The following is a 60,948-nucleotide window of genomic DNA, read 5'->3' as shown; positions in this document are numbered from 1 at the left end:
AGAGAAACACTGCAGCGGCCGTTCTGCCCCCGCCCCGCCAAGGCACAGAGCGGGGATGGCAGCAGACATGGCCAATGCACCGTGGAGCAGACGGTCCTGAGGGGAACAGCTGCCCAGCATGTGCGGGTCGCGGCACTGCCTGAGCAGTCGTGGCAGGTGTACTACGGCCCCGGGGTGGGGTGGGGGGCTTGCTGACACGCCATGGCAAGGGCTTGGCCAGGTAGCTGGCATTTGTCTGAGGCAGGAGGGGCTCACTCACTGGCATGGTGACCAGGTGGCTGGAGCACTCATGGCCATTTAAACTACCCTGCGCTGCAGCGGGGCCCTGCCAGGGAAGAGCAACATGCGGCATTCCATGCCAGCGAGTGGCAGCGCTGTTTCGCCCAGCTCTGTCACCATGACAGCAGCGCGGCGTGGCTGCTGGGCGCATTGTTCCTGCCGTTGGCCCCACGGAGACTGGCAGCTGTCAGTCTGGGATGTGGGAGGGGGAGGGCCAGCAGGAGGCTTTGTCCTAGGTCCCCAGCCAGCCTTGCCCAGGTAGCAAGGCAGCTGCTGAGAGGACTCGACACAGCGGCCAGCTCGCAAGCACCTAACCTGGGGCCTTGCACAAGCTGGCATGGCCTCACCCCTGCAGAGGCAGTGCCCCCCCCGGGCCGAATGCCCTGCCCAGCCCCTCCTCCCAGCGCCTCTTTGGGGGCCAGGGCTTGGCATGAGCCAGTCTCCCCATTACCACTGTCAGGGCCACTATGCCCCCGAGAGCTGTACGTGAGGGCTCATTGGACACAGCAGAGAATAGAAAGGGACGGGACAGGCTGGGAGGCAGGACGCCTGGGTCCTACCCCTGCCCCGGGGGGGGGGGCTGTGACTGCCATGGGGGGGTCAGGCAGGACACCTGGGTCCTATACCTGCCCCGGGGGGGGGGCTGTGACTGCCGGAGGGGGGGTCAGGCAGGACGCCTGGGTCCTATACCTGCCCCGGGGGGGGGCTGTGACTGCCGGGAGGGGTCAGGCAGGACGCCTGGGTCCTATACCTGCCCCGGGGGGGGCTGTGACTGCCGGGGGGGGGGGTCAGGCAGGACGCCTGGGTCCTATACCTGCCCCGGGGGGGGGCTGTGACTGCCGGGGGGGGTCAGGCAGGACGCCTGGGTCCTATACCTGCCCCGGGGGGGGGGCTGTGACTGCCGGGAGGGGTCAGGCAGGACGCCTGGGTCCTATACCTGCCCCGGAGGGGGGGGGCTGTGACTGCCGGGGGGGGGGTCAGGCAGGACGCCTGGGTCCTATACCTGCCCCGGAGGGGGGGGGCTGTGACTGCCGGGGGGGGTCAGGCAGGACGCCTGGGTCCTATACCTGCCCCGGGGGGGCTGTGACTGCCGGGGGGGGGTCAGGCAGGACGCCTGGGTCCTATACCTGCCCCGGGGGGGCTGTGACTGCCGGGGGGGTCAGGCAGGACGCCTGGGTCCTATACCTGCCCCGGGGGGGGGGCTGTGACTGCCGGGGGGGGTCAGGCAGGACGCCTGGGTCCTATACCTGCCCCGGGGGGGGGCTGTGACTGCCGGGGGGGGTCAGGCAGGACGCCTGGGTCCTATACCTGCCCCGGGGGGGCTGTGACTGCCGGGGGGGGTCAGGCAGGACGCCTGGGTCCTATACCTGCCCCGGGGGGGCTGTGACTGCCGGGGGGGGGGGGGGGTCAGGCAGGACGCCTGGGTCCTATACCTGCCCCGGGGGGGCTGTGACTGCCGGGGGGGGTCAGGCAGGGCACCCGGGTTCTGGGGGGGTTCTAACGGGGTTCTAAGTCCGGCCCCCATAAACGCCGGGCCGGAGACTCGGGCCCGTCCCCGGGGGCGCAGCCCCAGCCGGTTCCACCCCCAGCAGCGGGGGGGGGCCGGCGGGGAGGCCGGGGGAGGGGCCGGCGGCGGGGCGGGAGCCAGGCGGGGCCGGGCGAGCTCGCGAGCTGAGAGCCGGGCAGAGCCGGGGAGCGCTCGGCAGACAAAGGGACGGGAGCCGGGCCGGGGCCGCCTGGGCCTGGCTCGCCGCATGGCGGGGCGCGAGGGAGCGGCTGTCCGGCGGGGCCGGGCCTGACCTCGGGGCCGGGCCCGGCGTGTCCCGGCGCTCCACGTGCGCGGCCGCCGGCGCAGGATCGGGGCCGCTGGACGCCGCGGACCGGGCGGCGCAGCTGGTAAGTGGCGGGGTCCGCGCGCGCCCGGCTGCCGAGGCGAGGGGGGCCCCGCGCGCCCGGCCGGGGGCGAGCAGGGCTGGACGCAGCCCCCCCCCCCCGCACCCCACCCGGGGCGGAGCCAGCCCGGTCCGGCCCAGCCACGTGCTCCGCTCTCGGCTCCGCGGGGCCTCGGGCAGCCGCCGGCTGGGGGCGGGGGCGGGCGCGGGGGGGGCTGGCTGCGCCCTCCAGCTCCCTGGCGCGCAGGCGGCCCACGCGTGGTCTGCACGGGCGGCGCGACCCCCAGCTCCGGGGCGCCCGCCTCGCCTCCCCCCCTCCCCCGCCCGGCGCTCCCGGGGCAGGAGCCCGCCGGGGATGAGGGTTGGGCCGTGACTGGGCTCCGGGCCGGGGGCCCCGCCTTGCGATGGCTGTAGGTGCGAGGAACACCCTCCGGTGGCTCTTGGCCCTGGAGGATGAGCGCTGCTCTGGGCAGTGCCTGGCCCTGTTCTCCGGCCACCCCTGAGCACGGGGCCGAGGGAAGAGCCCCGCACAGGGGATCCCCGGGGCTCGCTCCCCTGCAGCAAGTTTCTCCCGCCCTCACAGCAGTGTCTCGCTCTGGGGAGCGGAGGTGCCCCCCGCCCCGCCCCGCCCCGCCCCGCCGCTTAGGGCAGGTTTCATGGCTCTTGTCCTCCGCTGCGGGCCGGAGGGGCTGCCAGAGCTTTGCATGTGCCGGGGCCTGCAGCCAGGGATCTTGCACGGGGGAGGCTCCTTGCTCCACGGCGGGCAGCTGCTGTGCTCGACGCCCGGGACTGGGTCACTCCAGTCAGGGTGCGGGTGCCAGAGTGGACACTTGGAACTGGCAGCACTGAGCTCTGGTGGCATCCAGAGCAGAGGACTTCACCAGCCGCACTCCCAGCCCGCAGCAAAACCCAGGCCAGTCACGGTGCGAAGCCCCAGGGCCCCTGCCTGCCTGCAGCGCTACAGCGACTAGCGACTGGCTGTACTCGGCCGCAGACGCCCTCAGGTCTAGTCTGATTTTGACACCAGCTCTTGTCCTGCCTTTGCCAAGTCTCCACCGTGGGGGCTCAGCACCTGCCGTCCCTTCACCTCTTACCGCTCTCTGGCAAACTCTCCAGTCCAGCCCCAGTGAGGCTCTGGGGCAGGGGGCCGGACTTGGAATCCTGCCCCTCCCTTTCCAGCGTTCCCAAGGGCTTCAGCCAGGACCTGGATACAGCACCCAGGCGCACCCTCACTCGGGCGTGGCCCACCGCGACTCCACCTCCCTGTCCTGCTTTCGCAGGTTACAGACTAGTGAGCAATTCAGGGCAGCAGAGCCTAAGGAGGTTCCTCTTGGGTACTCAGGGGCAAGCTGACGCCATCTCCGAGCCCTCAGCAGTCAGGTGGGAGAGGTCCCAGAGCACTGGGAACGGCTAAATGTAAAGCTGCCTTTGAAAAGGGGAACACAGAGGAGCAGGGAATTGTAGACCCGTTGGTGCGGGGTGAGGGCCTGGGCCGCTGCTGCACTCACTGATGGCAGCTGCAGCTGGCGAGCACCAAGAGGGAAACAGGCTATAAAGGAACAACCTGGACCAGTCCAGTCTGTTTCTTTGACAAGGTCCATGGCCTAACGGATGGGGGAGCAGGAGAGGGGCGGGATCTTGATTTCAGTAAGGCTCGTGACCCATCCCCCATGACTTTCTCTTACGCAAGCCAGGGCCATGCAGGTGAGATGGGATTACTGTAAGGTGTGCGCCAACTGGATGAAAAGTGGCACCCAGGGAGGAGTTAGTGGTGCTTTGCTGAAGCTGGGAGGGCAGAGCTCGAGCATCCCTGACTTGGACGGTGGAGTCCAGAGGATGCTTACGAAATGCAGAGGACACCAAGCTAAGAAGGGTGCACACGCTGGCCAGGATTAGCATTCAAAACAACTCACAAATTAAAGAATTGTTCCAAGATCAACAATAAAATGAAGTGCAGAGAGCTTCACGTAGGAAGGAAGAAAACATCTGCTAGAAAACCAGGACTCACTGGCCAGGTGATAGTTCTGCTGAAAAGGATCTGGGGATACAACAGATCACAAATCAAAGGTGAGGGAATAATGGGAGACAGTTGCCAAAAACAAAAGGCCAACATGGCCATGGGGAGGGGACCTGGAAACAGGAGCATCGCATGTTAGCTGTGGCAGGAACTGTGCAGGGGGCTCTGCGCTGCTGAGGGCCCAGCTGGAGTTCCAGCACCATGCGTCAGACACAGGTGGCTCAAAGTCCAGAAGAGAGCAACAAGAATGCACACTTGGGAGCCCTGGCCTGAGAGAGAAGGTTAAAAGACTGGGTGTCCCCAGGCCTGACAGAAGCTGCCAGAGGGGTGGGGACCCGCTACCTGTCCAGAGATGCGGCAGGCGGTTCTAAAAGGCCTGTATTCAATTCTTCTCCACGTCAGCTGAAGGCAGGGTGAGAAGTAAGGGGCTTTACATGCAGCAAGGGCGCAGTTTGGGGCTCGGAAACTCTCTGAACTCTGAGTGGTACCTGTGCCTCTGGACTCCTGCCACTGGGTTTTTAAGACCAGTCTGGACAAACACCTGGCAGGGAGGGCGTCCAAATTTTCTTGGTCCTGCCTTGGTGCCGGGGAGCTGGTCTGGCTGCCACGTTGAGGGGCCTCCTGCCCTGCGCATCTGTCACTTGGTGAGTCCTTGCTCACAGCAAAGGATCACGTTTGCCCTTCCAGCTGCAGCATCGCACAAGGCGCAGCTGTGTCATGAGCCCAACGCTGGATCTGCGTTGCTGCTTTTCCGGGTTATCCCGAGCCCAGGCCACACTCCCAGGCCGAGGGACAACAGGTGTGTTACTGAGGGCATCCAGCTTACCTGGGGTCCAGCTCATGCTGCAGAATTGACCTGTCAACAGCTACTCTGCCAAGAGCATTTGTCCTCTGTTACTGAGCAACTGCTTTACCGTCAGCCAGCTCACAGAGGGCGATACCGAGCAGCTGTTGGCCAAACCCACACGCCTGCAGGACACCGCCAGAAACTTGTGACAGTGCCGGTCAGCTCCAAGTGGCTCCTCTGGGGCCAGGGTGGCTCTGGAGCACCCAGCCGCAGGGTCCCAGGAATGCTCCGCGGGGCTGGTTTGCTAACAAAGCAAACCCAAGGTAGAGTCTCTTCTCCAATGTCCCACTGGGCGCAGCACCTCCTTCCTACACACCAGCTGGCTCTCAGCTGCTCTGCTTGGCTCAGGTTGGAGCCCCTCCCAGGCTCTGCTCAAACTCTCCCCGCCTGAGGTTGGAGATTGTGAGGCCTGTGATCCTGGGCTCTTGAGCAACCGCTTCCTTAGCTGCATCCTTGTGGAGCTTTTCCAGCAGCGCGCTGTCACTCTCCCCTCCCTCCCTGGGTTCAGAAGACCCAGGGGCTTCCCATAAATCCAGCTGGGGAGCAAGGTATCAGGCATGGGTGCACCAGCCCACTCCCTCTTACAGGGGCATCACCCTGTGGCAGCCCTTGGGGATGAAAGTACCCCAGCAATAATCAGCCAGCCAGGTGCCCGTCCATTTGACTTGTGCTTCTTTACTAAACTAGCAGCACAGAAATCCAATCTGCCTAACTGTAGTGTAACCTAGGCCTGCAGGGCTGCAGCTAAACACCTTAGCTTTGTTTGTAACCTCAAAACAATGACAAATTTGTCTGACAAAACCAGTTTTCTGTGACGGGCTGGGCTATCCGCCTAATTATGCTGCTATCCTGTAGCAGCTTTTCTGACTGCGTGTGTAATCCTTGTCAGGCTAACTGGCCTGAAGCATCCCACTTGGGGTTGTAAAATATTGACACATTAGCTTTTTTTCCAAGTCTCTGAGACTTAAGCTGGTGTCTCAGAATTGTGAGATATTACTGATTACTGCGCCCCTCCCCCCCCCCCAGCCAATTCTCTTACAACTCTTGGGTTGAAATGATCCATTCTTGTCCCTTTAGAAGTGATTCACATCAGCGATAACTGTTGCTTGCTGGGCTGGTCAGGACCAGGCTGACAGGTCCTATGTCATTATGGTGGATCGTGGGGGCCCCAGGAAGCTGTTAAGCCAACTCCTTCCAGTCCCCTTGCCCCACTTTGGCCCCTTAAGTGACCCTTGGGGAGCAGAATGGGGACCTCGTCCCCAAGCAGACATGGTCCAGAACTGCCAGCCACAAGGAGTGCCCCACCAGGCTACAATCTTTCTGCCTGTTGTCCTGTCAACCCCGGCCCTTCCCAGGAGGCTGGCAAGCCTGGTGCCCCCTTCCCTTCACAAGCTCCAGGGCTGGCTGGTTCCTGCAGCTGGCTGTATAGCCCGGGCTGAGCTGGGCCTGGTGCCTCAGCCATCCTAGAGCGCCAGCCTTGGTGTCTGGGGTCGGGGCTGTGGCTGAGGGCAGGCCTGGGCCTGAGCAGGCGGGGGGCTGGCATGGGACCCTGTCTGCAGTGGGGAGGGGGCACAGGCACATGCAGCTTCAGGCCTTAGCGGAGTGGCCACTGGTGGGCCTGGGGACAACAGGGCAGAGGGCGGGCACACCACGGGAGCCAGCCCAGCTGCCCTCAGCTGGGATCACTTCCCTGTGGGCGTCCGCACGGCGCGCGAGCTGCTTCGGGAGCAGCGGCCGCGTGCTCAGGCCTGTCCGTCTGTCCGCAGGCTGCAGCTGGGCCCCGCCACACGACACCGCCATGGGAAGGAGCTGGGCTGGTTTCTTCTGGCTCAGACGAGGCGACCAAGCCTGGCCTGCGGCTGCGCCTCTCCCCGTGGTGGATGAGTCCCTCCGGAGCGCCTGCCCCCCCCGGACAAGGGCGAGCCCTGACCCTCGGCCCTGAAGGCCCCCGCCAATGGACCTCCCTCCCGCCCGGCTCTGGGCGCCATGGCGACGACTGCGGGTTGTGCGTGAGTGACGCCGGCGCGGGCACCTGGGCACAGGCGATGGGCAGCGGGCGTGCTGTGCTCTGGGCCCTGCCTGCCTGCAGCTGAGGGGAGCTCCCAGCCCAGCCACCATGGTGATGTCCCAGGGCACCTATACCTTCCTCACCTGCTTCGCCGGCTTCTGGCTCATCTGGGGCCTCGTCGTGCTGCTCTGCTGCTTCTGCAGCTACCTGCGCCGGCGCCTCAAGAGCCAGCAGGAGCAGCGGCTGCGGGAGCAGAACCTGCGCACGCTGGAGCTGGAGCCGCTGCACGACGAGGGCTACTCGGGCAGCCCGCCCGGCATGGCCATGGCTGTGCCCCCCCGCCTGCGCATGGAGCCGCGCCACCCCCCCGGCCCGCCCCCCCGGCCCTGGAGCTACCAGCATGGTGAGGGCAGCCAGGGCTTCAGGCTGCATGTGCGCCCCAGGGGCGTCCCGAGAGAGGTAGGGGGCCCGGCTCACGCAGGCCCAGCCTCTCACCACCTCTGGCTGCAGCAACCCAGTGCTGTCCCCGTGGCCGCTCTGCCAGAGCCCCACTGCCCCCTCACGGCTGCTGGCTCAGCAGGAGACCACAGGGCACAGCCGCCCTCGGTCCCGGAGCAGGACAGGGAGCCCGACGCCTTCCCGGCCCATGTCCGTGCGGCCGCCTGCAGCCTTCCCCAGCATGGGGCTCAAAGGGGACCTAACCAAGAGCCTGTTCCCTGCATTGGCACCTGGAAGACAGGGCGCCTGGGGCCCAGGGCTGGGGCAGCCGCCACACCAGCCCTGCACTCAGTGCGTGTCTGTGCTGCTTCCCTTGCAGAGTCAGACCTGTCCAAGCCGCCGTGCTATGAGGAGGCCCTACTCATGGCCGAGCCGCCGCCCCCCTACAGCGAGGTGCTCATGGACACGCGGGGGTTGTACCGCAAGATCACAGCCCCTTTCCTGAGCCACGGGCACCCTGAGAAGCAGGAGCAGCCCCCCAGCTACAAGCCCCTCTTCCTGGAGCCAGGGTACAGCTCAGCCCTGCACCTGCCCCACAGTGCCAGCCAGGGTCCCGCCTGCCCGGCCCTCTACCTGGAGGCCGAGCACTCCCAGCACGTGTTCCACAGCTGGCTGGACGAGGAGCTCAGTGGCAGGGACACGTATGAACCTGGCGCCTGGCACCTCCCTGTCTCCATGCCCTTGTTCGGCAGGACTACGGCGGTGTAGGGCACTGGCGGGCAGAGCGCCGCAGTGGATGCTGGACAGACTGGGGCTGCAGCAGGGCGCACGCTGCTCCTTCTCCCGGGGAGCCCTGCCTGGACAATGGGATGTGCTTGCTGCCTGCTGCGGCGTGCGAGGGGCTGGTCCCCATCAGCCCTGCCAGACGCGGTGCTGACGGGCCCTGAGCAGGCCCCGCCCTCTGCTCTTTCCTAGTCTGTTTGTTACGGTTTGAGAATAAAGTTTGTGGCACCAGATTCAGTCCAAGCAGGGCCAGCAGGGGAAGCGCACGGCAGGTTCCCCGCCCGCCTGCAACAAGGGGCCTGGAGTGTCCCACGCGGCCGGTGAGCCCAGCCCAGGCCCAGAGCCCCAGTGAGCCTATGGCCAAGGTTAGAGCATGGCCTCCCAGCTGCCCCCCTCCCCAGAAAGCAGCCGGCTCAGCCCGGGCTGGGGGAAGGCAGTTTCTTTATTAACATACATTAGCACGTTGCCAATACACAGTTGTGCTTTCAAAAAACCCAAAAAACCGATTACTAGAAAGGGACCAAGCGAAGGGGGAGGGGCAAAGCAGAGGGCATGGGGGGGGCTCCGTCTGGGGGGTTCCCACATGGCCGGGGTCTGGGTTTAGGGGGGGTCCTTGCAGCTGAGACAGCCTCCAGCAGGGAGGGCGAGGGACCAGCTCTCTCCCAGCCCTCCCCAGTGGGCCCCTAACCTGTGGGAGGACGCGTCCCCCTTGGGGGCGGCTGAAGTGACAGGGCTGTAAGCCAGCCAGAGCCGCACCCACACGGGCGCTTTATTGCCAGGTTTCATTTTAATTCGTGCAAAGTTTGTGGGGCTCTGGGCAGAGCCGGGGGGGGCAGAGGGGCCCCAGCCCCATGCCCAGAGACCCAGCTGCCCAGCCTGCCAGGGCACGGGTACGGGCACAGCAGGAGCCGAGGGGCACGGAGAAATATACACGCTCAACCCAAGGAAGAAGGAGTAGGGGCAGGGGCGCTACCAGGGAGGGGTCCACAGGGCTCCTAGAGAGAGTACGTTAGAAAAGGGTGGGCGGGAGTGTAAAAGTGGCCCTGGTGGGCAGGGTGCCGCAGGCCTGGCCCATCCAGCCTAGCCCAGGGGCCCCTGCTGATGGAGAGATGGGGGCCAGGCCCCTCACTGCGGGCGTCTCACGCTGCTGGTCCCGGGAGTCTGACGCTCACAGGGCCCAGCCTTAGCCGCTGCCCCCGAAGCTCTCCTCGTCCTCAGGCACGGGGTCAGCATCCCAGCAGGTGATGTCGATCTCTGTGGGAGAGACGGCTGTTAGCACTGGGCAGCCCAGCTCCCGAGGGGGCTAGGCCAGGCCCCAGGGGCACGAGGCTGCGGGACTCACCAGGTGGCTTGGTGTAGAACACTGCGGGAGGGGTCTTGGCGGCCGGCTCCACCTGGCTCAACTCCTCCTCCTGTGACTGGCTGAAGTAACCTTCGCTGGCCTGGAAGAGACGGGCACCGCCATCAGCCCCCGAGCCCAGCGGTTCCAGCCAGGGCTTGCAAGCCCTGGGAGCTGAGCAGTGCCCTATATGCAGCTGGGTGGACTCTGGCTCCAGCACACTGGGCCCCGTGGGGTCTGTGCCCGGCAATGGCAGAGCTAGGGCTGCGCCAGCTGTGGGGCAGGCGCCCCAGGGGGCTGGGCTCAGGGTGCAGCAGGAAAAGGCATTCCTGCAAACTGCGGCTGCGCTCACCTGCATCCCTTCCTTCTGGGCCATCTCCCCGTTGGCCAGCAGCTGGGGCTCGGCTGGCTGGCTGCTGGTAGCCTCCTGCAGGGCCTGCTGGTAGCTGAGCGTTAGCGGGTGTGGCCCCTCCAGGCTGGCCAACTCGGTGTCACAGAAGGTGGCTGGCGGCTCAGGCAGCTCATCGAAGTTCAGCAGGTTGTCGTCAGGCAGGGCAGGGCCCCTGGGGGTAGCTGGGGGCTCTTCGACCTCCAGCAGGAGGGGAGCAGGAGGCGCAGGCTCCCAGGCACCCGGCAGGGTGGGGGCGGCGCTGTCGTTCTGCCACAGGTCAAGCAGGGTTTCTGGGCTGGGGCCAGGGGGCTGCGTGGGGCCTGGGGACTCGCCCTCCGTGGGCTGCGCAGGGACAGGGAACAGCAGCGGCTCTTGGGGTTCCAGGAAGACCAGGTCCTGGGTAGGGCCCAGCTCACCCCCCTGCACCACTGTCCACTCGGGGGCCCCGGGAGGCTCATCAAAGACCCAGTCCTTATCTGCTGCCGCCGGCGCCTCGCGGCCCGGCCCTGGCGAGTCTGCAGAGGGGAGAGAGCGCGTCAGAGTCCCACCCTGGTCCCGCCTGCCCCCAGGGAGGGGCACCCCCTGTGCCCACCTGTCTGGGGGGCCTGCAGCGTCACTTGGTCCTCTGCCCTCTCCGGCTGCTCCCTGGCGGGCGTGGAGGCCGGGCTGGACTCACCCGGGCTGCAGCCCACGGCAGAGGCCTTTCTGTGAGGGTCCGACTGGCTGCCTGCAAACAGACAGTGAGATGGAGCGGAGGGGGCCCCAGCCAGCACGTGGGCAGGCCCCTCACTTACAAATTAACATGCATCCTCATTTGCATACATAGCCCCGCCCCTGCATTCCCTTCCCCCACCAAGAGTCCCGCTGCCCATTGGGTGCCTCCTCCCATAGCTGGAGGGCACCACTGGGTGGCTCCTCTCCCTCACTGGGAGCCTTGCCAGCGGACAGGCCCCTGGGCCCCAGGCCAGCCACCGCCCAGACAGCAGGATGCTTTGGCCAGGCAGTGGGAGCCCTGGAGGGAGCTCAGAGGGGCCTGTGCCCCAAGGTCCCCCTTAGCCACCTGCCCCAGACCATGCCACACCCCAGCCGAAAATGCCGTGGGAACGGCCCAGCACCTGGCTTGCGGCAGGGTCTGGCCGTGGAGCTGCCTCCCCTGGAGGGTTGGAGCCATCCTCTGCCCACGGGGCCCAATCGCCCATTCGCTGCTTTAGGGAGACACTTCAAATGTTTATTCTACCGAAACCAGCCCCCAATCCCGGCTCCGGCCCCAGCACGCCCGTGATCCCAGCCCCAGCCTTGGCACGCCCCACCCCCATCCCGTCTCCGGTACGCCCCTGCTCCAGCACACCCCCAATCCCGGCTCCGGCCCCAGCATGCCCGTGATCCCAGCCCCAGCCTTGGCACGCCCCCCCCCCCCCATCCCGTCTCCGGTACGCCCCTGCTCCAGCACACCCCCAATCCTGGCTCCGGCCCCAGCACGCCCGTGATCCCAGCCCCGCATGCCCCCGATCCCGGCTCCGGCCCCGGCACGCCCCGGCTCCAGGACACCCCCAATTGTGGCTCCGGCCCTGGCACGCCCCAGCTCCAGTACACCCCCAATCCAGGCTCTGGCTCTGGCAAGCCCGTGATCCCAGCCCCGCACGCCCCCAATCCTGGCTCCAGCCTTGGCACGCCCCCAATCCCAGCTCCGGCCCTGGCACGCCCCAGGTCCAGCACACCCCTGATCCCGTCTCCAGCCCTGGCATGCCCCTGATCCTGCCCCCCGTGAGCCCGGCTCCGCACACCCCCGATCCCAGCTCCAGCCTTGGCACGCCCCCAATCCCGGCCCTGGCCCTGCACACCCCCAATCCCAGCTCCAGCATGCCCTCCAGCACGCCCCCAGCCCCGGCTCCGGCACGCCCCCAATCCCAGCCCCAGCCCCCGCATGTCCCCGATCCCGGCCCCACACATCCACAATTCTGGCCCTGGCACGCCCCCGATCCAGTCTCTGGCCCCGCACGCCCCCGATCCTGGCCCTGGCTCCAGCACGCCCCCGATCCGGGTCCCGGCCCCAGCACGCCCCTGATCCTGGCCCTGGCCCCAGCCCCCAGCTCACAATCCCAGCTCCGGTTCCTGATCCTGGCCCTGCATGCCCCCGACCCCAGCTCCAGCATGCCCCAATCTCAGCTCCAGCCCCGGCACACCCCTGATCCTGGCTCCATCTCCAGCACGTTCCTGATCCCAGCTCCGGCCCTGGCATGGCCCTGATCCCAGCCCCAGAATGCCCAAGTCCCAGCCCCCGGCACACTCCACCCTGGCATTCCCCAGCCATGCCATGCCCCATTCCCAGGCACCCTGCAGTGCACACGACCCCGACTCCAGCCCCAGCCCATGTCTACGAAAGGCGGTTCCTGGCTCCCCACTGGGTCCTCACAGCTGCTTCCTCCTGGGCCAAACCACTAGTGACCTGCAGCTGCCACCGCCCCACTGCACAGTGAGCAGCACCGGCGCTGGGTGGGGCGTCGGGGCTGCTACCTACATGGGAAGGAGAGGTTTGGAGTGCGGTGGCAGGTGACATAGGGGAAGGGGGTCCGTGGGGGGGAGGAGGAGGAGGAAGAGGAAGAGGAGGAGGAAGGTGGCCCACTGTCAGGTGCCCTTATGAAAGGACAGTGCAGACGACCTGCTGGGAGAAAGAGACAGACGGACGGACGGACGGAGACAGAGAAAGCAGAGAGAACAGTCAGTTCCCAGCGCCCACGGGGACAGGTGCTGCGGGGTGCGGGAGGGGTCCTGCCCTGGCTGGAGCCTGGCAGCCCTGCCACCCCTCGGCCAGCCCAGACCGCGCCTGTCGCACCCCCTCACCAGGCCAGGCCGGGCCGGGCAGCTACCAGCCCAGGGCTGCACGCAGACGCCCCCTCAGTCTGCCCGCAGGGACTCCAACCCGGAACCCATCGGCCGCTCCTCCGGCAAACCAGGCCGAGCTCCTCACACCCTCCTGGACCTGCCCCAGTCCCCTTCCCCGCGGGGGGCCGCCCTGCAGCCAGCCCAGCCCCGCCCCGCCCCGCCCCGCCTCTTTCTGCAGCTCCTACAGCCGGGCAACAACCCCGCCCGTGCACCTGCCCCCCAGCCCCACAGCAGGGCAGCACCCCTCAATATGCACCTTTGCCCCTCCCTAGCCCCAGAACCAGCCCCCCCCAATGCACACCCATCTCCTGGTCCACCTCTGGAGCCAGGCCCCTGTACTTCAGCCAACTCTCAGAGTCCGGCCCTGTCCCCCAATGCACAGCCCTGCTCCCCACCAGCCCCCAGAGTCAGCCCCCACCACCCCAATGCACGGCCCTGCCCCCCGCCAGCCCCCAGAGTCAGGCCCCACCACCCCAATGCACGGCCCTGCCCCCCGCCAGGCCCCACCACCAGCCAGCCCCCACCACCCCAATGCACGGCCCTGCCCCCCGCCAGCCCCCAGAGTCAGCCCCCACCACCCCAATGCACGGCCCTGCCCCCCGCCAGCCCCCAGAGTCAGCCCCCACCACCCCAATGCACGGCCCTGCTCCCCGCCAGCCCCCAGAGTCAGGCCCCACCACCCCAATGCACGGCCCTGCCCCCCGCCAGGCCCCAGAGTCAGCCCCCACCACCCCAATGCACGGCCCTGCCCCCCGCCAGCCCCCAGAGTCAGCCCCCACCACCCCAATGCACGGCCCTGCCCCCCGCCAGCCCCCAGAGTCAGCCCCCACCACCCCAATGCACGGCCCTGCTCCCCGCCAGCCCCCAGAGTCAGGCCCCACCACCCCAATGCACGGCCCTGCCCCCCGCCAGGCCCCAGAGTCAGCCCCCACCACCCCAATGCACGGCCCTGCCCCCCGCCAGCCCCCAGAGTCAGCCCCCACCACCCCAATGCACGGCCCTGCCCCCCGCCAGCCCCCAGAGTCAGCCCCCACCACCCCAATGCACGGCCCTGCCCCCCGCCAGCCCCCAGAGTCAGGCCCCACCACCCCAATGCACGGCCCTGCCCCCCGCCAGGCCCCACCACCAGCCAGCACCCAGAGTCAGCCCCCACCACCCCAATGCACGGCCCTGCCCCCCGCCAGCCCCCAGAGTCAGGCCCCACCACCCCAATGCACGGCCCTGCCCCCCGCCAGCCCCCAGAGTCAGGCCCCACCACCCCAATGCACGGCCCTGCCCCCCGCCAGGCCCCACCACCAGCCAGCACCCAGAGTCAGCCCCCACCACCCCAATGCACGGCCCTGCCCCCCGCCAGCCCCCAGAGTCAGCCCCCACCACCCCAATGCACGGCCCTGCTCCCCGCCAGGCCCCAGAGTCAGCCCCCACCACCCCAATGCACGGCCCTGCCCCCCGCCAGCCCCCAGAGTCAGCCCCCACCACCCGAATGCACGGCCCTGCCCCCCGCCAGCCCCCAGAGTCAGGCCCCACCACCCCAATGCACGGCCCTGCCCCCCGCCAGCCCCCAGAGTCAGGCCCCACCACCCCCCAGAGTCAGGCCCCACCACCCCAATGCACGGCCCTGCCCCCCGCCAGGCCCCACCACCAGCCAGCACCCAGAGTCAGCCCCCACCACCCCAATGCACGGCCCTGCCCCCCGCCAGCCCCCAGAGTCAGCCCCCACCACCCCAATGCACGGCCCTGCCCCCCGCCAGCCCCCAGAGTCAGCCCCCACCACCCCAGTGCACGGCCCTGCCCCCCGCCAGGCCCCAGAGTCAGCCGCCACCACCCCAATGCACGGCCCTGCCCCCCGCCAGGCCCCAGAGTCAGCCCCCACCACCCCAATGCACGGCCCTGCCCCCCGCCAGCCCCCAGAGTCAGCCCCCACCACCCCAATGCATGGCCCTGCCCTCCGCCAGGCCCCAGAGCCAGCCGCCACCACCCCAATGCATGGCCCTGCCCCCCGCCAGGCCCCACCACCCCAATGCACGGCCCTGCTCCCCGCCAGCCCCCAGAGTCAGCCCCCACCACCCCAATGCACGGCCCTGCTCCCCGCCAGCCCCCAGAGTCAGCCCCCACCACCCCAATGCACGGCCCTGCTCCCCGCCAGCCCCCAGAGTCAGCCCCCACCACCCCAATGCACGGCCCTGCCCCCCAGCCAGCCCCCAGAGTCAGCCCCACCACCCCAGTGCACGGCCCTGCTCCCCGCCAGCCCCCAGAGTCAGCCCCCACCACCCTAATGCACGGCCCTGCCCCCCAGCCAGCCCCCAGAGTCAGCCCCACCACCCCAGTGCACGGCCCTGCTCCCCGCCAGCCCCCAGAGTCAGCCCCCACCACCCTAATGCACGGCCCTGCCCCCCAGCCAGCCCCCAGAGTCAGCCCCCACCACCCCAGTGCACGGCCCTGCCCCCAGCCAGCCCCCACCACCCCAGTGCACGGCCCTGCTCCCCGCCAGCCCCCAGAGTCAGCCCCCACCACCCCAGTGCACGGCCCTGCCCCCAGCCAGCCCCCAGAGTCAGCCCCCACCACCCCAGTGCACGGCCCTGCCCCCCGCCAGGCCCCAGAGTCAGCCCCCACCACCCCAGTGCACGGCCCTGCCCCCCGCCAGCCCCGAGTGTCAGCCCCCACCACCCCAGTGCACGGCCCTGCCCCCCGCCAGCCCCCAGAGTCAGCCCCCACCACCCCAGTGCACGGCCCTGCTCCCCGCCAGCCCCCCGAGTCAGCCCCCACCACCCCAGTGCACGGCCCTGCTCCCCGCCAGCCCCCAGAGTCAGCCGCCACCACCCCAATGCACGGCCCTGCCCCCCGCCAGGCCCCACCACCCCAATGCACGGCCCTGCCCCCAGCCAGCCCCCACCACCCCAATGCACGGCCCTGCTCCCCGCCAGCCCCCAGAGTCAGCCCCCACCACCCCAATGCACGGCCCTGCTCCCCGCCAGCCCCCAGAGTCAGCCCCCACCACCCTAATGCATGGCCCTGCCCCCCAGCCAGCCCCCAGAGTCAGCCCCACCACCCCAGTGCACGGCCCTGCCCCCAGCCAGCCCCCAGAGTCAGCCCCCACCACCCCAGTGCACGGCCCTGCTCCCCGCCAGCCCCCCGAGTCAGCCCCCACCACCCCAGTGCACGGCCCTGCCCCCAGCCAGCCCCCAGAGTCAGCCCCCACCACCCCAATGCACGGCCCTGTCCCCCGCCAACTGCTGGAGACAGCCCGTCCCTCAAAACTCCAGAGTCAGCCCCCACCCCACAACACAGCCTTACAGTTGATGAAAGGCTGGATATGAGTAAACAGTGGCCCCTTGTAGCCAAGAAGGCTAACGGCACACTGGGGTGCATTAGGAGGAGCATTGCGAGCAGATCTAGAGAAGTGGTTATTCCTCTTTATTCAGCACTGGTGAGGCCACATCTGGAATATTGTGTCCAGTTTTGGGCCCCCCAGTATAAAAAGGAAGTGGATTTGCTGGAGCAGGTTCAGGGGAGGGCAATGAAAATGATGAAGGGGCTGGAGCACAAGACCTGTGAGGAGAGGCTGAGGGATTTGGGCTTGTTTAGTTTACAGAAGAGAAGACTGAGGGGTGATTTAATAGCAGCCTTCAACTTCCTGAAGGGGAGCTGTAAAGAGGATGGAGAGAAACTGTTCTTGGTGTCAGACGGCAGAACAAGGAGCGATGGTCTGAAGTTACAGAGGGGAAGGTGTAGGTTGGATATTAGGAAAAACTCTTTCTCCGGGCGGGTGGTGAAGCACTGGAATGTGTTGCCTGGAGAGGTGGTGGATTCTCCATCCCTAGAGGTTTTTAAGTCCCGGCAGGACAAGGTCCTGGCTGGGATCACCTAGTGGGGCTGATCCTGCTTTGGATGCTGAGGTCCCTTCCAGCCCTGGGACTCTATGGCCCCCACCACTCCTGCCAAACCCCAAAGCCAGTCCCCACCCCCAGGCACAGCCACAGCACCAGGCCTGGCCCCTGCAGCCCCTCACCTGTCCTGTGGCTGAAGGGGGACGTAGCATCGGAGCTGCTTGAGGCCACTCGCTCCTGCTGCTTGAAGAACTCGCGGGGGTTGTCGGGGCGCTGGGCTATGATGGCGGCAGCCTCCTGCCACGGCAGAGCCAGAGCTGTGAGCTTCCTGGAGCAGTGCCCCCAAGCTGGGCGTGCCCCCGCCCCATCTGCCCCCCGCCTGCCCCACCCACCCACCCCCTGACCTGCCACCCACCCCTACCCCCACCCAAGTGTCCCCACTCCCGCCTGCCCCTGCCCCCAGACCTGCTGCCCGCCCCGCCCCCCATCTGTGCACCCCCGCCCAAGTTCCCCCCCCACCCCCAGACCTGCCGCCTGCCCCGACTCCCACCACGGCGCACCCACCTGGGCCCACTACCCACACCCAGCCCCCCCACAGCTCACTGCATTGCGCCCAGCCAGGCTAGCCCGAGGCCAACGCTGTCCAGGCCCAGTCACGGCTGTCTGCAGCCTGAGTGCCAGCCCAGCCCCTCTGCCCCCGCTCTCACCTCCACCTCTGACTCCGACTTCTTCAGCTGTCGGCTGTCCTCCTCCTCCTGCTGCTGCTGGTCGCCCTGCCGGGAACCTCTGCATCAGCCCCAGCGCTGGGCAGAGAACCCTGAGACCCTCCCCGCACACCACCGGGCCCAACACCCCAGCCCCTGGCTGCACAGGCAGGACCTGCCAGGGCTTCATCTGTGGTGGGAGGGGCAGGGCACCCCTCGCCAGGACCGGGGGGGGGAGGGGCAGGGCACCCCTCGTCAGGCCTGGGAAGGGGGGGAGGGGCCAGGGCGCCCCCTCACCAGGCCCAGGGAGGGGGGAAGGGCCAGGGCGCCCCCTCACCAGGCCCAGGGAGGGGTAGAGGCAGGGCGCCCCCTCACCTGGGAAGGGGGGGGCAGGGGCCAGGGCACCCCCTCGCCGGGCCCAGGAAGTGGGGGAGGGGCAGGGCGTCCCCTCGCCGGGCCCGGGAGAGGGGGAGGGGCAGGGTGTCCCCTCGCCGGGCCCGGGAGAGGGGGAGGGGCAGGGCGTCCCCTCGCCAGGCCCGGGAGAGGGGGAGGGGCAGGGCGTCCCCTCGCCAGGCCCGGGAGAGGGGGAGGGGCAGGGCGCCCCCTCGCCAGGCCCGGCACCCATGCAGTGGGGACTCCTGTGTGGGCCAGAGCTGGGGGTGCCTGGGGGCTCTGCGCTGCGCCCGGGCGCACCACTCACGAAGATGGACTGCTGCTGCAGACGTCGCCTCGCCTCCTCCGCCTCCAGGCTCAGCTGCTTCCTCCTACCCCAACAGCCAGCAAGGGGCCTGAGCCACGCGGCCTGCGGCCTTCCAGCCCCGCCCCCCGCCCCACCCCGCCCCCCGCAGCTCAGTGTGCGGCTGAGCGCAGGACTCGGCAGCCCCCACCCGCGCCAGGTCCCCGCATCCTGGACCACGAGCAGCAGCCCCGGTTCACAATGCACCAGCCCCGTCGCCCTCCGGCAGCGGAGACAGACGAAGGGCTCGGCCCCCCTGCGGGCAGCCCTGACGCGCTCCCGGCCCGAAGTCCAGCCGAGCCTGCCCAGAGGCTCCCGCAGGCGTACGGCACCCGCGAAGCTGCACAAAAGCAGAGGGGACCCACCGGCCACCTGCAGCCCGCGGCCGCGGCCTTGCCTGTGCTCCTCGATCTGCTCCTCCCGCTCCCGGTAGCGCCTCTCCCGCTCCTCCTGCTCCAGGCGCTCCTGCTCCATGCGCTCCTGCTCGAACCGCAGCCGCTGCTCCAGCACCTTCTGCCGCTCCTCCTCCTTCCGCAGCTCCTCCTCCTTCTGCGGGGGAGCCCCAGCACCGGGCAGTGGTCCCACCTGCCCCGCCCGGGCTCCATCCCGTCCCATCTCCGCTCCTGCGTCCCCAGGCCAGACCCAGCACCCTGCTCTGGGCCCCGGGACCCCAGGCTAGACCCAGCCTCCCCAGGGCCCCACTCTGGGCTCAGCAACTCTGTTCCTCCGGCACCTTGCTCTAGGCCCGCGCCCTGCTGCGTGGGGCCATTGCGCTGACAAGGCTGGGTTGGGGGCTCCCTCAAGTGGGGGGCAGGGGAGTGCCCCATCCCACTCCCAGGGAGCCTTGGGCACATGCCACCCGCGAGCACAGCAGACGACGTCTGGCTGAGAGCAGCCCGTGCTGCGCAGAGCCCTGCCGGCTGGTCCAGGCCTGGGCACGTGGCTGGGGTCTCCCCACGAGGAACGCCTGCCCCCCACGGCCCTACCTTGGCCTGCTCCCAGAACTGCTCCCGGTTCAGCCGCTTCATCTCCACAGCTGCATCCGTCTTCTGGTACGTTGTGCCCTGGAACAGAGGGGTCGGGGTGAGAGGGGTCCTGGGCACTGGGGGGAGGGGGCGGTGTCTTGGGATCTGTCGGGCCAGTGTTCACTGTAAGCTGAGTGCTTGGGCAGCTGCCCGGTGGAGCAGCCACAGCCAGCAGCGTGCGATTCACCTGGCGGGGCGTGTGCACCTCGGCGCAGAGCGCTTATTCCCACGTGGATGGGAAACATTAGAACAAACATTGGTGGGGCGGGGGCAGTGTCCTGGGGACCAGTGGGGGGAGGGGAACCAGAGCCCCAGGGATCCAGGGGGGGGCGGGAGGGGAACCAGCGCCCCAGGGATCGGGGTGGGGGAGGGGAACCAGCGCCCCAGGACCAGCATCTGCAGCCAGTGGGATTCTCCCACGGTCGCTGCCCCCAGGCAGGCCCTGCCCTGGTGCCCGTTGGGGACCAGAGGGCTCCTTGGCAACTCCCAAAAGATGTCTGGTGCTGGCAATGGACAGCGTGGGCCTGCAGGCGCCACACAGGGACCCTTTCTCCCCGTCTCCCGAGAGCCCAGACCCTGAGCGGTGGCTCGGGCAGGCGACTGGCAAGGCAAGTCCTGCAGCCTGCGGGGGAAGGCGGCACGGCCCAGCCGCAGCCTTACCACAGGCTCAGCGTTCTCGCCCTCTCGCGGCCGCAGGCGGTGCAGCACGGGGCTGGAGATGCGAGCCAGGCCGTTGGACAGGCGCTGCCCAATGGCCCCTGGGTCCACGTCCTCCACGCTGCTGGCGTTAACGATCACATCCACGCCCTGCACCGGGGAGACCAGCATGAGAGACCCGGGCCCGGGCCATCTGGCATGCAGCCCACAGCTGCCTGACCCACCCCAGTGCAGAGCCAACCCCTTCCAGTTCCCAGCACCGCCCCTGGGCTGGGCTGCACCCACCTGCCCCTGGCAGGCCTCCGAGAGAGCTGTGAGCTGGCCCGTCCCAGCGCCGCAGTAGGGAGGGTCGGGGGGAGTCAGTGTGAGCCCCAAAGACCTCCTGCCTCAGGCTCCTGCCGGTACTCAGAGCTCCCCAGCCGGCAGGGGACAGAGGGGGCTGCAGACACAGGCCTCAGGCCAACGGTCCCCTCCGGCTGGGGTCTGCCTCACCCCCCGAGAGTGGGACCCGCACCCAGAAGGCATTGCCACTGACTCCAGCCGCCGCCCTGTGTTCCCTCTGCCCAGCTCTGCTCTGCCTTGCCTCTGCCCCCGCATCCAGCAGGCAGGTAAGGGCTGCTCCGGGCTGGCTGCAGCCAGCGGGGGGAGGACTGCAGAGCCATTTCAAAGGCTCAGACTTCTCTTCTCCTCTGGGTGGCAGGTGAGCCAGGGCTCAGCAGTGCTGGCTTGGCCCTCGGCAGCCCAGATATCAACCTGGCAATAGCGGATACCCTTGGGAACGCTGGCAGGGCCACGCTAGCCCCTCAGCCTGCCTGGAGCAGCCCTTGCACCCCAGTTCATTGCCCTCCACTACTGACCTGGAAGAACTCGGCGATCTTGGCCACGTGGCTGGCACAGGTACACTTGCGGGCATCGGCCACGTCCTCCCCAACCTGCCACGGCATGGAGAGCAGAGTGAGGGCTCCAGTACTGCAGGGCAGAGCCTGGCCAGGGTGCTGCCAGCTGGCCCCGACTTCCAGTCGAACAGGGGCTGACAGCTTCTCCCCCGCTTTGCACATGCTGTCCCTACCCTCGTGCCCCAGGCACAGGCCTCCACCTGCCATGCTGGGCTCATGCCTAGGAGCACAGCTTCCTGCCGGGCAGGAACACAGCTCTGGGCCAGATTCCTGGTGCCGGCTGATGCTCCAGGCCGTGTGGTAGCTGACAGCTACATAAGAACATAACAATGGCCATACTGGGTCAGACCAAAGTTCCATCGAGCCCAGCATCCCATCTGCCGACGGTGGCCAATGCCAGGTGCCCCAGAGAAGGAGAACAGAAGACAATGATCAAGTGATTTATCTCCTGCCATCCATCTCCTGCCCTTGTTCTGAAGGCTAGGGCACCCTACTTTACCCCTGGCTAATAGCCATTTATGGACCTAACCTGCAAAAATTTATCAAGCTCTTTTTTAAACCCTAATAGAGTCCTGGCCTTCACAGCCTCCTCGGGCAAGGAGTTCCACAGGTTGACTGTGCGCTGTGTGAAGAAAAATTTCGTTTTATTAGTTTTGAACCTACTACCCATCAATTTCATTTGGTGTCCCCTAGTTCTTGTATTATGGGAAAAGGTAAATAATTTTTCTATATTCACTTTCTCCACACCATTCATGATTTTATATACCTCTATCATATCGCCCCTCAATCGCCTCTTTTCCAGACTGAAAAGTCCCAGTCTCTCTAGCCTCTCCCCATATGGGACCCTTTCCAAGCCCCTAATCATCTTAGTCGCCCTTTTCTGAACCTTTTCTAATGCCAATATATCTTTTTTGAGGTGAGGAGACCACATCTGCATGCAGTACTCGAGATGTGGGCGTACCATAGTTTTATATAGGGGAAGTATGATATCTTTTGAATTATTATCGATCCCTTTTTTAATAATTCCTAACATCCTATTTGCCTTACTAACTGCCGCTGCACACTGCGTGGATGTCTTCAGAGAACTATCCACTATAACTCCAAGATCCCTTTCCTGATCTGTCGTAGCTAAATTTGACCCCATCATGTAGTACGTGTAATTTGGGTTATTTTTTCCAACATGCATTACCTTACACTTACCCACATTAAATTTCATTTGCCATTTTGCTGCCCAATCACTCAGTTTGCTGAGATCTTTTTGTAGTTCTTCACAATCCCTTTTGCTTTTGACTGTCCTGAACAACTTGGTGTCATCTGCAAACTTTGCCACCTCACTGCTTACCTCATTTTCTAGATCATTGATGAACAAGTTGAACAGGATCGGTCCCAGGACTGACCCCTGGGGAACACCACTAGTTACCCTCCTCCATTGTGAAAATTTACCATTTATTCCCACCCTTTGTTTTCTGTCTTTTAACCAATTCCCGATCCATGAAAGGACCTTTCCTCCTATCCCATGACCACCTAATTTACATAAAAGCCTTTGGTGTGGGACCGTGTCAAAGGCTTTCTGGAAATCTAGGTATATTATGTCCACTGGGTGCCCCTTGTCCGCATGTTTATTAACCCCTTCAAAGAATTCTAATAGATTAGTTAGACACGACTTCCCTCTGCAGAAACCATGCTGACTTTTGCCCAACAATTCGTGCTCTTCTATGTGCCTTGCAATTTTACTCTTTACTAGTGTTTCTACTAATTTGCCTGGTACTGATGTTAAACTTATCGGTCTATAATTGCCAGGATCTCCTCTAGAGCCTTTTTTAAATATTGGTGATATATTGGCCGTCTTCCAGTCATTTGGTACCAAAGTGGATTTAAAGGATAGGTTACAAACCACTGTTAATAACTCCGCAATTTCACATTTGAGTTCTTTCAGAACCCTTGGGTGAATGCCGTCTGGTCCTGGAGACTTGTTACTATTCAGCTTATCAATTAATTCCAAAACCTCCTATAATGTCACTTCAATCTGAGTGAGTTCCTCAGATTTGTCACCTAAAAAGGCTGGCTCAGATTTAGGAACCTCTGTAACATCCTCAGCCGTGAAGACTGAAGCAAAGAAATCATTTAATCGCTCCGCAATGGCACTGTCTTCCTTGATCGCTCCTTTTATATCTTTATCATCCAAGGGCCCCACTGCTTTTTTAGCGGGCTTCCTGCTTCTAATGTATTTAAAAAACATTTTACTATCGTTTTTTGAATTTTTGGCTAGCTGTTCCTCAAAATCTTTTTTGGCTTTTCTTACTACATTATGACACTTAATTTGGGAGTGTTTATGTTCCTTTCTATTTTCCTCACTAGGATTTGACTTCCACTTTTTAAAAGCTGCCCTTTTCTCTCTCACTGCCTTTTTAACATGGCTGTTTAGCCATGGTGGTTCTTTGTTAGGTCTCTTACTGTGTTTTTTTATTTGGGGTATACATTTAAGTTGGGCCTCTAGTATGGTGTCTTTAAACAGTTTCCATGCAGCTTCCAGGGATTTTAGTTTAATTACTCTACCTTTTAGTTTCTGTTTAACTAGCTTCCTCATTTTAGTGTAATTCCCCTTTTTGAGCTCCGCTCAGACTTCGTTGGGTGGGGTGCCCCATGCCTACACCCCGGAAATCTGGAGACCGGAGCCCAGCCCAGCCCAGCCGGCCCCAGTGCAGAGACACAGCGCTCCACCAGGCGGCAGAGCAAGAGCACCATGGGTGCTGAGACCAGAAGGGAGCTCCACAAAAGCTATGGGGCAGGTACACATGGGGCCGCCACAAGGCCCCATCCATCCTCCAGCCAGGTGCCCGGGAGATGGGTGGATGGACTCCTGCATGTTCAGGCAGAATCACAGAACCCTAGGGCTGGAAGGGATCTCAGGAGGTCATGGAGTCCAGCCCCCTGCCCAAAGCAGCATCAACCCCCACTAAGTCATCCCAGCCAGGACCTTGTCCAGCTGGGACTTAAAAACCTCTCGGGATGGAGAATCCACCACCTCTCTAGGCAACACATTCCAGTGCCTCACCAACCGCCTGGTGAAGTAGTTTTTCCTAATATCTAACCTCCACCTCCCCCTCTGCAACTTCAGACCATTGCTCCTTGTTCTGCCATCTGGCACCACTGAGAACAGTTTCTCACCATCCTCTTTAGGGATCCCCTTCAGGAAGTTGAAGGCTGCTATTAAATCACCCCTCAGTCTTCTCTTCTGTAAACTAAACAAGCCCAAATCCCTCAGTCTCTCCTCATAGGTCTTGTGCTCCAGCCCCTTAATCATTTTTGTTGCCCTCCCCTGAACCTGCTCCAGCAAATCCACATCCTTTTTATACTGGGGGACCCAAAACTGGACACAATATTCCAGATGTTCCCACCTATTCAGCACCGATGAGGCCACAACCACTTCTCTAGATCTGCTCGCACTGCTCCTCCTAATGCACCCCAGTGTGCCGTTAGCCTTCTTGGCTACAAGGACACAGTGTTTACTCATATCCAGCCTTTCATCCACCATAACCCCTAGGTCCCTTTCCGTTGTACTGCTGCTGAGCCAGTCGGTCCCCAGCCTGTAACAATGTTTGGGATTCTTCCGCCCCAGGTGCAGGACTCTGCACTTCTCCTTGTTGAACCGCATCAGATTTCTTTTGGCCCAGTCCTCCAATTTATCCAGGTCACTCTGGATTCTCTCTCTACCCTCCAACGTATCTACCTCTCCCCCTAGCTTTGTGTCATCCGCAAACTTGCTGAGGGTGCAACCCAGTCCCTCATCCAGGTCATTAATAAAGATGTTGAATAACACTGGCCCCAGAACCAAACTTTGTGGCACTCTGCTTGAAACCAACTGCCATCCAGACATAGAGCCACTGACCGCTACCTGTTGGGCCCAATCATCAAGCCAGCTTTCTATCCATCTTATAGTCCAAGGGTCCAATTCATACTTCCTTAACTTGTGGACAAGAATGTTGTGCAAGACCATATCAAAATCCTTGCTGAAGTCAAGGTATATCACATCCACTGACCTCCCCATGTCCACAGAGCCTGTTACCTTGTCATAGAAGCTGATCAGATTGGTCAGGCAGGACTTGCCCCTGGTGAATCCATGTTGGCTACTTTTGATCACTTTCCCCTCTTCCAAGTGCTCCAAAATGGATTCCTTGAGGATCCCCTCCATTATTTTCCCAGGGATTGAGGTAAGGCTGGCCAGTCTATAGTTCCCTGGATTGTCCTCCTTTCCTTTTTTAACAATGGGCACTACGTTTGCCTTTTCCAGTCACCTGGGATCTCCCCTGATCTCCAAGAGTCTTCAAAGATAATGGCCAAAGGCTCAACAATAACATCTGCCAATTCCCTCAGTACCCTTGGGTGCATTAAATCCAGACCCATGGACTTGTGAACATCTAGTTTTTCTAGGTAGCTCTTAATTTGTTCCTTCCCCACCGATGGCTGCCCTCCACCTTCCCATACTGCATTGTCTCGCACCGCAGTGTGGGAGCTGTCCTTGTCCGTGAAGACTGAGGCAAAACAAGCATTGAGCACTTCAGCTTTTCCTACATCATCCGTCACTAGGTTACCTCCCTCACCAAGGAATGGCCCCTGACTATGGCCCTGAGCTCTGGCCACAAGCCAGTGGGGCCCAGTCTACATTCCCAACTCCAGGAGAGGTACAACCACTCCCAGCCTGCACCAAGGAGCTTCCCAGTTCATGCCACTGCCGGTTCCCCACCAGCCTCTGCAGCTCCTCTGCTAGCGTGCTGTCCCATTTCCAGCCACCACCCCCGCCCGCAGCCTGCTGCACTGTGGGCCCTCCGCTCCCGAGAATCTCCTCCCATGTCTGCGCCCAGAGAGCAGCGGCAGGAGAGCCGCAGCCTTTTCTGCATTCAGCTAATGGAGCCCATGCCCCCAGGCTGGCCCAGGCCCTGGGTCCCTGAACCTTCTGCACATGGCCAGCCCTGGCTCAGCAGGTTCCCATCCCAGCCTGTTCCGAGTCTCTGCTGTCCAAGCTGCTGGCCTCATCCAGCCACACACCCCAGCTCCCCAGGGGCCAGGTACAGATCTGTGCCAGCCACAGGTGCCAGACGGCCCTAGGCCTGACCTGCCCCACCCAGACATTGCCAGTCATCTGCAAACGTCACGAGCAGCGAGTTGGTATTTCGTCCCACTCCCACTGAGCAGCATTAGGTCAGGAACGCCCCCGACCCCCTGTGCACAGACCCCCCACTGCCTACAGAGCTGTTAGCCTATGGGGCAAGCACCCCACCGCTGCACAACAGCAAGACCCGCTCCCCCCTCCACGAATCAGGTGAGGGACGACCCGCCAGACCGAGCCCCAGCCCCAGCATCACCCCGAATCTGCAAAGGGGCTGAGAGAGTCGCTCCCGCCCCCAGCCCTGCGCCGGCCTCACTCACCCAGTTGACCAGGACGTATTTGGGCAGGGCTGCCTGGGGCTCCTTGACACTGCAGAAGCCGTACATCACCTTCTGGTTCTCGAAGTGGGCAGACAGCTCCTGCAAGCCCCCACCTGGCAGGGCAGAGAGGAAGCAGCCAGGCCAAGGTCAGTCTGTCCCTCTGCTGGGCTGGAGCAGGGAGGAGCCACCTCCCAGTCTGGGGTCTGTCTGTCTGTCTGTCTACCCACCCCGTGCCCCAGGAGAGATGCTCCTTGAGGGAGGGGTGTTCACGTTCCCAGCCCCCCAGCTGCCAGGAGGGAGGGAACCCCGGGGACCGTTGGCAAAGGCGGTGGCGGGCAAGGGCCCCTTACCTCCCGACGCAGCCAGCTTCAGGTCGTCAGAGTCATCCTCGTACGTGTACAGGGCCCTGGGGGAGGAGAGCACATGAGGGGCGGGGGGGCTTCCCCCCAGCAGGGCACCTTCGCCCCACGCACGGTACACCTGCCAGGCCACCCCCACCCCAGCCAGGGGCCAGAAGCCAGCACGTCCTGGCCCCAGCAGCTGGGGAGATCCCCAAAGGGAAGCCGGGGTTGGGGGGCTGTGTCCCGTCCCCCCCTCCCCCCACATGGCCCAACGCCCACCCTGCTGGCCCCCATGGGGGGATTGCAGGGCCCCCCAGTAAGGCTCTGCCACTAGCACTTCCACCTCCTGCTGAGCAGACGCCCTCAGCAGTGGGGTGCAGCCTGCCCAGCTGCCAAGGCCCCAGGCCAAATGCCAGCAGGGGAGAGCAGCCCCCGCCCAGGCGCTCCCAGCTGGGGCAGGATCCAAGCACCAACCACAGGGGGCCTGAGGACACTGTCCCCGTCACTCGGGGGCCCTGGCGGAGCAGCAGAACTGCAGGGTTGGGTCAGGGACTGGTGGTGGGGGATCCCAGCCCCAGGCAGCGCGGTGGCAGGTCCCTAGGAGCGGCCAGGCGCACCTCTTCATGAGCAGGGACTGGGGCAACGCATACCCTGGCGCTGCCGGCGCGTGAGCAGCGGGGATTAAAGCAACAGCAACTCAGTGGTGGGGCCTCCGTGGAGACGGCTCCTTGGATACCAGCCCCTCTCCCAGCTGTGCTGGGAGGACCCTGCCCAGCTCCACAAAGCCATGCTGCCTTTGCCCCCTGCATCACTTGCGCCCCACAGGCGGGGGTGGGCAGCCAGCAGAGCTGGTCCAGCGCTGGTGGGCGAAGACAGGGAAATTTCAGCTTATCTAGGCAACCAGCATCCCCTGTCTCCATGGCAACCACACAGCTCTCCAGCTGGGATGTCGCTCACAAGATGAGGAGGTGATTAGTGGGGGACGCAGAGGAGGTGGGGGATGAGCTGGTGTCTGGCAGGCGTCCTGGGGGGGCTCGAGCTGATGAGCCCTGCTCCCATGGACCACCTCTCACATGTATCTGCCCGATGCACTGCCCCTCCCCGCCGGCCCTGTCTCCCCAAGCTCCGAGCGCACCCCCAGCCCAGGCAGGCGCCCCGGCTCCCCGAATGTGCCCCCCAGTTTGCCCACTCCACTCCCTCTGGCCCCCATAGCCCAGGACCAAAGCAGCCCACCTCCATCTTCCCTGGCTCAGACCCCACCCCCGCAAGCTGGGGGCCGCCCTGTGAAGCTGGGGCATTTGCTGAGTCACATCTCCATCTCCTGAGCTGGGAGCCCCTCCCTCAGCACCTCCCACACCTGGCTCAGCTTCACCCCCAGCCAGTCAAGGTCCTCGGCCACTTGGGCCCAGAGCAGGACAGGGGAACTGGGCCTGGCCTTGGCCCCAGGCTGCCAGCACAAGTTTGCCACTCCTGCCTGGGGGAGGTGCCCTGAAGGCTGCAGGGACATCAGCACTGGGCGCCCAGCCTGTCCCAGGGAGGCCATAGGCCCAGCGGTACTCAGTCCCTCCAAGCCAGACGCTGCCCCCAGGTCCAGCACCCACCGAGTCTGGAGCCCAGAGTCAGCATGAGCTCCTCCCAGCCTGGCCCTGGTGCTACCCCAGGCCCCTGTGGGTGTCCCCAGCCCCCTCCCAGCCTGCAGAGCCCAAACCCAGCCACGTTGCTTCTGTGCCAAGCAGCAGGGGAGACGAACAAGGCCCCCCAGTCCCTGTGCCAGGCAGAGCTGGCGACGCCCCCGCCCCCAGCCCTGAGACACAGATAATGACATGAGGGAGATCACCATTAATCCCAAATCCCTGGAGCTGGAGCTGGAGCTGGAGCTGAGGACACCAGCCCTCCCCCACCAGAGCAAGACGCCCGGGGCTCTGGTGCAAGGCTCTGCCCTGCAGTACTGGAGCTGGAGTGGCGCAGCCAGCGGGGCAGGGATGGGGGCTGCATTCTGAGAGGGGAGCGGGTGTTACTGGGAGAACATGGGCCCCCCACAAGCCTGGGGTCACCGTGGGGCTGAGGGATACTGGGTTATTGCCCCCACACCCATGGCCAGGGCGTGCGGCTGTCTGAACCCCACTGCCCAGCCCGGGAGGAGGGGATGCCCAGGAGCCAAGCCTGGTGCATTCAGGAACCAGCCTGACCTCCCCTGAGTCACACACTGGGCAGCTAATTTTAGCAGCTTCGGTTTCGCTGTGTGCCTGGCCCCGGGCCAGCAGTGCAGCGCTGGTGTCAGCGACCGCCACAGCCACCTCTGCAGCCAGCACTGCTCAGGTGGGGATCTGTCGCACAGCAGCAACGTTAGACGTGGGCCTAGAATGCATCTCCCCTCAGGGGGACCTGCCCTGTGACCCTCCCAGGCCGTGGCACAGCGCACGAGCCACTGTGCATCCCAACTCCTGCAGCAGAGAGTTCCACAGGCCATCGTTACTGCCAGCACCCACAGGGGCCCCAGGACTCCCTCCAGTTGCCCCACTGGGTCCATTTTCCAAGGCAGCGAGACCCCCAGCTGCCCAGAGCGCTGGGGCACCCAAGGACAAGCTGGCCAGTCACTGCACAGCCAGGCCCAGGGGATGCTCAGGGTACGGGACCCCTGCAGGGAGGCAGCAGAGACAGAACCCCTCCGCTGGAGCTGGGGTCCCGGGGGGGAACTGACCTCCTGAGACCCTCCCACAGAGCGTCCCGTTGTCTGACCCTTGCACCCCAGCAGCTACGCCAGCCATTGCCCCACGCCCTGAGAGCAGTCCCACCGGCCCGCACGCCTGGGCCCAGGCAGCCTGCCGCAGGGCCTAGCTGCCAGCGAGCGGCGACCACAGGCCCCGGATGTGCTTCAGCCACACCTGCCAGCAAGCGACTGGAGCACGGGGCAGCCCTAGGCCCGTCCCAGCCCCGTGCGCCACAGCAGGGGGAGAGAAGCCCCAGCCCAGCCGGCCCAGGCAGCCCCAGCCTGCCACATGTGTTTCCAATGCAGCCCCAGCCCCAGGGAGTCCCGGCATGGAAAAAGCCAAATTCCTTTCCGATGGAGTCATGGGCCCAGCGCTTCCAGCAGGCGGGAGGGGGAGGGGCCACTCTGACCCCAGACCCTCCGGGAGACCTGGGGAGGGGAAGGCCCAGACTAAACACCCCTTGGCTGTCTGGGCAGCCAGGCCGGCCAGCCGCCCTCCCTCGGTGGCCTGGCTCCAGTGGCCGCCCTGCCCAGGCAAGGCCTGCCCTGAGATGCCCATGCCCCACGGATGACCTCGGCACAGCCTCTCTCCCCAGGACTGGGGAGCAGCAGGGAGCCGCCCCCCCCCCCGAGGTTTGCACAGGAACCATTCAGGCCCGGTGCTGGGGCTGCTGCAGCTCCCTAGACACGGCCATGGCCGCTAACCCAGCCCCAGCAGCGACCAGGCAGGAGCAGACAGCGCAAGGAGGGAGCCAGGCCTAAGGACCACCCAGCGTCGCTTCTTCCACGGCTCTCTCCTCGCCGGGGGCGTTTCTATTGCTCCCAGCAGCTCTGGCTGAAGCCACCCTCCCCTCCCGGCAAGCACCCCTGCCCCGCCAGGGCCGGACGGCTGCGGGGCACGGCTCTGGCCGGAGCTGCCCAGGAGGCCAGACCCTGGAGACTGGAAGCCTGGGGCTGGGCCGGGCTGCGGAGAGGAGGTGACCAGAAGGCACTGCCCTTGGGGCTGTAGTTGTGCAGCACACAGCCCGCGCCCCAGCCTCTGCAGGAGCCCATTGTTCAGCCCCTGGCCGGCCCGTGCTGCGTCTCCCAGGGACTGCCGCGCGTGAGCAGACTTGGCCCCAGCTCTGGCCCCATGGGGATGCCTCCATAGCCAAATGGGCCCACGTGGGAGCCACGGGGGAGGGGGCCCAGCTAGAGAGCTCTGCAGGAGTGTCAGAAGCCAACCCAAGACTGACCAGGTCTCCTGGCCAGCGACGTGCTGCCCCCCGCCAGCGGGGCCAGCCCCTTAGGAGAGCTACCACTCAGCATGGCACTGCCCCACAAGGACTGCGCCAGGCCCAGCACATGCCCCCTCCGGCCTCACCCAGCCCAGCTATGGCAGGACGTCCCCTGGCCAGGGTGCCCAGTGCAGCTCTGCTACCCCGCCCGCCCCAGCTCCAGTCTGGATGCAGCCACTGAACCCTGGCCCCCTCCAGGGATTCCCTCTCGGGCAGCTGCTCAGCCCCATGTGACATCAGTGGGCCAATCAAATGCCACTGGAGCAATTTGCATGTGTGCTGACTGACAGCAAGCTGGGCCCCGCCCCTCAGCGCACACGGTTGGTGCACATTGGGCAGCCAGGCAGCGCCAGCCCCTCCCCGCTCAGTGCCCTGGGCTCCAGGAGCCCAGCGAGCGCCTTCCCTGGGCCAGGCTCTCTGCCCTTCCCGGTACTCGCAGACCCCCAGAGCCAGGGCTCTGCTCCCCCAGCCGCCAAACCCGGCACCTTGGCCTAGCCACCTTCCATGCAGCAGCCAGGTGCCCTCAGCCCACCCCAGAACAACACCTTCCTTCCCACCTCCCAGCAGCCGTGCCTTGGCCTCCATCCTGAGCACTCTGAGCCGACTCTGGCCCCGGCCCCACCCCTGGCCCTGGCCCACCCGAGTGCTGAGACCTCCCCCTGCAGGGACTCAGCTCTGCCTTTTGCCCTGCCGCCCCTCCCTCCCGCCCACCCCGGCAGCTTCCCCTGCTCGGGCTCCTTCACCCCACAGGTCAGAACTGCCCAGGAGCCTGGGGCCACGCTGGCCTTGGCCTCCACCCCCCTCGCTGCACCACCTGTTCCCTGGCCGTCTCCCCACAAGCCTCTGCAGCTGCTCCCTGGCCCTGGCCCCAGCCCCTGTTCCTGTTCCTCTGCAACACTGACGGGGAGGGGGCAGCTGCTGCCCCTCCAAGCCCCTGGCTCCTGTGTAGGAGCAGAGCAGCTCCTGTGCTGTAGCCCTTTCCTGGGGCAGGTCGAGGCAGGGCAGCACCACCAAGCACGGGGAGCAGTGCAGGCTCGCTGGGAAGGCCTGGTGGGGAGCAGGCTGTACCAATGGCACAGCCAGGCGAAGGGGGTACAGGGGCTGAAAATCCTGCACCACGCTCAGCCAGCCAGGATGGGAGGGGCAGAGCCTCACGCATGGGAACAAAGGGGGACAGACTCCAGGTGACCGCCTGGGGCCAGCATGTGGGTCAGAGGAAAGCTCCCAGCCCAACTGTGCAGGGAGCAGCCATTAGCTCCCCCCATGCCCTGGACAAAGCAGTGGCCAGAAGTGTCCGGCAAGGGGCTCTCTCACCCCATCAGGGCAGTGGCAAAACTAAGAGAGACCTGAGCCCTACCTCCCCCACGGGCCTCATGAGGGGCGGGAGGCCTGGGCTGAGGAGACACTGCCTAGTGCCTCAGAGCTGGGCAGGGGGACCCACAGGCTGGCACAAAAGGCTGGCCGGCACCCATGCCACGCCAGGGGCTGGAGCAAAGGAGAGCCTGGCAGAGGACAGGGCCATGGGGCTCTCTTGCTCCACGCCAGAGCCGCTGCTGCCCTTTTCCAGCCAGGGCCGCCTGGGAGCTCTGAGCCACAGCGAACGGCACCAGGAGCCGAGAAGATGCCAAGCTGGTGCCCAGGCCCACAAGGTCCTTCCCCGGGGCCCAGAGCCGCGTTCTCCCCTCTGCCCTGCACCGCTGACCTGGCTCTCCGCCTGCAGCCAGAGGCACCAGCGCTCCCAGCTCCCCGCCTCGGGGCTGCAGGTGACTGTGGGCCTCCCTCCGCAGCGCCCCAACCGCACAGGCCAGCGGCAAGCAACGGGGGCACCGCCGGGGCGCTGCCCGGGAGACATGGCAAGAGATGGGCCCCAGCCCGCGCTGAGAGGTGCCGGGGTCCCGCCGGAGCCGGCCCGCGGGGGGTGGGCACGGCTGGCAGCGGCCCCGCGAGCCCCTCCCCCAGCCCCCCAGCGCCTCCCCCTCCCCCAGCCCCACCCTCCTTTGTGCAGCTCCTCGCTAGACACTTGCGCCCCGAGGGCCCGGCAGCCCGACACCCGGGCCGGGGAAGGAGGCCGGGCTGGGCTGGGCCGGGCCGGGCCGGGCCGGGCCGAACCGAACCGAACCGAACGCGGCGCCGGGAAGCCGGAGTTCCGAGGGCTGCAGCAGCCCGGGCCGGGTCCCCACGCCGCCTCCTCGCGCCCCGGGGCGCGGCGGCTCCGGGGGTCTGGCGCCCAGCGTGGCCCCTCGTGGGCGGCCGCGGGCCCGGCCGGGGCTCCCCACGCGCGGGCCCGCACAAAGGCGCTCGCTCGCTCACCAGTCCGTGGGGCTGCCCTCGCCGATCACCTCCTGGTAGGCGGCCAGCAGCGCCAGCCGGTGCGCCCCGAAGCTCACGCCAGCCATGCCGGGCCGCGCTCCGGGACCGACCCACCGACCGGCCGCCTGCCCGCCTCGCAGACACTGCAGCCGCAGCAGCCGGGCGGGCGGGGCGGGCGGGCCAGGGGCGGGCCGGCTCCGCCCGGCCTGAGCGCCGCGTCCCGGCCCCTGCCTGCGCCGCCCCCGCCCACCTCCGCCGATGCCCGGGCGGACCCCGTCCCTGCCCGCCCCCTTTTCCTCCCACCGGTCCGGCGCAGCTCTGGCCCCCCGGGGCGTTTCCCCGTGCCCGCCTTCCCCGATTCGCCCAGGGACCCCGCACTGCCCGGGCCCCCGCGCCGCCTGGCCCAAGAGCCAGCGAGGCCCTGACTGTCCTGCGGGTGTTTGCGTCCAGCCCGGGGCGCTGAGTCAACCCAAGTCCGGGGGGACCGGCCAGTGCCCGGCGAGGTGCCGGCGGCGCAGGGGTGCAGCTCCAGACATCGAGGCTGGAGGCCCTGCCCGGGTCAGACGTGAGGCTCCCCCCGCCTGGCCCAGCGCCAGCCCTGCGCACCCCAGCAGGCTGAGCCAGGCCAGGCCAGGCCGGTAGGCCTGTGCTCTGAGCAGCCAGGGTGTCGCTCCAGCTTCCTCTGAGCACCCACAACGCCCACTGGCCCCACAGCCCTGCCCTGCCCCAGGGCCGCCCCCCTGCACCCACCTTCCTGTTGTGTGGCACAACCCCTCTGGCAGCACAATGCCCTGGGCCCAGCCTGCTCCCTGGCCCCTCTCTCGCCCCTGTGCTGCTCAACCTGGCACCCTGGGCCCGAGGCAGAGCGCAGCGCCGTGGCTGCTGCTCCAAGCCTCCCCAGGGTGGGCAGGGCTGCCGTGGCCCCTTGCGTGGTAGGTGCCAGCACACCACTCCTGTCTCACTTCCCTTGTTAGTGCGGCCTGGCTGTCCACGGCAGCGATGTGCCACCTGGCTCTCCCACCCATGCGCTGGCATGCAGCCGCCCTGCGGAGCTCCCTGGCTGGCCCCAGTCAAGTGCCACCCTGCCTGGGAAGCACCTGGGCCAGGCCTCTTCCACTGTACAGCTGGTATCATAGCCCCAGGCTGGACCTCACCCCTAACCCCAGCGGCCAGAGTTCAAGCTGCTTTTTAAAGACTTCAGCAAGCACTGAGGTGCTGCCCCCCTGAGCTGCCAGGCCCCAGCACGCGCTGAGGGCTGCCCCAGCTCCACAGGCTCCTCTCCAGCAGTCGCAAAGCAAAGGCCAGCCGTGTCAGGGAAGAAGCAGCATCCCACCAGGCAGCCATGGGCAGTGCCCCACCCAGAAAGCAGCAGCCACGCTGGACCCTGCCCTTGAGCACATGGGCAGCCGCCAGCAGGGGCCAGCTGCTGGCTGCAGCTTGGGGCCTCCTCCCTAGCGTTAGCCTTTCTCAGCCCTGCCCCTAGGACATTCCGCTGCCTGGGGCCTCCCCCAGGACCTGGCCTAGCCCCTGGCTGCATGAGCCAGGGACCGGCCCAAGCATCTTCCCTGGCAAGGCAGCTGCTCTTGTGCTTTGGCCGTGTGCCCTCCTTTGCCACACACGTTCCCCTCGGGCCCAGCCCCAAGCTCACCCAGGAGCAGGAGCGGCTGGCACCAGCTGCGCCCCAGGCAGGCTCCCAGCCATGCTGCAGGAGCGGGCGTGGACTCAGGAGGGAAGGCTGCAGCCAGCACACCTTTCGCTGCCCCGTGGCAGCACAGGGTGGCAGGACGTGGGGGCTCTGTCCCTGGATGCCGTGCTGCTGATCCCGCTGTCCCAGCCCCATGCAGTCAGATCCCATACAACAGCGAGGGCTTAGCCCCCTGCACAAGTGGGGTGGCTCCTGCCTGGCACTCTGGGGTCCTGCCTGGATGCAGATCCATCACTGCAAGACCCACAGGCTCCTGCCGCTGCTGCGAGGTGGAGTCTGGGCAGCTGCTGCCATGCCCAGCAGCTCTGCAGGCTGCTCTGGGCCCCCTGCACCAAGATTTGCACAGTCCAGCATCTGGGGCTTTGTTCTTGCCAGGCAGCAGGACGGGGCAGAGGCCCAGCCCCAGCTCTGCCCATGGCCCAAGCTCCCCCCACTCCTGGCACAGTGCTGGAGGGGCCTGGCCTGGCCTGGCCTGGCCGCAGAGCTCAGCCCCCTGCACTGCTCGCAGCTCAGACCCAGCCGCAAAGGCCGACACTGCAGGCCAGCAGGCCTGTGCTTGCGGGGCTGCCTTCCCCCCGCTGGGCAGTGCTCCAGCTGGAGAGCACACGAGTGAGTGCCTCTGCCCAGGGCACATGAAGGGTTAGGCCTGGCGTGCCCCTGATTGTCCTGTTCAGTCCCCCCGAGCACCTGGCAGTGGGTGTGGCTGGCAGCCAGGCTCCCAGCCTGGAGGAGCTGACCCAGCAGGGCTGGTTGCTGCAGGAGTGGGTGAGATGGGGCAATGGTGTAGCTTTATGGCACCCCCAGCATCACAGCATCCCGGCTGCCTCAGGTGCGCAGAGCCAGCAAATAGGCTCAGCCCAGAGGCTGGTCCAGTCCCGTTCCCTGCCCCTTACTGCAGAGGGAGGTGCAGGAACCAGGGCAGGACAACCTGTCCCACAGGCCTGAGCCCTTCCCCACGGGCAGATGTGCCGTCACAGCTCTGCAGCCTCAGGGCCAGCCCCTCTCCAGCTCTGGCTGTCTGAGCCGCTGGCACCCAGTCTCACTGGCTAAGTGCGCTTGTTTGGAAATCTCCCCGGCCAGCACCACTGCAGGCCCCGCTCCTCGCATTCGGCAAGAAGCCCCCTGCCCACCTCCCCTGGCTCGTCTCCTGCTAGCGCCTCGCTCGCATGCGGCAGAGTGCCCCGGAGCCGGAGGTCTGGCACTGAGCAGTGTGGCCTTGTACGGCCCAGGGGATCCCCCAGCCCTGCCTGAGCAGGCGACTGCATTGCTGTACACAGCGCTGCTGGGGAGCCGACCACCCGCCCCAGCTCAGCCTCCTCCTCCCATGAGGCATCCCTTCGCACTGAGCAGCACTGAGCTTCTTCCCCCCCGGCCCACACGCCAGGCCAGGCCAGAGCCCTGCAGTGCCTCAGCTGCTCTGGATAATTGTGTCACTGCATGTGGGGCCGGCTGGCTGCTTGCCCCCTTCTGGCCCCTCAGCACACCTGGGACAACGCCCGTCCCCCTTGCAGCCTTTCGCTAGGATGCGTAGCGACCATCTCTCCTCCCTCGCGGCGTCTGCCGCCCCGGAACACCTCGCTGCACCCGCAGCCGGGCCGGCCGGCCGGAAAGTGCCCTTTCCATCACGGCAGCCCCAAGCCCCCCGAGCTCCGGGCGCTTACGCCCCTGGCTGCTTAACCCTCAGCTCCACCGCCGGCTAGCCCAGCGCTCCAGCTTCCTGCTCAGCTGCCCCCTTCGCCCCTGCTGCAGGCAAGCTCCACTCACAGCCCAGGCCCAGGCCCAGGCCCAGGCCCAGGCCCAGGCGGTGCTCTTCAAGCCAGTCTGATTTGAGAGCAGCCACGCTGCTCCCTCATGCTTACGCACCAGCTGCGGGGGTGGGGCCTTGCTGCCGGGTTTGATCCCCGCTCGCTGCCAGCTGCCCCCCAAGCCTCCAGGCCAGGACCCCTGCCAAGGCCTCAAGCTGCTTCTCCCGTTAGCATGGGGGGAGCCCACTGCACTCAACACTTCCCTTACCACCGCACTAGCTGCTCTGTCCACCCCGGGCCTCTGTCCCCTCCGGAGGTGTGAGGGGCCGGGTTGAGAGCCTGCAGGGGCCATTGCTTTCGCAGCCCTGCTCGTGTCGAGGCAGACGTGGCTCTGGCGCAGCAGTGGGGCACTACCCAGCCCCTCAGCATCACTGCAGGGCCCACGTCCTGCCTGGCTCTTGGGACAAGGCAGTGAGGGGTGGGGGGCACCCAGGAAAGCAGCAGGAGCCTGCAGCAAATGGCTGGGGGTGGCGGGAGCTTTGGAAGAAGCCCGGGCGCTGCAGGAACCACAGGCGGCCAGCAGCCAGTGCTTGCCAGAGAAAAGTTTATTAAGGCACCAAAGGGACCGTGGTGACCCGGGCGCTGCCCCCACAGGCAGGGGAGCTCCCAGCACCAAGAGCAGGGAGCAGAAGAGGGGCTCTGGGCCCTGGCAAGGGTGGCTAAGCTGCCAGCCCCATGGGCACTGCCTGCCTTCCAGAGGGCCCAGCTCCCCCTGGCTGCAGTAGGGGCCTTCCACTTCCCCTCACCTCCCTGGGCACAGCGTCCAGGCCTGTTCTGCAGGGCCTGGCCCCAGCCACCCAGATGGCCCAGGGCGAAAGCTCCAGCCAGGGCCAGGCCAGGAGGTGCCCCACATGCCATGGCAGCTCCACGCACCAGGGACCCCACAGCTGGTGTAGATCTGCTCCTTCCAGGCCAGCCTGAGTTCAGGGAGGGACCGGTGCCCTGCCCCTGAAGCAAGGGCCCCCCACAGCTAGCCATGGGGGCACACAGCCACATGCCCTGGCCCAGGGAACACAGCACATCTGCATGCGTGCCCCTCCATCACAGCCTGGCCTGGAGAGAGGCCTCATCCTACAGCAATGCCAGGGGAGGGGATGGACTCAGCTGGCAGCCAGGCTGGAGTACCAGCTGCCCTGTCCCGCCCTGGGCATGGCATGGGGCCAGGTCCCAGCGCCAGGCCAGGCCAGCTGTCTGTGGGTACAGGCGGCCTGGCCGGGGAGACTGCCAGCAGGGCGCAGAACTCACGCTGGCAGCAGCCGGCCGGCCGGAGCAGGGGGGCTGCCCCAGGGAAGGACAGTTCCGGCCCCTGCTCTCTGGGGTTACCACGGAGAGAGAGAAGGGGTGAGGCAGGGCCGAGCAGTGGCTGGTGGGGCTGGCGGCTGGACGTGCTCTCAGACGTGGGAGAAGGCATGGCTCTTGCACAGGGGTTTGTCCTTCTTGGAGTAAAACGTCTTCCCCTCCAGGCTGACCTGGCAGATCTGTAGAGGGAGCAGGAAATCAACAGGGGGAGAGGAGCTCTGCCGGGCAGCAGCTCAGCCCCAGCCTCCCACAGCCACCCTGTGCTGCCAGGGGCCTGGCCTCCATCCGACCAGCACTTGGGCTGGCAGAGGCCCACCTGTGGCAGCTGCCCCCAGCACTGCCACTCACCGCGCAGACGAAGCAGGTGTCGTGCCAGCTGAACCCCAGGGCCTCCAGGAACCGGTCACCGGCATCAATCTTGAAGTCGCAGCCACGGCACTTGGTGCCGAACATCTTCTCGTAGTCTGGGGAGAGTGTGAGCTGAGAGGGGAGCCCAGTGCAGGGGAGAGAAGGGGGGTCCTGCCTCCCACCGGGGCCAACACTCACGGAGCTGTGGGACAACCATCCCCAGCTCCACTGTAACAGCCCCACAGGTGCACCTGGCTCCAGGATCGTGGCACCCTGCTAGCCCGGCCAGGGCTCAGCACCCCCCAGCCCACAGCCCCCTGCTAGCCCGGCCAGGGCTCAGCACCCCCCAGCCCACAGCCCCCTGCTAGCCCGGCCAGGGCTCAGCACCCCCAGCCCTGCCGGTGCCCCAGCTGCCAGCCCACAGCCCCCTGCTAGCTTGGCCAGGGCTCAGCACCCCCAGCCCTGCCGGTGCCCCAGCTCCCAGCCCATGGCCCCCTGCTAGCCCGGCCAGGGCTCAGCACCCCCCAGCCCACAGCCCCCTGCTAGCCCAGCCAGGGCTCAGCACCCCCCAGCCCTGCCGGTGCCCCAGCTGCCAGCCCACAGCCCCCTGCTAGCCCGGCCAGGGCTCAGCACCCCCAGCCCTGCCGGTGCCCCAGCTGCCAGCCCACAGCCCCCTGCTAGCCTGGCCAGGGCTCCCCCCACCCCCAGCCCTGCCGGTGCCCCAGCTCCCAGCCCCCTGCTAGCCCAGCCAGGGCTCAGCACCCCCCAGCCCTGCCAGTGCCCCAGATCCCAGCCCACGGCCCCCTGCTAGCCTGGCTGGGGGCCCCGCACCCCCAGCCTGACTGTCCTGAGCCCAGCTTTACTGCAAGAGCTGGAGACCCAGTGGCAGGCCCCCGCTGTCTGCCCCACAGCCCGGCACCGAGGGACTGTCCCGCCCCCGCCAGCCCCCAGCCTGGGAGCAGCGCAGGGAAGCTGAAGCCCCGAGCAGGGGACCCCAGTTCCCAGGATGCTGTGCTGCACCCTGCTTTGATGTAGGTAGCACACTCGTCACCATGGCAACCTGGGAGGCCAGGCTGGCAGGCTCACTCCATGGGATGTGCCCCTCCCTCCCTTTGCCGGGTGGGAGCCAGGGGGGGCTGGCTCAGGTGCTGCCTGCCTGGCTCTCAGGAGCTGCTGCAGCCGGGGCGGGGGGGGGGGGCGGTTCCCCCTCCCCCCTGCAATGGGGGGCCAGGGGGCTGCCGGTTCCCCCTCCCCCTTGCAATGGGTGGGGCGGGGGCCGTGGTTCCCCCTCCGCCCTGCAATGGCGGGGCCGGGGGCTGCCGTTCCCCCTCCCCCTTGCAATGGGGGGGGCTGCCATTTCCCCTACAATGGGGGGCCGAGGTCTGTGGTTCCCCCTCCGCCCTGCAATGGCGGGGCTGCAGTTCCCCCTCTGCCCTGCAATGGGTGGGGCGGGGGCCGCGGTTCCCCCTCCCCCTTGCAATGGGGGGGGCTGCCATTTCCCCTACAATGGGGGGCCGGGGGCTGTGGTTCCCCCTCTGCCCTGCAATGGTGGGGCTGCTGTTCCCCCTCCCCCCTGCAATGGGGGGGCTGGAGGCTGCCGTTCCCCTGCAATGGGGGGGCTGGAGGCTGCAGTTCCCCCTCCCCCTGCAATGGGGGGCGGGGGCCCCTACCTCGCTCGCAGTAGGGCTGCCCCTCCTCCATGTAGAAGGCCCGGTTGCGGATGGGCGTCCGGCAGGCGGCGCAGGTGAAGCACTGTACATGCCACGTCATCTTGAGCGCATGCATGATCTCCTGGGACAGGGAAGAGCCCGTGAGCCGCGGGCACCTGCCAGGCCTGGCGCAGGCCGGGCCCCTCTGCCACTCCACTCACCCCTCCGCCACCCCACTCACCCCTCCGATCTTCTGCTGGCACTTGGCGCAGCTGGGGGCGAAGCGCGCGCCGTGGCACTGGGGGCAGAACACGGAGCCCTTCTCCTCCAGGAAGCCGCCTTCATCCAGCACCTTCCTGCACTGGCAGCAGGTGAACTCCTCCGGGTGGTAGTAACGCCCCAGGGCCACCAGGTAGCGTCCCCTAGGGGCAGGGTGGGCTGGGGGTTAGAGTCAGGCTGTCTGGCAGGCCCCCAGCCCTGCCCAGCCCAGCCCAGCCCAGCCGGAGGCAGCTGGCCCCCAGCCCTGCCCAGCCCAGCCCAGCGCAGCGGGAGGCAGCTGGCCCCCAGCCACTCACCGGATGACCTTGTTGCACTGGTAGCAGATTGGGGTCTTGCCGGAGCCCTCGGGGGCCTGCTGCGCCGCCTGCACAATGGAGCTGCGGCTCTGGGCGGGAGTGGGCATTGCTGGCTGGCTGTGCTTGCTCAGCACGGTGCTGCTCTTGTCAGGGGCGTAGCGCTCTGCGAAGGAAGGGTCCACAGCCCAGGGTGGGCGGCTAGCAGGAGCCGGAGCCGCTCTAGAGCCTGCAACAGTCCCCAGAGGGATCCCTGCTGTGACACTGCTCCCTTTTAACGAGGGGTGTAAACGCATTTCTGTCACAGTGGTGATACGTTTGCACCAGATCTCGGGTCCAGGGGGCCAAGTGATGTTGACTGAAAGCTACTGATACACTGAATCCAGCTGGGCTGCTCTCAGGTCTGTGAAGTTACAGATATTGGCTCTGTGCCTTTGAGAGCAACAAGAAGTCCTGTGGCAGCTTATAGGTTAAGAGTTATCTGTTACCTGTTAGCGCGCAAGGTGGCACAGGACGACTTCTTGTTCTCAAAGATACAGACTAACATGGCTGCCTCTGACACTTGACTCCGTCTCTGTCGTAGAGTTAAGGGTTCACAACCCTGCCACCCATGACAAGAGGCCAATCCAAGACTCAGACTTTGACAAATATCTCAAGAAGTTGACCTAGACACGTCCTCTGGGAATCGGCCAATGGGAGAGATCCCAAAAGGTGTGTGCCGGTGGGTTCCCTTTCTGAGCGCTCTGGGTGCTCCCAGATCAATCAATTGCACTTCTCGGTCTTGCCAAGTCTTCGACAAATTGATATATTTGCTCCGGTTTCTGCTGGTTGGGCTGGTGAACCCTGTAGGTTCACCAATGGCATCTAGCGCCTCATAGGGACCCTGCCACCTGGCTAGGAATTTAGTCTCTGCCACTGGCACCAGCACCTGCTCTCCCAGCCAGAATTTCAGGGGTGTCACTTGAGAGTTGTAATAGGTCTGCTGGGTCTTATGCGCCTTCTCTAAATATTCCCACTGTGGGGTGGTTTTGGCTGTCTTGTACCTCAGCTGGTGCCCATGATCAATGATGTTCCTCCCTGGGTTAGACGACTCACTCCTCCCGAGCCTCTTTGGTGAGGTCCAGAATACACCAGGGGTTACGCCCACCCCAAAGCTCAAACAGGGAGAGCGCAGTAGAAACCTGAGGAGCTTCCCTTATGGCAGACATGAGGTACCCCAGGAGCGTATCCCAGGTTTTGCCATCCCAGCTTCCCATCCTCCTCATTTTTCAGAGTCCCATTTAACTGCTCAATGAGGCATCAGTCTGGGGGTCATAGACTGACATTCCCAAGGCACATCTGCAGAGCAGGGTCATAAGGCCTTCATGCACTTGGACGCGAAGGGTGTCCCCTGCTCCGTTAGGATTTCTTTGGAAATCCCTGCTCTAATCTGGATTAGCTCCCTCACTATTGGTTTGGGCAGGGTATCGTGTAGGGGCACTGCCTTAGGGTACTGGGTACCATACTCCATCCCAACTAGTATGCTCTGATGGTCCCATGCAGACTTCTGTAGTGGACCAATTATGCCCATGGAAATCCTCTGGAAGGGGACCTCAATGATTGGCAGGGGCGCCAACCGCGTCAGGGCCCATGTAACTGGCTTTCAGGCCTGGAAGAACAGTATCTCTAGACTTCCACGTAGATCCCATCAGCTCATGGGAATAAGGGGACTTCGAAGAAGGTGGGGTCCTTTTGAAAAGGAGCCCCATTAGGACGAGCCGCACGGCAGCGAGGCGTGTCAATTTCGAAGTGCCGCGGCCGCCCGCTTGCTAACGGAGCGCTGAATGTGCATTTCAGCGCTTCATTAGTAAACTTCGCAAGGGCCATTTCGCAGTTTGCGGCTCGTGTAGACGTAGCCGTTCTCTAGACCTTTAATCATTGTTGTCGCTCTTTTCTGGACCCTCTCTAGTTTCTCCACATCTTTTTTGAACTGCAGTGCCCAGAACTGGACACAATACTCCAGCTGAGGCCTAACCAGCGCAGAGCAGAGCGGGAGAACGACTTCTCGTGTTTTGTTCACAACACACCTGTTAACGCATCCCAGAATCGTGTTTGCTTTTTTTGCAAGAGCATCACACTGTTGACTCATATTTAGCTTGTGGTCCACTATAACCCCTAGATCCCTTTCTGCTGTACTCATTCCTAGGCAGTCTGTCCCCCTTCTGTATGTGTGACACTGATTGTTCCTTCCCAAGTGGAGCACTTTCCATTTGTCCTTATTAAACTTCATCCTGTTTGCCTCAGCCCATTTCTCCAGTTTATCCAGCGGTGAGGGTACGCTAGCTCCAGCACCTCCCTGCAGTGCTTTTGAGGTACAGAAAGTTGACCCATCTCTGGGTCCTCGTATACAGGCTACTGTGTACACAGATCCCCTTCAGTTATAGAATAAAGCCTCGTACCCTTGCTCCTTCCCTCCACTGGGACCCCATTACCTCAGCCACATCCCTTTGAACATTCTGATAAGCCAGGTCATTGGCTTGATCCTGGCTGAGGGTCTCCCAGACTTGGAAACGTTCGGCCCCCTTGGGAGACCTTCAGCCAGGATCAAGCCAATGACCTGGTTTATCAAAATGTCCAAAGGCCAAAAAACAGGCCTCCCCGTCCTTGTGCCTGGTCATCTTCTGTAAGCAACCAGTGGCTCCTGCGGTCTTGGCTTAGCATCTAGAGTGCCAGGGCCTTCACCTGATCCACCCGCTCCCGTAGGTTTGCTCAGTGCTGAGGGGCCTGGCTCGCAGCAGGTGGCTTTTCTCCTGCTGTGCCTGGACAGCCTTTTGCTCGTCTGCCATGGCCTGTGCCAGCCCCTTTGCTGCCTCCTCCATAGGTACTTCTCCTTTAAGAGGGGGCCATTAAGGTTGTAGGGTCACTGTGTGGTCCAGCACCTCCCAGACAGGGCTTGTAACAGGTCCCTGTGGTAGGGAGCCCAGCAGCTCCTCCCTCCTTCGCTGCTTCTGCCCTGTGACCTGTGGTCGCTTGGTCGGTCTCTCCCGCACCTCTCCATCTTCCTCCTGCCGCAGGGGATTTTAAAGGCCTTAGGCCAGGCCTCGGGGAACTCAGCTGACCCTGCTCTGCCCGAGGCAGCTCCTTCCCAGCCACGACTGACTGCCCTGCTCCCTTCTGGCAGGTTCACGCCCCCCCACCCCCACCCCAAGCCCTCTGGCCTGACCCCGTCATGTGGGGGGAAGGACAGGTGACCCAAGCACATACCTCCATCACTGATGACGTGACCAACAAGGCGTGTGTCCCTCCACAGAGCAAGTCTCTGAAAGTGACCCTGGCTATGGCCACCTCTGTCCTTCGCCCTAAAACCTCTGCTCGCTGCCTCCCTGGGGGGAGCAGTTTGCTACAACCTCTCTGCTACAAGCTAAGCCTGGGCAGACTGGGGAGCCGCCCCCCAGGGGATGTATTTTCAGAGCCTTTCAAGACAGCAGCATGTCCCATTTGACTGATGTCATTTCTCTCACCGTTCTTTACTTGTAAACCTTTACACGCTGGGCTCCAAAGGGTGGCCCAGTGTGCTGTTCGGGGTAACAGCTCAGTACACTTGGGCCTGGGGAGGCAGCTGGAAGGACGTGTGGCATTGGTGAAACAGGTTTTCGTAGCCTCGCTCCCACACAGGTGGTGCTCCTGCTGGGGGACCGGTGGCTTTGCCCGCGTGGCTGCAGGCTGCCAGAGGCTCAGTGCAGTAAAGCAAACCAGCCGCAAGAGAAGGCCCCAGCCCAGGCTGTAAGTGACCTGGTTTTAAGCTATTTGCCTTGAGCAGGTTCAGCTGCGCCCCAGAAGCCTCCTAGTGTTACACCAGGCGACAAACCCACGGAGCCCTGCTGCAGGCTCCCCAGCACGTGCTTGGCTGGCCTGGGGAGAGCAGGAAGCAGATGCCCCTGCCCTCAAGGGGCTGGCAGGGATGCACCAGCCTCTGGCCAGGCCCAGGCCTGCCACTCTGTGCCCCACAGCAGGGGGCAGTGGTGCCCGTGCCCATGCCCAGGCTCCTGCTTACCTTTGTCAGGCTCCACCTTCAGCGCGGCCATCGAGGAAGGGTCCAGCCCAGGCACCTGGCTACAGAACAACCAGTTAATCCCATTGCCAGCTGCATGCCCCACCCCCCACCAGGAATGGCTGCCACTGGCAGGAGCCAGGCCTGGTGCTCAGGCCAGGTGGCGGCCCCAGTGGCTGGTTTGGTCAGCCCATGACCTCGTATTGCAGCACTGGGCCCCCCTGCAGAGCCCAGCCCCAGGCCGGAGCACGCAATAGGCCTGGAGGCAGGGGAGGCATCTCACAGCCCTGCAGTCCCAGCTGTGGGGATCTGACCCCTGCCACACCTGGCATCCTGCCCAGATCCTGGGGGAGCCCTGGGCAGAGCCCACCTCCCCAGGACCACCAGGTATCACTAAGGTACCAAAGCTGTTCACCCGCTAGCCTCACCCCCGCCTTGCGTGGGGTTTCTGGTTTCTTCTCCCTATGGAAGAAGCTGTTGTCCCTTGTGCCCAGGAGGGGCCTGGCCGTGCTTACGCCTGGGTACGCAGCTGGGAGGGTGCCCCCCAGGTGGCTGCTGGGAAGGATGGCCCCACTGGCTGCAATCCTGCAAGGAGATGCCAGCTGGCAGTGAGGGAAGAGCAACTCACCCCCAGCACAGCCTGCAGACGAGAGTACCCCCGCTTCTCTCTGCTGTCTCCCAGACCAGGCTTCTTCAGCCCCTCACAGAGTCCAATCCCAGCCTGGTGGTCAGTGGGTACAACCCCTCCATGCAGCCCTGGCACCTGGAGCTGGGCCATATGCAGCTGTGGCATGGCAAGGCCAGCAGCCCCCACCTGAAGCAATGGTCACCCTTGGAGCTGTAGCATGGCTGTGCCAGCTGTCCAGAGCACTGCCCTGCCCAGCCCTGTGCCAAGAGGCCCAGGCTTACAATGCCTTGTGGTTGGCTCTGCTGCAGCCCAGGGGACTAGCACTGGGGGAGGCTGCCAAGCTGGGTGATGATGACCAAGCAGAGGTTCCCCCAGCAGCTGCAGCTCAGCCCCATTGCTGGCAGAGGGCTACGCTGGCCTGGAGGCCCCAGGCAGGGGCACAGGGTGCACCAGGCCACCCCACAGGGCTGGCAGGGCCCCTCCTGGTGCCAATGACGAGCAGGAGCCGGCTGACAGAAGAGCGTTTTTATTTCACTGCAGACAAGTCCCACAAGCAGCTGTGTGGGGCGACCCCAGTCCCAGCAGCCAGGCAGGACTATCCCCAGCCGGGGCTGCACTGCTGAGCACACTGCCCACGCGGGTCCCATCACACCGGCACCCCGGAGCCCTGTGCTCGCAGGGCAAGGACATGGGCCTTCCCCGTGGCCAAATGCTGGCCAAGTCCCAGTGCCCAGGTCCTTCCCCACCTGCCGGGAGGCCTGGCCTGGCCCGGCCCGGCCCGGCCCCGCAAGGGGATCTGCTCCAGCTCCATGACTTGGCCGGGGAGGAGACGACAGCCGGAGACCCAGGCCGGGTGGGGTGGGCCCTGCCAGCAGCTCCCAGCCCACCCCCCACGTGGAGCCAGGCCACCCCCGGGCAAGGGGCTCAGCCTGCCCAGGCAGCCCCTGGGATGCCAGCCACCGCCACACCAGGAACCACTCGGCCTGGGCAGCTACCAACCCCAGCGCCACAGGCTCCCTGGGGGAACGGGCACAGGGGGCCGACCGAGGGCAGCACAGCCACCCCAGTGGCCAGGGCTCTTGGGAAGCCTAGGCCAGCAGGGCAAGAACATGCAGCAGCAGCGCCCCTCTGCTCCCCGGGGGGTGGGTCGCCTAGGGGGCTGAGGCCAGGGCCCTGATCCAGACAGCCTCCATCCCACCCTGCCCAGTGCCACACATCTGCCCAGCCAAGCAGGGAGCACAAGGAGTTGCGGTGGAGGGGGGGGGCAGGCTGAGGAGCCCCCACCCCAGACAAGCACACGCGCTATGGCCCATCCTGGCCAGGGCCAAGCGGCGCAGGCCCCGCTCAGGGTTTCACGTTCAGAGAGACGGCAGAGCGCTGGTGGTGCCAGTCACGCAGGCCAGTGTAGCGGGGGCTCTGCAGGCCCGTGACAAGCTTTTCTCTGAAAGGAAAGGAAAGGAAAGGGAGAGGGGCAGAGGTTAGCACCAGCAGGAGGAAGAGGCTCCGCTGGCTGAAGTCAGGACAGAGCAGCCAAGGGACACATGCAGCCTAGGAGGGCAGAGGAGTGCAGGACCCTGCCCAGCCCCTCCAGCAGAGGCTGAAGGCAGAGGTCAGGTGAGGGGCTGGCCAGCAGGGAGGCCAGCAGAGCCTCCAGGCCAGAAGGGGCAGAGCCCGGGGCAGCATGAACAAGGCCTGGCCTGGCGGGCGCCCACTGGCAGCCGGTGCCCAGCCCTTACCTGGCTTTTCTAACATGCTCGTCGCTGGGATCTTGCACTGAGGGCAGCAGGAGAGAAGACAGAGTGAAGACCAGCCATGCCCAGGGGTGAAAGGAGCAAGCCCGCAGCACCCTCCCCTGGCCCAGCACCCGGCCACTCCTGGCCCAGTCCACAGTGCCATGAGGGCAGGACAAGGCCCTCTGGGATCTGCTGTAGGGACTGGCCTGGGGCAGGCCCACCGAGCATGCCCCAGAGAAGAGCGCTGTGGGGAGCCTGCCCAGGGAAGCCAGCGCATCTCACATCACTACCCAGAGCCAGCCGCTCCACGCCCTGCCAGTGCCCACCTGCCCAGCAGCCCACACGTGCCAGGAGGCACTTACTGAACTCTGTGCCTGTGAGCTGGGCCAGGATACGGAAGGAGCGGGACTGGGAGGTACCGGTGCGAGGCTGCCAGTCCTCGGTATCCTCAATCAGCCGCTTTTTGCTGGAGTCCCTGGGCAGGCCGGCTGGGGGGGCGAGGAGCCGCAGAGAGTGCCTGTGCGCAGACAGAAGGGCAGGGTGCTCAGCCAGGACTGCCAGCGTGTCCCCATCTCACTGGACCCGCACCCTGGCGCATCCACCCAACAGCTGTGGCACCAAGCAGCCCCTTCCCCACGTGCAGCTGGGACTGGCCCCCCGCCACACCCACGCCGCAGCCCCAGGGCTACCACAACACAACACACCCGAGTGCCCCTTACTCATCCTCCAGCTGGGAGCGGCCCAGGTCTCCGTGGGGCGGGGTTGTCCCCTCCAGTGGGCTCAGGCTGGCTCCGACCCTGGGGCCCGGAGAGAGGGGAGAGGCATGAGCAAGGCCAGTGAAAGTCCCACAGCGGAATTGGAGCTGAGAACCCCCAGCCCCTGGGCCAGGGAACAGCCTCTCCTGGCAGCCACACTGGGGAAGGAACTCAGCAGCCTGCTGCATGCTGGGCCAGGACTCCTGGCATGGCCAACTCCACTGCCCGGAGGCCTGGGCAGAGAACGCCCTCCCGGCCCTACTTCTACCAGCCAGCGACGCCTGGCTATGCCCAGGCACCCCACCTGCGCGAGGCCCGAGCGCATGGGGGTCCCCCGGGCCTGCTGCCAGGCGAGGCAGCTGCTCTGCCGTCCTCCAGGCCAGCTTCCCGCTCAGGGCTGGAGCCACACATGTGCAGGGACACCAGCAACAGGGAAGGGCAGCTGTGGAGCCCAAGAACCGTGTGCTCCTACGTGCCACCCTCAGTGACCAGGCTGGGCCTGCAATCTCCTCCCTCAGCCAGGAGCCCTTCTACCACACAGCCATGGCCCCGCTCCCAGGGCTGCTTCCTGGGCCCTCTGACACATGGGCTCCCAGGCCATGCCTGGGCAAGGGCAAAGCCCCTCGGGCTGCTCCTCCCCGCACCCACCCGGCAGAGAGGAAGGACACAGCAAGGCAGCAGGAGGGCCCCAGAGACCAGAGGGGAGCGGCAGGGTGGGGGAGCAAGGTTAGGAGAGAGGCAAGAAGCTTACTGACTTGTCAAGGTTCTGCACCTGCAGAGTCAGGGGAGAAGAGAGAAGAGGAAAGGGGGAAGGGGAAGATAGATTAGCCCCACATCACCCACAGGGGACTTGCCGAGCATGCCCAAGAAAGGCCCAACCCTTCCCCAGAACACAGCATGCCCACCGCTACAGACTGGACCGGCCCAGACCTGCTGAGGGCACCTCGCAGCCCACCCCTGCAGGCAGGGTGCAGCGCTTCTGGCCCCAGCCGCTCAGCTCCCACGGGGTGGCCAGCCAGCAACTCACAGCCAAGCGTGAGGCTCTCCTGGGGACGCAGGAAAGAGCCTGGCTTGGCAGGGCAACAGCACAGCGCAGAGGGACCAGCCCAGGTTCACGGGTCCTGCTTGGGGCCCTCAGAGCTCCCCACACCGGCTCCCACAGCTCTGAGCAAACCACCTTGAGCCAGCTCAGCACACCCACGAGAACCAAGCCAAGCCCAGGCTAGCCGAGGCAGCACAAAAGGAGCCCCCAGCCCTCGCCTGCACTCAATGCATAGCCACTGCTCTCCCCCAGAAACCGAGCTCTGGGCTCTGCGGCTTGACAAGCGCCACGTGCGGGGTCCCAGGCAGCTGGCAGGAAGGCTGCAGGCTGGGCACCCCGGAACACGCCTTGGGGGAGGACTCAGCTCCTCGGCCAGGCCTGGCGGCCGGAGCCCTGAAGGACCTGCCACGCTGTCCCTCCCAGAGAGGCCCCTGGGCACAGCAGGACGGCGAAAGGGAGGCCTGCAGGGCCAGCCAGGTCTGCAAAGGGGGCTGCAGCTTTCTGCAGTGCAATACCAGAACCAGCCACCGGGGGTCGCCGCACATGGGGGGCAGGTGCGAGGATGCGGCGCTGCAGAGGCCGGCAGGGCCCAGGGGCACAACCAGGCCCAGCCCTGCAGCGCAGCGGGAGGGACAGCAACGTACCCATTGTGCTGCGCAGGGCGGGCGGGCGCAGGGGCCGTGCATGTCGCCGGTTTCGCCCCCAGCCCAGGCAGCGAGCCGGGCGCGGGGCTGGCCCCAAAGGGCCGCGCCGTTTTGTTGAGGGCGGCGCTAGGAACGAAGTTGTATCGCAGGGGCTGAGAGCAGGGGGGCGGCTCCTAGCAGGAGACAAAACACAGCACAGGCTCACGCGTCAGGCAGCATGCAGGGGGCTCCCGGCGGCCCCGGGCACTGCCCCGGCAGGGGGCAGCCACGCTAGAAATGCAGCATCCCGGGGGCAGGGGGCAGGGTGCCAGCACTCGGCCGCCAGCTGCTTCTGCTAGGTGCCTGTCCAGTGCCCCGGTGGCACCACGGAGCCGGGGGCAAGGGCTGAGACCTGGCAGCAGCCACTGGGATGCAGGCCCCTGGGGATGGGGCATGGGCACAAGCTGAGAGCACCACTCTACATGCCCACAGCACAGACTGGTGGCCTGAACCCCAGCCCGCTGCACCCCGCCCGGGCCAGCGAAGGGCCAAGGCAGCTTCATGGCTTAGTCCTGCCCTGCCTGCTCCCTCCCCACCCCCCACCCCCGCCATGACAGGAGACGACCAAAGCCCTGGTCCCCCGCAGGATCTGGGCTGGGAAACCCACCCACTGGGGTAAGGCGTCAAAGGCGAGAGCCCCATCGTACCCTCCTACACTCCAGGCAGGCCACTGCCCTGACCTTCGGCACCAGGAGCCCAGCACCTGGTGTCTCCGAGAGCACCCTGGCTTTGACGGCACAGGGCTAACTCCTGAGGACCCCCCACAAGCCCTGCGGGCCCACCCACGCGAGGCAGCGGCAGCAGCCAGGGAAGTCGCACATACCTTGGCTGGCTTGCCCACGAGGCACTGGACTCTGCAGGAGAACAGACGGAGGTGAGGTGAATGCTGTGCTCAGGGCCAGGCCTGTCTCAGATGGGGCCTCCCCCCGCCCAGCAGGTACTGAGCCAGGCTTCTAGCAGAGGCCAGGCCGAACCCCAGGAACCTCCCACCCGTACAGGCAGCACCCTGTCATTCTCGCTCCAGCAGCCACGTCATGGCACTGGGCAATACCAGGGTGTTTGCCAGACAAGGCCAGAACCCCTCCCCTCGCTACCTGCTCAGGCTGAGGCAGAGCTGGTCTCCACAGGCACGGATCTTGTTCTGCGCTTCAATGTGCGTCATGCTGCCGGTGCTCTCGTCGGCAATGCTCAGCACCCAGTCGCCCACGCCCACGCCGGCCTGGGCTGCCTTGCCACTGGGGGTCAGCTGTGGGAAGACAGTCACAGGCAACTGGGAGAGGAGTCCCTGGAGCAGCAAGCGAGGGAGGCAGCGAAGGGCACAGGCAGGGCAGGGACACTGTGCTGCAGGGGGGAGAGGGCCAAGCCTGGTGGGGGTGGACGCTGTGTTTTGGGAGGCCAACACCCTGGGCACACCTGATCTGAGGGCCGGCACCTCTCCAGCCCCAGAGCCGGCTGCAGACACTGCCAGGCTCCGGGGGCCTGGCTGGGCACCCCCTGCTGTGTGCCCCACCCCCAGAAGGCCATGGACTGTGGGCAGAGACACCGCTTGCCAGAGGATGCCCCTCTGCTGGTGCTACCCACACAGGCGTGGCTGTGCCTCCTGGCCCCACGCCCTCCACCATCACACCGCTCCTTCCTGAGGCTGGCGTAGCCACCACGCTGCAGCGCCAAGTGGGATCAGGCCTGGAGTAATCCCACCACCAGGAAGTCAGCAGCGAGCCCCAGCACAGAACCAGGCATGACAGCGGCTCACTCTGCGTGTGCGGCACCACCAGGGGCTCACCCTCTTCGGACGTCACCAGTAACTGTGCTGAACTCCAGGGACGCGCCCCCACCCCGCCCCGCTTTGCACGTCACCAGCAACTCTGCATGGGACACATCAGGGCCAGGGGACTCCCCCCACCCCCCTGCATGTCCCCAGTAACAAAAGCAACCCCCACCCCCGTGGCAGGGAGCACCGAGCCCTTCCCCTCACTCGGGGAGGGGAAGGAGGCCGAGGGTTTGGACTGCAGGACCGAGATGGGCAGAACAAGCCACTTCTGCAACGCCTCAGCTGGGCGGTGCACCCCAGGTGAGCCCCGGGCTACCCACACAGCCCCCTGCTGCTACCAGCTGGGAGCAAGGGGAGGGGCGGTGGGGCTAGCTCTGACTGCACCCCTGCTGGGCAGCCCTTGCTCGGACCCTAGACCACCCACAGGAAGCCCAGGCAGGCAGCACACCCGGCCTGGTAGCTTGGGCATCCCTGTACACCACACTGCGGCATTGGCTGCCTGCTACCCCCGGGCTCCGAGGCTGGCTCCCGGAATAGGCCGGTGGGCAGGGCTTGTGGGGACCCAGGTGCCCCCATCCCTCAAGAAGGGCACAAGCCGCCAGGCCAGGCCAGGGGACGCGACAGGAACTGCGCTAGACACTGAAGCGCCAGGGCCCCTGGGCAGGGCCAAGGAAACGAGTCAGCACTTTCCCTACCGGCCCATCTCGCTGCTCCTCCTCCACCGCTGCAAAGCTCAAACCACAGGCATTTCCCAGGCTGGGGCAGCCGCCCCACCAGACCCCAGGAAGTGCTGCCGACCCCAGTCACCGGCCCACACCAGCCAGCACAGACATTACCTCATCCCCAGCCCACGGCAGGCAGGGAGAGGTGAAGCCTGCAGCAGCCCCAGCCCCCCGCCCGAGCTCCAGTCCCCACCACCTGGCCCAGCTCCAGCCACACAGCTACCCCCTGGCCCGGCTCCAGCAGCACCCCCAGCGACCAGCCCCCAGCAGGGCTCAGGGACAGCCCCAGCCACGAGTTAGAGAGCCTGGAGCTGGCGCACTGCATGGAGCTCACAGCTAAGGGCAGGATAGGCCCCTGGGGCTCAGGGGCCTTGAGCCAGGCTGGCACACGTACAGCAGCTCTGAAAGGTGCTGGGGGCCACCCTGGCCCGCTCAGTCCTGTGGCACCAGCAAAGCCTCCTGCCTGCACCTTCCTTTCCCCCCTGCCTCCACTCCACAGGGGGACAGCCCCGGGTCAGACAAAGGGAAAGAGCACCCGCCCCCGGCCCAGCAGACAGGCCTGGGACACCTTCCTGCCGGGTCCTGCCCAGCCCACGGGGGCACCGGCCCTCGCCGACTTCACCCGCTTCTGAGCGCTGCTACAGGCTTGGCCCCCCCGCGCTCTGGCCGGAAGCGCTGCAGGCTGCGCAGCGGCTTCTGCCAGCTGCGGAGCTTGGAGCAGCACCCGGGGCCATCGCCTCCTACCGCAGCCGAGAGCAGAGCTGCAGGACACGGCCGCCGGAAGGGACCCAGCAGTCCCCAGGGCCAGGCCCTGCACTCACAGCTGGACGAACCCCACAGACCAGCCCTGCATCCAGTACACACCACATGTGCCATTGCGCTGCCCAGGCACCGTGTTGTGGGGTGCCCCAGCCTGCTGGCGGGCCAGAGGCACTCAGCACATGCCCGGCCCAGCCCTGCCCGGCCCTGCCGCCCCAGGGTCACCAGCGCACAGCCCCTGGACACAGGCCTGGAGATAAGCAGCAGCGCACGGCCTGTAGCTAAGGCCCTTGGACTGGCACCAAATATTCCCTTGAGTCCCACTCAGTGGGGCTGGCAGTGCCCTACAGGGCTGTAGGACCACCCCCCCCCCACACCAGCCAGCTCCTTGCCCCACCCACCACCAGGCAGACACCAGGCCTGGCCTGAGCAGGGAGCACCAATGCTGCCAGGAGCAAGCCTGGGGAACCCGCTGGGCAGCGGGGAGCTGCCGGAGCAAAGGCCCTGCATCACCCACAGGAGCCTGGGTCAGCCCGGCTCCTGGCACAGGGCTGCTCAAGTGGACGAGGCACCAGTCCAGTCCTGCGTATGCCAGGCAGAGATGCCACCTGCCAGCCACCCTTCCCAGCTCCAGCTGGGGCCTCTGCCGCGGCAGCCCCTGCCCAGAGCGCTCTGGAGACGCTGGGAGGTCTGGGGGAATGGGTGGCACTCACACACAAGGGCACGAGCCAGGCAGCGCCAGCCACACAGGAAGGGTCCCAGTGCCTGGGAGGCAGCGAGCTCCCAGGCTGGCTGGGGACATCTATACCTGCCAGGAGCTGGCCAAGCCTAGCAGAACTCATCCCCACAGCTACCACCAGCAGACCGGGCAGCCCCAGGCCCTGCTGTGACGGGGGGGTGAGGGTTTGATTCCCTTGGCTCAGCTGCAGGTGCTTCCTATGGTCCTGTGGCACCACCCAGGGGTGGGGGTGCCTCTGTTTCCCTCATCACAGCATCCATGCCTAGTGCTGAGGGGAGCGTGAGGACCACGGCAACCTGGCGACTCCTTTCTTCCCCAGCAAACAGGGCCCAGCTGCTCTGACCTGCAGTTGGGCAGCTGGAGAGGAAGGAAGGAGGCCAGGCCCCCTGGCAGGGCCACTCTCCCCAAGCCGGACGGTACTTGCTGCAGCAAGGGAGGCTGAGGTCAGCCATTAGGAAAAGCGCCCTGCCAGGGCGGTCAGACACTGGAACAAGGGGCCTGGGGAGGTGGCAGGGTCTCCCTCCAGGGCAGGTCAGACACGCCTGGCGGGGACGGGCTACATGGTGCTGCCAGAAGGGCAGGGACGGGTCTCCGTGACCTCTCGAGGGCTCTAGGATTCTCCGGCGACAAGTCTGTTCCACGCTGCGTCCCTCGGACTAACCCTGCTGAGTGAGTCATGTCTGCCTGCAGGCAGGGGTGCAGGGTGCCCCCCACTCCACGACACCCACCCAGCAGGGCAGGCTCCCCAGCACACCTGCACCACCCAAGCCCCAGGCAGAGCACCCTGCAGCTACAGCCAGCTCTGCCCATGTGGGGCAGACACCCACACGCCCTGCGCAGGCCACTGACAGGGGAGAGAGGCCCAGAGATTCCCACCTTCTCCCAGGGAGGTCACCCAGGTCAGGGGCTCACCGTGCCAGGAGTGGCCTGAGCCCAGCACCAGGCCTGCTGACAAGGGCAAATTTCTCTCATCTCTACCTGACCTCAGCATCTCCCCAGCTCAGCCTGGGAACAGCCATGACTGCTCAGCCCAGCTCCCCACCTGCTCCTGTCTCTCACCCAGCCAGCCCCCTGCCAGCCCAGCCCCACAAGGTCACAGTCACGGCCACAGCCACAGCCACCTGAGCCCTGCTCCTGTCTCTCACCCGGCCAACCCCCTGCCAGCCCAGCCCCACATGGTCACAGTCACGGCCACAGCCACAGCCACCTGAGCCCTGCTCCTGTCTCTCACCCGGCCAGCCCAGCCCCACAAGGTCACAGTCACGGCCACAGCCACCTGAGCCCTGCTCCTGTCTCTCACCCGGCCAGCCCAGCCCCACATGGTCATGGCCACAGCCACAGCCACCTGAGCCCTGCTCCTGTCTCTCACCCGGCCAGCCCCCTGCCAGCCCAGCCCCACGCGGTCACGGCCACAGCCACAGCCACCTGAGCCCTGCTCCTGTCTCTCACCCGGCCAGCCCAGCCCCACACGGTCACGGCCACAGCCACAGCCACCTGAGCCCTGCTCCTGTCTCACCCGGCCAACCCCCTGCCAGCCCAGCCCCACAAGGTCACAGTCACGGCCACAGCCACAGCCACCTGAGCCCTGCTCCTGTCTCTCACCCGGCCAGCCCCCTGCCAGCCCAGCCCCACGCGGTCACGGCCACAGCCACAGCCACCTGAGCCCTGCTCCCGTCTCTCACCCGGCCAGCCCAGCCCCACAGCATGGCCACAGCCACCTGAGCCCTGCTCCTGTCTCTCACCCGGCCAGCCCCCTGCCAGCCCAGCCCCACGCGGTCACGGCCACAGCCACAGCCACCTGAGCCCTGCTCCCGTCTCTCACCCGGCCAGCCCAGCCCCACAGCATGGCCACAGCCACCTGAGCCCTGCTCCTGTCTCTCACCCGGCCAACCCCCTGCCAGCCCAGCCCCACAAGGTCACGGTCACGGCCACAGCCACAGCCACCTGAGCCCTGCTCCTGTCTCTCACCCGGCCAACCCCCTGCCAGCCCAGCCCCACAAGGTCACAGTCACGGCCACAGCCACCTGAGCCCTGCTCCTGTCTCACCCGGCCAACCCCCTGCCAGCCCAGCCCCACATGGTCATGGCCACAGCCACAGCCACCTGAGCCCTGCTCCTGTGTCTCACCCAGCCAGCCCAGCCCCACAGCCACAGCCACAGCCACCTGAGCCCTGCTCCTGTCTCACCCGGCCAACCCCCTGCCAGCCCAGCCCCACATGGTCATGGCCACAGCCACAGCCACCTGAGCCGTGCTCCTGTGTCTCACCCAGCCAGCCCAGCCCCACAGCCATGGCCACAGCCACCTGAGCCCTGCTCCTGTCTCTCACCCGGCCAGCCCAGCCCCACAGCATGGCCACAGCCACCTGAGCCCTGCTCCCGTCTCTCACCCGGCCAACCCCCTGCCAGCCCAGCCCCACACAGCCATGGCCATGGCCACCTGAGCCCTGCTCCTGGGCAGGGAAGGACAGCAAGCTGCCACCTCCTCCAGCAGCACTACAGCCCACCAAGCCCCCTCCACCCCAGGCCCAGCAGCGCCCCCAGCCCGCTGGGTCCAGGGTGGAGCAGGAGAGGCAGCCACCACCTCCCCTCCTGCCAGGGGTGGGAGCCCCTAGCTCCCCGTGGGGTCGGCACCGCTCCAGAGCCCACCGCTGGGGCAGGTGAGGCTCTCGAACCCAGGCTGCCGGAGGCCTCAGCCCATGGCACTGAGCCCAGAGGCTGCATTCTCTGGCTCGGCCATCGGCAGCTTCTCTGGTCCCTGCCCCAGGGCACACCTGCAGCGCAGAGCCCTCGCTGCGCCAGCAGACATGGCACAGGCAGGCTGTCAGGTGAGAGCAGGCGTGCCAACTGGGCCCATGTGGGCACAGGGCATCGGCCAACCAGAGCTTGCTGCACACACCACAAGCCCACCAGAGTGCACAGGTGGTAGCCACAGCAGCGCCTCCGTCTACGCAAGGGCAGCGTTCCCACGCACCCTCGTAACGGGAGCTACACCTAGGCTGGAGGTGCTGGTGGGGGCTCTTCCTCGGCCCAACGCTGGTCCTGCAGGCAGGGAAGCAGCAGAAGCACCTGGAGCTCCTAAGTCCTCGGGTTGGGGAGGGTTAAGCTGGAGACACATGCAGGGGGCGGTAGCATTGGGCGGGCGCTGTGCCAGGGCTCACATTGAGCCGGGGGGGGGGGGGGGGGGGGGGGAGGGGTTGCATCAGGCAGGGCGCTGAGCTGTGGCCAGCCAGGACATCCGCGCTGGGTGGACCCTGAGCTGGGGCCAACCAGGGGGGAGTTTGATCCAGGCCCAGGTGGCGCAGGGGGAGCAGGGTTTTGAGTTGCACTTAAATTGCACCTGGGGCTGGTGGGGGGTGACTGTGCACAGACAAGCAGGGGGAACCCCTCAGGAGCAGGGCTGGTAGCAGCCCCCCCACAGGCCTCCTCCCGCCTGCCGCCAGGGCAGGCGCCTCTGCTGACCCCCATTCCCAGGGCCAGGCCCTGGCTCCAGAGGCCACTTTTCCCCGCCACTCTGGAAACTCCTCCCCCAGGGCCGGGCAGGGACCAGGTCAGCTCTGTTGGAGGCCGGTGTGCCTGAGTTCCCTCTGCATGTAGCACTGCCCCAAGGGAGAGGGCACAGGCGCCTGGCTTTTCAGCCAGGCTGACACACGTGCATGCATGTGTGCAGGGCTGGCAAGGGGCACAGGGCCTGGGTCAACACCCCCCGCGCCCAGCAGCAGCCCAGGCAAACCCCCCCCTTGCAGAGTGCCACAAGCCAGGACCTGCCGGCGTTAATTCCCCCCCACACCCACTGCAGAAGCTGGAGCAAGCAGCCAGCCTGCCCCACCCTCCTCCTTTCACTCTGCCTTGGGGCCAGGGATGCCTGCTGCCCCTGCGAAGCCGAGTGGGGCGGGGCGGGGCAGGCTGCCAAGTCACGGCAGCAGCTGGGGGGTGGCTGGAGCGCACAGGGGGAAGGTACAACCCCTGCTGCTACCCCCTGCCAGACCGGCCCATGCAATCCCTGGGCACCCCAGGTTCTTAATAGGATGGTTCAGGCAGCCGCTGCAGGGCCTCTGCAGAAGCATGGGCCCGGGGCAGCTGCCCTGGACCCTCCTACAGATGGGACAGGGGTGTGTGGGTCACCAGCGCACTGAGCCTTAACCCACACCAGGGAGCATCTAGCAAACAAATCCCCTGGCCAGGCTGCTGAACCAGACACCCTGCTCTCCCCTCCCAGCAGCTGGAGGCCCAACCATCGAGGGCAACCAAGCCATGGGCTTGTCCTGGAGCGAGATCAACCCTGAGGGATCCGGCACACAAGAGTTCCTCGCAGAGACTCAGCGGAAGGATGTGCCCGGCTCTGCCCCAGCCTGTGGCACACGAGCCCTCCGACTATGCCCACCTGCGTGAGCCAGCGCACCCGACGGTAAGAGCTGGCCCAGCACCCAGCCTAGGGTTAGCACACGCCTGCAGGGCCACCAGACCTCACAGAGCTGAGCCCCGGGTCAGATGTAGCAGGGGTGGGAGAGAGGCGGCTCTTGTGGCCCTGCAGCCAGGAGCTGGCGGCCCAGAGGAGAGGCCCCAGCTTTGAGCCCCTCAGTCCCTGGGAGCAGCCAGGGCCAGTTCTCCACCAGCCCTGCAGGGGATTCCCTCCCCATAGGCAGGCCCAGCCATGGTGCTGGCCAGCAGATAGCCCTGCACCTCCCAGCTACAGGGGCCATCTGCACACTTCTCTGCCGTGCCAGGCCCTGTTCCAGCCAAGGCAGGGCCGGAACAGAAGGGGCAGCCAATCTCTGGGAGGATGGCACTGCTGGTGCCCCCCACCCCCAGCATGGGGCAGCAGAGGCCCTGTCAGAGCCACCCCCACCCCCCGGCTTGCTGCTCTATGCAGCGCTTGTGGAGGGCTGGAGGCAGGCACATTCCAAGGCTTATAAGGCAATTCCACCCAGGGCCCATGGAGGCAGCTGGCAAGGCCCCAGCATACGCTAGCCGAGAGGGCCTGGAAGCAATGCCCCGTACCACTGGCGAGTGCAGGTCCTGGCTTCCTCAGCCTAGGGCACAGCACCAAGCCATGAGCACCTGCACCCAGGCAGTTTTTTCAGATCCTGACACTCCGCTGCCAGCAGAGCCACACAGCTGCAGAGGGCTGGTCTCACCCCACTGCCACCTAATGCCCATGACGACTCCTCGCCTCGAGGCACCCTGACACTAGTGAGCACAGGCCTTGAGCACCTCATTGTAAGCCCCAGCCCAGCCCAGTGCCCGCACCCCGCGAGGCTAGCACACGGTATAGCCCCTGAGCAGACAGGCACAGTCCACCGCCTGCTCCCAGCACCAGGCTGGCCTGGGGTAGAGGGAGGAACAGTGACTCACTATGCAGGAAGGCAGCCTGCACATCTATGGGCAGCAGCAAGTAACAGCTCAACAGCCACCAGACATGGCGGGCACCACACCAAGGGTCCATCCTGCTGGCAGGAAACCCAGTGGCACTGGGACTCAGCACCCAGGCTAGCTGGGAAGCAGCCAGGTGATGCTCTCCCGGAGGAGGACAGCTGCCACCCCTCCCCTAAAGGGCAGGACAGGACCAGGTCTGGGAAAAGAGCCTCCCCTTGCCCAGCAAGGCCCACTTACTTCCCCAGCTCCCTTGGGCCCAGGGCAGCTGAGCAGTTGTCCCAGTGAGAGGCAGAGGGCTGTGCTGGGGCAGTGCTTACCCTGGAGATGGAGAGGGGCATGTTGAAGTCCTTGCCCCCCTGCAGCCTGAATCCCCAGGGTGGTGGCCCATCCAGCACCACTTTATAGGAGTCCATGGCGTGTTCTTCTGACGGGGAAGGGGAGATTCGGGGGTTAGAAGTGCAGGCAGGGGCCCTTTCCTGGGACCAGCTCTGCCCCGGGCTGGGGCGGGGGCTCAGTCCCTCCCCCAAGACCCGGCAGTGAGACGAGCCCCAGATAGGTGCACCCCGGGAGAAGAGCCGCCCAGCAGCTGGCCCCGGGGCAGGCTGGGCCCCGGCCACGCACACCCTGTGGCCGGTTGTCCGGGGACCTGCCCAGGGCCACACCGGGGGGCCCCCCCAGAGTCCCCAGTGCCGCGGCCCGCGGGGCAGCACGAGCCCCAGCTCTGCGAGCCCCCTGCCTCCGTGCACAGGCCGGGGGCCAGCCGCTCCCCCCGCGCCAGCCAGGCCAGCGCGCCGGGACGGACGGACGAGGACCCCCGGCCCGGCCCGGCCCGGCGGCGCGCAGGCTATATAAGGCGTGTAAGATGACACTGGCCTCGGCCTCCGGCTTCTCCTCCGCGGGAGGGGCGGCGGCTGCTCTCGGCCGTGCCCTGCGGCCCTCCGGGCGGGGATCCCCGCAGCCAGCGCCCCCCAGCTCAGCCCCAGCCCCAGCCCCCCGCCGCGGGGCTGGCAGGGGAGGAGCCCGACCCCCGCCGAGCCGAGCCGAGCCGAGCCGGGCCGGGCCCACAGCACACGCTGGAGCGCGGCCGCCCGGGGCCAGGAGCGCGGCAGGGGAAGGGGGTAGCACAGCCCGGCCCGGCCCCTGGCCCTGGGACGAAGCGGGCACCGCCGGCACCGCCCCCCCGGGCCCGGAGCGAGCACCCCGCCCCCCGGCCGGAGCCGAGCCGGGCCGGGCCCGTCAGCCGCCTCCCCCCGGCGGGGCCCGACAGGCGCTAGCACAGGGCGGCCGGAGCCAGACACCCCCCGCCGGCCTCCCCCGCTCGCGGCCCGCCCCGCCCCGGTCCGGTCCCCGCACCTGAACGCCCCGGGCTGGAGACGCTGCTCTGAGCTGGCCCCGCCCACCCACTCTCTTCTATACTCCGAGGGAGGCGGGGCTATCGCGTCCTCTTAGCCAATCAACGCAGCCTCCCCCCCCCCCCGCGCACGCTCTGCCTTGTGCGCCTGCGCAGGGCTGCTCGGACTCCCCCCCCCCCCCGCCTGGCTCCCCGGGGAGGGGTCTGCACGGCCCACAAGCTCCGCCCCCTGGCCCGGCCCCGCCCCTGGCCCCGCCCCTGCGCGTTGAGGCTGGTGCCGCAGCAGAGGTCTGGGGCGGGGGCTGCGGACGTGCCCGGCCGACGGGCGCCCCGCGCTGGGACCCTTCCCCCTCCGTCCGGAGAGCGGCTGCACCTCCCCGCCCTCACCGTGCAGCCGCCTGCAAACGCTGCGGGTCCGTGCGCCAGATAGCGCCGCCGAGGCGCTGCCCCCGGCCCGGCCCGGCCCCCTCGCGTCGCCTTGCACCGGCCACGAAGTGACAAAATCCGCCCAGGGCCTGGCCCCCGAGGGCTGCCGGCGAGCAGAGCGTGAGCACAGCGGCCGCGCCACTCCTCCTCCTCGGTGCAGAGAGCCCTGGAGGGACGGCCAAGGGCCAGTCCTGTTCTTGTCACTGCCACCCCCGGGAAGCAGAGCCCTCGCCCCCACCGCCCCCAGCTCTTCCCAGCGCCATGGCCCGGTAGCGGCCCCCACCTCTGCAGCCCCCCACCTCCTCTGCAGCGCTGCCCGGAGCTGAGCGTGAGGGCGGCTGCCCACGAGAGAGTCTGGTGCTGCCCTGCTGGTTCGCAGCGTGTTTCTGGCCTGGTGCACATCCACACATGCCTTGGAACGCACAACAAAATTTATTCTGCACACGGACGGCCCACAAACTCGACTTAGCCTGCAGCCCTGGCGGTGCTGAACAGCCGAGGCAAAGTGCTGTACCTTCTTCCCAGCAATGGCGGTTGCTGTACGGCCGAAAGCGGATTGGCAGTGCCCGGGCATGGCAGACACCCCCTAACCCTTTCCTTTCCTAAGCCAGCGGGGGATCAGCCATAGCCCCTGCTTCCAAGCCAGGCTCTAAACTAGCTCCCACAGTGCGGAAGGGCCGGGTGCTGACAGTCACCCTGCGTAGACCCAAAGGCCCCCTGGCATTTATACAGGTCCTCTGAGCGTGCCCCAAGTCGAGCCGCTGTGCATCTC

The 60,948-nt window shown here is 66.0% G+C and overlaps 3 protein-coding genes across 4 annotated transcripts; 1 reads left to right on the top strand and 2 right to left on the bottom strand.

Moving 5' to 3' along the window:
• The first annotated feature begins 1,948 nt into the window (after nucleotides 1-1,948).
• PRR7 (proline rich 7, synaptic) lies at nucleotides 1,949-8,491 on the top strand. Its single transcript, XM_075009737.1, has 3 exons — nucleotides 1,949-2,175; nucleotides 6,802-7,446; nucleotides 7,861-8,491. Exons 2-3 carry the CDS (start codon nucleotides 7,152-7,154, stop codon nucleotides 8,247-8,249), a joined length of 684 nt encoding a protein of 227 aa, XP_074865838.1. The 5' UTR covers nucleotides 1,949-2,175; nucleotides 6,802-7,151; the 3' UTR covers nucleotides 8,250-8,491.
• Nucleotides 8,492-8,688: 197 nt separating this feature from the next.
• Nucleotides 8,689-33,028, bottom strand: DBN1 (drebrin 1). Its single transcript, XM_075009367.1, has 14 exons — nucleotides 32,788-33,028; nucleotides 26,500-26,555; nucleotides 26,150-26,262; nucleotides 20,684-20,758; nucleotides 19,830-19,976; nucleotides 19,131-19,208; nucleotides 18,542-18,693; nucleotides 18,109-18,172; nucleotides 17,412-17,477; nucleotides 16,887-17,001; nucleotides 10,587-10,721; nucleotides 9,956-10,509; nucleotides 9,607-9,706; nucleotides 8,689-9,518 (listed from the first exon to the last, which is right to left on the bottom strand). Exons 1-14 carry the CDS (start codon nucleotides 32,871-32,873, stop codon nucleotides 9,448-9,450), a joined length of 1,812 nt encoding a protein of 603 aa, XP_074865468.1. The 5' UTR covers nucleotides 32,874-33,028; the 3' UTR covers nucleotides 8,689-9,447.
• A 3,793-nt stretch (nucleotides 33,029-36,821) lies between these two features.
• On the bottom strand, nucleotides 36,822-59,777 carry PDLIM7 (PDZ and LIM domain 7). 2 transcript variants are annotated; one of them, XM_075010030.1, is made up of 16 exons: nucleotides 59,753-59,777; nucleotides 58,717-58,820; nucleotides 50,131-50,282; nucleotides 49,860-49,890; nucleotides 48,998-49,170; nucleotides 48,063-48,083; nucleotides 47,276-47,353; nucleotides 46,919-47,073; nucleotides 46,560-46,596; nucleotides 44,195-44,257; nucleotides 43,746-43,763; nucleotides 40,169-40,387; nucleotides 39,835-40,015; nucleotides 39,615-39,735; nucleotides 37,945-38,060; nucleotides 36,822-37,775 (listed from the first exon to the last, which is right to left on the bottom strand). In XM_075010030.1, exons 2-16 carry the CDS (start codon nucleotides 58,810-58,812, stop codon nucleotides 37,689-37,691), a joined length of 1,548 nt encoding a protein of 515 aa, XP_074866131.1. In that variant the 5' UTR covers nucleotides 58,813-58,820; nucleotides 59,753-59,777; the 3' UTR covers nucleotides 36,822-37,688. The 2 variants fall into 2 exon arrangements, with proteins under 2 accessions (XP_074866131.1, XP_074866130.1); XM_075010029.1 differs by lacking the exons at nucleotides 43,746-43,763; nucleotides 46,560-46,596; nucleotides 46,919-47,073; nucleotides 47,276-47,353; nucleotides 48,063-48,083 and having other exon boundaries at nucleotides 40,169-40,394; nucleotides 44,199-44,257.
• Between the last annotated feature and the right edge of the window lie 1,171 nt (nucleotides 59,778-60,948).

This window comes from Carettochelys insculpta, chromosome 15 (assembly GCF_033958435.1).
Source record: "Carettochelys insculpta isolate YL-2023 chromosome 15, ASM3395843v1, whole genome shotgun sequence".
NCBI lineage: Eukaryota > Metazoa > Chordata > Testudines > Carettochelyidae > Carettochelys > Carettochelys insculpta.
Note: the sequence above shows the minus strand (reverse complement) of the source record. Positions and strands in the feature narration are given on the sequence as shown.

What these genes read in the sequence shown, in the direction of transcription:
- PRR7 (XM_075009737.1), top strand. Translation starts at nt 7,152, where the DNA reads ATGGTGATGTCCCAGGGCACCTATACCTTCCTCACCTGCTTCGCCGGC. An exon ending in GCCCTGGAGCTACCAGCATG is followed by an intron (nt 7,447 to 7,860) that starts GTGAGGGCAGCC and finishes CTTCCCTTGCAG; the next exon opens with AGTCAGACCTGTCCAAGCCG.
- DBN1 (XM_075009367.1), bottom strand. Translation starts at nt 32,873, where the DNA reads ATGGCTGGCGTGAGCTTCGGGGCGCACCGGCTGGCGCTGCTGGCCGCC. An exon ending in GAGCAGATCGAGGAGCACAG is followed by an intron (nt 18,173 to 18,541) that starts GCAAGGCCGCGG and finishes CTGTTGGGGTAG; the next exon opens with GAGGAAGCAGCTGAGCCTGG. An exon ending in GTTCTACACCAAGCCACCTG is followed by an intron (nt 9,519 to 9,606) that starts GTGAGTCCCGCA and finishes TCTCTCCCACAG; the next exon opens with AGATCGACATCACCTGCTGG.
- PDLIM7 (XM_075010030.1), bottom strand. Translation starts at nt 58,812, where the DNA reads ATGGACTCCTATAAAGTGGTGCTGGATGGGCCACCACCCTGGGGATTC. An exon ending in CGCCCTGCGCAGCACAATGG is followed by an intron (nt 48,084 to 48,997) that starts GTACGTTGCTGT and finishes CTGACTCTGCAG; the next exon opens with GTGCAGAACCTTGACAAGTC. An exon ending in GCTCACAGGCACAGAGTTCA is followed by an intron (nt 46,597 to 46,918) that starts GTAAGTGCCTCC and finishes TGCTGCCCTCAG; the next exon opens with TGCAAGATCCCAGCGACGAG.